Source organism: Rhea americana, unplaced genomic scaffold (genome assembly GCF_003343005.1).
Source record: "Rhea americana isolate MKP2758 unplaced genomic scaffold, rheAme1 scaffold_54, whole genome shotgun sequence".
NCBI classification, from domain to species: Eukaryota; Metazoa; Chordata; class Aves; order Rheiformes; family Rheidae; genus Rhea; species Rhea americana.
The window spans coordinates 3,629,162-3,701,250 of NW_028186690.1; the positions used below are offsets into that span (position 1 = coordinate 3,629,162).

General features: G+C 38.0%; 1 protein-coding gene across 1 annotated transcript; it reads left to right on the plus strand.

The window, feature by feature from the left end:
• Positions 1 to 310: 310 nt before the first annotated feature.
• On the plus strand, positions 311 to 54,448 carry ZNF277 (zinc finger protein 277). Its single transcript, XM_085318522.1, has 12 exons — positions 311 to 511; positions 21,011 to 21,209; positions 24,323 to 24,411; positions 25,470 to 25,552; positions 36,345 to 36,436; positions 37,957 to 38,067; positions 42,513 to 42,645; positions 50,369 to 50,436; positions 51,612 to 51,708; positions 52,258 to 52,300; positions 52,872 to 53,046; positions 54,100 to 54,448. The coding sequence occupies exons 1-12, from the start codon at positions 508 to 510 to the stop codon at positions 54,290 to 54,292; spliced, it is 1,287 nt and encodes a 428-aa protein (XP_085174648.1). The 5' UTR covers positions 311 to 507; the 3' UTR covers positions 54,293 to 54,448.
• Positions 54,449 to 72,089: the final 17,641 nt, after the last annotated feature.

Here is a 72,089-nt window from a genome sequence, read left to right on the forward strand (position 1 = left end):
TTTGTAAAATACGGCAGCTTGTTTGCTGTACCCAGATTTTGCTCCGTGAAACTGAGGGGACAGGAGGAAGGTTCAACAGCACATTTTGCTGGAGATATATATAGTCCCAGACATTGGCCTGGGTGGCTTTCTGACCCCCAGAATAAATCTGTATCTCCCCATGCGCATATCCAGAAATAAGGAAAGGCACGTGGTGATCAGGGAGGAGCACAAATGCCGAAGCTGGGTGACAGGGAAAGTCAGGCACTGTGGGGACAGCTAGTCCTCTATCCTTGATGAGAGGCCTGGAAAAATGTCGCTGTGCCCTTCTAAAACAGTTTAGCTAGAACTCACCTCAGGTAAAAAACAAGAAGTCCCCAGATTTAACTGATGTTTCCATGAGGACCCAGAGTATTGGGAAGCAGGAGCTTGTTCAGGTCATGTGGGAAGGAACAGAATGAAAACGGGAAGACCTCCAGTGATGTGCTACTGCTCTGCAGACCTTGCCAGGCCCAGATCATCTCTGTGATGAGTAAGTCTGTTTAAAGCAAATGTTTCTCAGTCAAATCATYAGTCTCACCTGGTAACTAGAAATTTTATGAGATGGTTCTGTTCAAGCAGAACAAAAAATTTRGTTCTTTCATGTTTAAAGGAGGAAAATAGTTCAAAATTTTTTCAGTTCAGGTTGTCTTTTGCTCTCCAATGCTGCCAAGTTTTCCTGAATTATTCGGTCACCTATATAGTGCGAAAGACACAATGGAATGATAAGTTAGGTGCAAACAAGCAGCTTCAAACCTGTTTGTCAGAGTATATTTATTCTGCATCTGTCCTTCTATTTGTAAAACTTCTATAGTGAGTAATCTTTTAAGTGACTTTTGTGTTATTTCTTTAGTATGCATGCTGTYTCTGTGCATAAATAGTATTTTAATTATGATAGTAATTAAAGCAGTTATTTGTATATGTTGTACTGTGTTCACATAAACTTTTYGTATAGAAAAGGTACACCCTTTTACAGCACTTCCATGCTAGTATAATTGCATCTACAGGTGGAGCTGTGTTACTGTAACTGTTAAAAAGTCATATACTTGTGTCTGTATAAGTCTTCTGTGTGACACTGTATGTGGGACTATGGAGAAGAAGAGACACYGAGATTTTTCCGGATAGGTTTTGTAAAGACATTGCCCCTAGTTTGAAAAAAAAAAACTTATTCCATTGGAATTTAGAGACCTGAACTACATACTTTTTTCATATTTGGGGGGCAGGTTTAGCTCAGTTGGTTAGAGCATGGTGCTGCTAATGCCAAGGTCGTGGGTTCAGTCCCCGTATGGGGCTACGCTGRAGGTTGGACTAGATGATCTCCAGAGGTCCCTTCCAACCTTACCATTCTATGATTCTGTGATTCTATTACTAATTCAAAAACTCRTTGAACTTTTAATAGCTTTGCTCAGGATTCCCAGACTCACTTTAAATGCTGAGGCGGATCCTTTGGAGTCCTTAGATGACAAAATGTATTAAAGTCACTATTGAAAGTGGACTCCTTCAATTCAAAATAATAGGACCAATTGCTGTTGCCAGGCTAAATTAACTTTTTTCCCAGCCTGTGGACTTCCATGTGCATCCAAACTATCCTTACCTCTGTGAGAGYGCTGCCAACATGTTGGCTGGAAGTCACAACATTCTGCTGCTGAGAGTCTTTCCCTTGAGTGAGGACAAAACCAGCAAGTAACTGAACTATCCTTCCTAAAATTATTAATTTAGAATCCAGTCACTTAAGATGTCAGATCTTACCRTATAAATCAATCTGTCAGGAGGCAAAGAATATCTTGACATTTAYCATTTCTCTGGTTTTGAGGAAATCCCAACTCTTTCAGAAGTTTTTCTTCAAAACTATTCACTCTAGTAACCTCGTGTACAACTTGCATATGCCACCTGAGAACATGTGTTGCTTCTTTGGAGACAAGATATAGGACAATTAAATATAACACTTTCTCCTGACTTCCTGTTTCTTATTGACAGGAAAGCCTGCACTTCTGTTTTCTAATACAGGACTATGTGCCTTTCTTATTAGTTCTCTCCAGCAGCCCATTATGTAGTCTACRTTAATTATGTTACATATCAGCATTTTTTAACAGTGTCTGTCAGTGAATTCTAAAATGAGATTTCTTCCAGAAGTATGTCTTTCATAGCTACATAGACGTAGTCTAAAAGTTATGATTTCCTACTCAGGGTTTTAATGTGCTCAGATGCCTTTTAATACTATCTTCCTAGAGCATAGCATGTCAAAGCAAGGCATGTTATTCTTTCCACGGCTGTCTTGTGTCCYACTTTTAGGGGTATTAACTTTACTATGGAAAACTCAAGTTTGACTGGTCTTGCAAAGCTACTTTTTTCATTTCTAGCTAGTAACCTAGAGGATATTTCAGTGAAATGTGTTTTCTTCTAATGCTGTCAGCCTCAACTTTATCTCAACTGAGAGTTCCCTTTCTTACGGGTCTTATGAGAGCTGCTGAATYYAGTGGACTCTGGGACCCGGAGAGTCCTCTTTCCCCGTCGCTGAAGCCCAGTTCAGAATACTGTCACACCCAGGGGGTCTCTCCGTCCTAATTGATGGCTGTAGCTGCTGCTGTTCCTGTTTGCAAGTCACACCAATAGCAAGGCTAAGCACGCACTCATGCACAAAACTAAAATGGTTGGCCAAAAAGACTCCCAGTGCCTTTATCAAACTTGCATAAACAGTGACAGCACTCACATAAACAAGAATACCATTTGCCCAGTCTTGTTCCTCCAATCCAGCTGATCAGGATTGATGTTCTCTACTGAAAACACATCTTTACTCTCTAGATTCTCAAGCATCCCCACATTCACAGATCTCTTAAATATCCATGCTTGGACCTCAGGCCGCTTACCCAGTCACTRGCTTAGACCTTGATTTTTCCAAATAAGGGTCTCTTCCTACTCACTGGTTAGTCCAGCTTGATGTTAGCTGCGAATTGCACATACAGACACAAGATTAAAACTTGCTGCAGAAACTTAAATATACTCTGGTCTCTTCAGTTACTGGCACTTAGACCTTTCACATGTACACCCCATGTGTGTATTTTATATGTACAGCCTCTTCCGTTGCTGGCACCTCCAGCATGATCTCTGCAGTTGCTGTCATTTAGACCTTTCAGCACACAGCCCTGTCTCTTCACTGCTGGCACCCAGACCTATGAGCCCTATGGCCTGCAGTCCCTTCCTCAGCTACAGGCAGCTAGACTTCTCTTGTGTGCCTGTCTCTCTGGTTGCAGGCACTGAAACTTCACAGCACTCATGCACATAGGATAGAGAGTAAGATTACACAAAAGTTAGAGCAGGATTTCATAAGAAGCTAGGATAGACAGCAGTGATAAGGTGCAGGGCTCAGGGATGTGCTGATYGGCAGCCTGCTTATAGTCTCAGCTGTCCACACTATTGCTTCAGTCTGACAGCTCCTGTCTTATTGCATTCCTTACTTCATCTTATTAACTGTCATACGCAAATGGCTTTTGTATCCCATTTCCACTCCTGCTACTCCATGCATTAAAAAAAAAAATTGCATGCCTCCTTTAATTCCTGTGTGTTTCCTTAACCTCTCTCATCTTGCCGCTTTCCAAACCATCTCTTGCCAACCCCTCCTGGTTGTCCACATCTGTGATCTCCTATCACAGGCCCCACGTGTTCTTCCTAAATGTCATTAGGCCTGATAGAATCCCAACAGCAATAAAGAGCGTGAGGCAAAACTTACCAAGGTATGAATGCCGAGTGAGGTGCCTGGCTCTCAGCGGCATGGGGCTTCCACAGTGCTATGTGTTTTGGTGTGGGGGGGGAAGAGATTCCTTCTACTGGTAGGCATTGTGAGCTSCTTAAAGCACATTGGTATGACATAGGTTAATCATTAGGAACAGCAACAACCAGCAGTTGCACCTGGACTATAGGTTCAGTGTTTAATTCTGTAAGTACAATACATTTCATTTTAATATGATTGCAGAAATGAATCTCCTAAAACAATATTGTATAAAATGTTTTAAGAGYATTTGTTATGACTTCCAATTAAAAATGTACGCTTATAGTCATTTTAAATGGTTGCCTGACAAGCACATAGACCATGCGGAGGACTGGAAGTTATTTTAGTTATGACTGATAAAATAACTTTYTATGTTTGAATAGTAAATTGTAAAATCCTTTAAAGTAACTATTACAGTAAGATTTTAGAACTTTTAGTCTTCCACAGCCTGTTTCTTAAAAAATTGATGACAGGAGAACATAGACATGAAATTTAAGTGTTTCAGTAAATGGATAATAATGAATTAATAAAATAAATAATTGTATTACTTAATAATACAGATCTACACTGCCTGTGATCCTGCCATAATTTTACAGATAATTGTGTTACGCATGTGCACTGAATTTCATCTGAAGATACGTTTGCGTGAAACAGAAGGCATGAAACTCCTCARCATGAACGTATAGCTCCCATTAGCACCAAATGTAGAATATATTGTATTGTCTAACARTACTACTTAAAGTCTTATAGTTTGGCTTTCTCTGAATTCATAAAMCTTTAATAGTCTAAAAAGAAAACAGAAGGCTTTTATCTTCGTAAGGTATATTTCTTATAACTATCTACTAGTAGACATACAGTTGCATTTAATTCCATGTATCTAAGTCAAATTCTTACTTTCTCACTAGCAGATAAAAGCTTTGATACATAAACAAACTACCAAGTGTCAGTGTCTCTATACTAACTAGAGCTCTTGGAGAAGTAAGCTGCTTCAAGCTATCTGGTAAGCATGTGCACGTGGACCAAAGAACAACTTAAACATGATAACCTGTTTGCATATTAAAGCCTTTAAGTTGTTTTAAATCTCCTCTCCTCAGGCCTCCTGTTGCTAGCCTTGGAGTAGTTGCTGAGCAACCATGAGTAGTGGTTCATCACTTTGCTGGCTGATGAAGACCTTTAAACTGTATCAGTATTAGCAACTATCTGCTTCTTACCTGAAAAGAATTCATTACCTGAATGAATAGGGAGATATAAAATTCTTTATTATCTAGAGAGGAATCTTTCCCCTTAGTAACAGATGTAGAAATGCTTTGTATAAATGTAGTATCTGTCCAGCTCACACTTTCACAAGTTTTTTTTTCTTGAATGTTCTAAGCGTAACACAGATGCCAGTATAGTCTGCTATGCCTATGGAAACATCTTGTTCTCTGAATCCTTTTTTTTTTCTTTTTTTTTTAACTGGGGAACATCCTTGTTTTCTTGAAGACCACCAAAACTGTAAATCTCTGTAGCCTCTGATGTCTGCCATAAGGGTATGCCTTTCAGATAAGCAGATGGTACAGAATTCTCCTTCTTTGACCCACTTACATGACAAAGGGATGCAGAAGTTACAGTGGCATAGGGTTGTGATGACAGTGGACAGTAGGAAAGGAGAAGAAGGACTTCAATATTATGAAATAACAAATTTAAAATATTTCAACTTCAGCATATGTGAAATTCTTGATTGGTCTGTCCAAGCAACCTTCATAACCTTTCTTAGTCCTATGTTCTTCCTTCTGTCAYGTCCTGTCTTGCAGACCCACCCTGCTGGTTGAACTTCATATCTCTGTTCTTACTGTCAAAATTACAATCACTCTCAGACTGTCTCTGAAGCTTCTGTTTCATGTTCTTATCCATGAACTCCCAACAAGCTGAAGCCAGAAGAAAAGCCTGAAAGCATTTGAAGGTCTTTTTGTGAACCTTTTAAAATAGCTTTAAATTTTGTGGGAGCATATGAATAAAAATTCTGCACGATATAAGATCATTGTATACAAGAACTAGAGYGCATGTTTTCTGCCACTTTAGGTATATTGAAATAATGAGGTATGTTTTCTGCAATTTTTARGTGAGCACATACTTGTTAAAGTTGGGCCCATAATCCTGCCCAGTATCTCACTGAAGTCAGTGGGATGAATATGTGAAGATGCGGATCCTTTGCATGATTTTTATCTGAAGTCATCAGTAATTAATTACAGACACCTTGAAATGAAAAATCTAGTGCCCTATAGCTTGCTGATTGGTGAATTAAATAATATATTGGTCAGTACTGTTAAAATTGTATAACCAGACTGGAACTGTACTGGTTAGTCTATATCTAAATGTGCAAATTCTTGAAAACGCCAAACTYTGAGGATTAGGGTTGGATATTTTGGGGGATGTGCAATGAGTTTTCCCCAATAAGAAGATAACCCATACTAGATACTACATAAGAATACAAGATTAATGCATGTGGCTATTTATGCAATATTGCTCATGCTACGGAACCTCTCTGTACTACTTGGTGATTAACTTGTGCCCTGCAATATATGGAGTAACATTTTTTTACTGCACAAATTTAAGGACTCAAACTAATTCAAACACAAATAACACCCATATTTGATACTTTGATTTTGTCATGGAGCTAGGAGAATGCTGCTTTGAAGTCTTTAATAATTTCACATATTACGGCAGTGAAATTGCAATTCTGAAGAAAATGAAAAGGACAATGTGTTTTGCTTGAGCTTATTCTCTAATTATAAGGGATTTTAGATCCTCAGTATATAACAGTAACTGTCAAACTATGCATATTTTAGAATTACRGGATATGTTATAGTTGCAAAACTTATGTCCGGTAATTGTTATCAAGGCATAGTTTCCCRGTAGGTAATGCTCTGTCTTAGTCTTCACTGCCTGTTTGCTGCTCTATTCAGGTGTTTTGATACAGGAGACCTGTAAACAAGATATTACTGTAGATGTTTTGTCACTAATTTAGTGACTCCAGAACTCTCAGACAGATGCCATCCATTTCGACTGGATTTCTTGAGCTTTTCTTTTTTGACTTTCTTGACTCGCAATTACACTAGGCCATCTCTTCTGATTTGTTATTTTTCTTCTCTATTTGTTTTATTTTTCTCTGATTATCATGAATTACAGAAGGTGATCAGTGGTTTCATTTTATAAAATGGACTTTTAAAAGTAACACCATGCAGAGCAAACATGCATGTCCATGCAGTGCAAGTGGTTTGGCTATAACTAAGACTGGTAGAGTTCCGATTTATTTCAGAGTCTTTGAAAGCAGGCAACTTCTGTATTGGTGTGCTGTTACGCTAACTTACTACTGATTGTGAAGGGCTTTGTTCCTCCTTTTATTTATTTATTTTTTTTTTAAGATTCCTTTTTCATATACTTTCTCTCAAATGGCCCAGCTGTTTTTGTTTGTTTSTTGCTCATTTAGATGTCATTCTCCCATTCCTCATCAACAGTTTGGTCCCTGAGGAGTAGTTCTTTCTTTCCCTGTATAGTAATAGCAGGTTAAAAGCCTTCTCWTACCTGTCTGGTATAGAAGCTTTATAACTGGATATGCCATCTGTTTCAACCACACAACCTGGTATGGTGTTGTGCTGTCTACATTAAAAAATAATTTGGTGCAGTAGGAAYAGCAGCAGATAAAAACACTTGGTACTGCAGTCCCGAGAGCCATATTACATGGTTTGGTAGTTTGGCGTTTTCACTTTGGATTACATGTAGTCAGGCATCCAACACCAAGCAGCCTCAACATGCATGTGGGTCAAAAGTGTCTGAGAGAAAGACTGTTGTTTTAGAGCCATTATGTCTGCATGTAGTAAACATCCAATGCCATAACACTGTTTAGTTTCCTTCCAAAGGAATCTAGTTCATATGCAGCAAAAGGGAGCTGGMAGATGTTGTTGCCAGGCMGCTCTCCATCATCTTTGAGAGGTCCTGGAGAACTGGAGAGGTGCCTGAGGACTGGAAGAAAGCCAATGTCACTCCAGTCTTCAAGAAGGGCAAGAAGGAGGAACCAGGCAACTATAGGCCTGTCAGCCTCACCTCCATCCCTGGAAAGGCGATGGAACAGCTCATTCTGGATGTTATCTCCGGACATATGGAGGAAAAGAAGGTGATCASGAGTAGCCAGCCTGGATTCACCAAGGGGAAATCCTGCTTAACCAATCTGATAGCCTTCTAGGATGGAATGACTGGCTGGATAGATGAGGGGAGAGCAGTGGACGTTGTGTACCTTGACTTCAGCAAGGCTTTTGACGCTGTCTCCCATAACATCCTCCTGGATAAGCTCAGGAAGTGTGGGTTAGATGAGTGGGCAGTGAGGTGGCTTGAGAACTGGCTGAAAGGCAGAGCTCAGAGGGTTGTCATCGGTGGCATGGAGTCCAGTTGGAGGCCTGTGGCTGGTGGCATCCCCCAGGGCTCAGTACTGGGTCCCATCCTGTTCAACTTATTCATCAACGACCTGGATGAGGGGACAGAGTGCCTCCTCAGCAAGTTTGTTGATGATCCCAAGCTGGGAGGAGTGGCTGACACACCTGAGGACTGTGCTGCCATTCAGAGAGACCTGGACAGGCTGGAGAGCTGGGCAGAGAGGAACCTCATGAGGTTCAACAAGGGCAGGTGCAGGGTCCTGCACCTAGGGAAAAATGACGCTAGGCACCAGTACAAGCTGGGGGCTGACCTTCTGGAAAGCAGCTCTGCAGAGAAGGACCTGGGAGTGCTGGTGGATGACAAGTTGACCATGAGCCAGCAATGTGCCCTTGTGGCCARGAAGGCCAATGGTCTCCTGGGGTGCATTAGGAAGAGTGTTGCCAGCAGGTGGAGRGAGGTGATCCTGCCCCTCTACTCAGCCCCGGGGAGGCCTCATCTCGAGTACTGTGTCTAGTTCTGGGCTCCCCAGTACAAGAGAGACATGGAGCTACTGGAGAGAGTCCAGCACAGGGCTACGATCAGAAGGCTGGAGCATCTGCCCTGTGAGGAACGGCTGTGAGAGCTGGGCCTGTTTAGCCTGGGGAAGAGAAGACTGAGGGGGGATCTTACCAATGTGTACAAGTACCTGAAGGGAGGGTGTCCGGGGAACGGGGACCAAACTGTTTTCAGTTGTCCCATGTGACAGGACAAGAGGCAATGGGCAGAAATTGAAGCACAGGAAGTTCCGCCTGACCGTGAGGGGGAATTTCTTCCCCGTGAGAGTGACGGAGCACTGGCACAGGTTGCCCCGAGAGGTTGTGGAGTCTCCTTCTCTGGAGATATTCATGGCCCACCTGGATGCAACCCTGTCTACCATGCTCTAGGTGACCCTGCTTGAGCAGGAGGGAGGTTGGACTAGATGATCTCCAGAGGTCCCTTCCAACCTTACTGATCCTATGATTCTGTGAAAACTGCTGTCTAAATTAATCCAGTGCATGAAACAGCTGTTGAGTAATCAGGGACTTCAGGACTCCTGTATGGATCAGATATGCTCTGAGAGATGCAAGAGGAGGGAGAGGGATGGGGAGTGGTTTAAGACCGTGTGGTGTAGCCCTCTGCCTTCTGGTCCCACTGCCAGAGCTCATGGTGCGTGCCCAAGGTCAGCAGTACCCTGGCAATCCCTAAGTGGGAGTGCGTGAAATTCGTAATACAAAAACGGCAATAGTCATCAAATAATTGCTTGCGGTAATAAGTGATATTGCTGTCACTGGAGTATTTGGCTAGCATTTGTCTTGACCAGTATGCCAGCAATGAATTTTATTACCACTCAGTAATGCATAAATAAATGAGAAGGGTTTTTTCCTCTGAAGAATAGTATGTAACAGAAAACATCCTGTTTAAGATTTTAATTTGATTTTGTCTTATATGGGATGAAAACATGCAGTCTGTGTTATTACTGAGCTTATTCAATGTTGAAGAGTCTGCATGTATTTATACAGTTAGCAAAATATTGCCTCAAAAACATAAACAACTTGTATCACTAATTTCAACATAATACAATGCTGTTTCTGGAGGAAATTAACTTTAATTATTTTACCATTCAATCAAAGAGCTTTATTTGCAGTAAGAGTAAGTGAATATCATACTTAAGAAGTCAACATATGTATCRTATGTTTAAAGAATTTATGAAGGGTAAGAGAGATAAAAATTACTATGTCACAAAAATATTTATTTCAAAATCTGTGATTAAGTCAGAATATGTTCACAGAAATTTGATACAGCCTTCTGGGAGATGTCCCTTAGTTCTGCAAAACATTAATATTAGAGCTCTGATTTGAAAATACTTTATTTTGAAATCARTTTTAGAAAAATATTTCCAGGCTAGATACTTTGTGATCATTACAAATAACATGATGTARTCTATAAAACTAAGAATGTTACTGTTAGTTTCCTGGTCATATTCCTGTTGTTATAAAAAAATAAAAAATAAAGAATACWAATAGTGGATTAGTTGAAATAACAAATCAGAGCTTTGTTTTCCTGAGCTAAAATTTCAATTATACTTGATCCACATCTCTGCACATTTTAATGAACTGACCTTTCCAGCCATTATTTTATCCAGTTGGAATACCAATTTTTGGAGGTTTGAATCTAAAGGTGGAAGCAACTTCTGCTACTCTCCATCTGGAAGAGTTCCAGTTCATTGAGAATCACTGCACCAACAGACCACAGAGCTTCTAACACCACCATGTGCTTTCCTTATACTGACCCTTCATTAAATACAAAATTCCATTAAACAGTTCAGCCTTGAAAACCTTCTGAACATGAGGAAGCTCTGTCAGAACACTTGAGAGACAAGAACCTGTTCTGTCAGCAGGAAACTTACATACATCAAGAATTCCAGAAATGAGCTTTCTCAGAAGACACTTTGAGATTAGAACTAWCTTGTCTTAGTATTAGAAAAATTAAACTGACTGAAATGAAAATTTCACATTTTTTACTTACTCTTCTCAACTAATTGCATCTTTCAAGGATTATAAAGCAATGGAAAAGAGTTCGAAGGCCTGCAATGCAAACGCTTTAGTCAGGAGCATGGTAAAAATTACAAAAGTAGGCTTCACAATTTAAGGAAAGTCACAGACTTTCCTTTATCTTCTGAATGTAAAAGAGTACTTTAAAAAACACTACTAGGAAGCCCTTTTAACATCAAGAGGAAAAAATTTTGAATCTATGCATGAGTTACCTGTGCTTGGGAATTGAATCCTCCTGTAAGAGTATGAAAGTTGACAAGAGAAAAGATAAGGAAAATCCTTGTAAAGAAGGGTTGTTGTTCTCCACTAAATAATGATAATGAGAAGTAGACGGTAAACATAATTAACACCTTTTGCATAGCAAAGCTGGAATAAAAGATACTAAGCTTTTTACAGTCATTAAAAGCAATGAAATTGTAGCAAAGAAAGAGTATTATTATCCTTATAAACCTACTGTTAAGACTCCTTTCTGGAAGAGCTAAGGTCGCAATTACAATAAATGGAAATTAAGACATGCCTAATTTCAGGCTTGTTAGCATTTGCAGAGAAATCAATGGAACAAAGTCAGTGGGTAAAATACACAGGTATTAAATCCATATACAGGTCTTCACTTTTGACACTTTCTGGTGCTTATTTTTAAATAATTGAAAAGCAGAATATTGAACTGCGTAGCACAAAATTGTACTCTCCTTTAAAGAAGTTACTTTTCATGTAAAAATAGCAGATTTCTAACGTTTATACCTCGTTTTATAGGTATCCTCRTTTCATACTTTTATACAGCGTTGTTTAAGGTTCATTATGATACCTTTGATATGCTTGCATATTAAATAGCAAGTTAAATGGAAAAAACCCCGCTAATTTTGATTAATTAGATACGGATGGTAAGTACAAAACAGGAACTGAAATGAACATTTTTTTTCCTTCCCTTCCAAATCTTCCTATTAAACTAAATATTCTGAGTTTCAGACTACATAATTAGYTTGATAATCTTCCAGGATAGTAGAGTAAGTTTAAATCATTGCTTTATTTTTCTCCCTGATTTTAGGAGATAACATGGATCTCAGCTCTCTGTGTCTACCAAGTCACATGATCATACTAAAGAATAAAAGTAAAAATATGATTTACTTCAAAAATAACCTTTTTTGTTGGCATGTCCTATTATTCTGGCTGCTCCTTGAAGTCWATATAAGAATTTGCACAAGCGTAATTGGTTCATAAATACCTACTTTTGAAATTAAACATTTAAGTACAGAGAAAATGTCAGGAAGGCCAGTGAATATTGGGCATCAYTGCAGAGTCATCTTGATTTGCTTTGCTGCTTTTTTATTAAAAAAATGTTGGAGACTGATGTAGTTCTTTACAGATGTTATTTAAGGTAGTCTCTAGGTATTTGTAAACTACACTTCTCATCTTGCAAATGCATTGAGGTGAATAATTTAAGTCAAATAGACCATTGAACTGAATGAGATTGTTCACAAGTAAAATGCATAAGTGTAGAGCTAATCACTAAGATTGCAAGGAAAACTGAGGAAAGGAAAAGCTTTGGGGAGTGCATAAACAAATGCTTATAGAAGGAGGGAGCTGGAGAATGAAGGGAGACTGTGGGCTGACTCATAGTTATGCCAGGTCTGTCCTGCAGTGGTGTTGAGTGGTGGACAGGGAACAGAGGGAAGAGTAGAAGAACATGAGAGTTAAGTTTTCTGCAAAGTTGCATAGGGTATTTAACCTGAACTTAGTTTCTTGATTCTTATCACACCAGTGAGGAGATTTGAGTGCTAAGAGTGTAGTGGCTGCAGAGGAGAAAGACTCTGCTAGGGCATCCTAGAAGAGCGAAGAGGCAGGCAGAATGGGAATAGAAATGAAACTATAGCAGTAAGTGTTTTGAAGAAGACTGAAATGTGTTCAAGAGCTTCAGTAATGAAAGCTTGTGTGTACCCTTCACAGTGCAGCTCACAAGAGATAGCCATGTTCTACTTTGTCAACCTAGAAGTGCCAGTGGGTGAGAGAASTGACATGGGTAAATCCTAAGGCACCATCAAATTGGTATTGATTGGAATTGGTAAAAATATTTTTAGTGGCAAAAGGAGTGGGTGTGCTAAGACTTGGGGGAGTATTCTAAAGATATTGCTGAAATAAAGGAAATACCTGTTGTAACTGGAGTCCAAAATACAGCTTTCACTGTTTAATGAACAGCAAAGCAGAAGTTCTGTTACTAATTATTATGGGGATTGTCATTTGTAGGTATTACTGCTGTTGCACTTTTTTTAATTCTAACTTTTGGAAAAGGAAGATGGAAAAATAGTGTAAGCTTGCAGGCATTCTTTTGATAGTTGGAGTAGGACATTTTTTCCTAGTTTTATTAAGAGTAGAATAGTTGGTTTTGTATTTCGAGTGTGACACTTTTTTTTTTTTCCAGCGTAGGCGCTCCTGAGATGCGACCATTTCATCCTTTAGGTGTATAAACAGAAATGGTACAAATTTTGCTTAACTATAGTGATATGAAATCAGAGTAACTCTAAAGAATATAATAAAATCATCCAAAATTTCTTCTTTAATTACTGACATTAATATTGTTTCATATTTTRTAACCAAGAGATCCAACCCCACATTTAGTTAGGCTGATGTTAGTCTATGCTGTTTGTCCAGACATGAGCTATTATCGGGCTCTGAGCTTGCACGGAACTTGTCTGTGGTATGTTAAACATTTATAAATTGCATATTATCATCAGTACTTAAGTGTTGTTATRCATACATACTAGGGGCAGTTTCCTCAGTGCATATGTGTATGCGTGTGTCTGTCTGTCCATCCCCCTCTCAATGTGAGAGTAGTGTTGTTGCTCTAGTGTWTATTCATGCAGAGCTTTGTCTTTTTTGGTTATGCAAAAAGATGACAAGCAGTGACATATACCTGTTGGTGAACTAAGCAATAATATAATTTACTATTTAAACACGATCTTATTGGCAAGCACATTGGTTTTCTTTTATTAACATCCAACACTTCACACTTTTATTAATCAGTTTCCCGCTACTTCTATTCACTTGTATTCTGATGCCTGTACTCTGGTACCCATAGCAACGCTTGTTAATGCTAATGAAACTGCAACATCCTAAGCTTCCCGACAGAGCAGCCCTGTTAAATATGGCTATTAAGCACAGTTGTATTTCTGTTAGTTCCAGCTCCCAGCAGACACCTGCTCAATAGAAAGAAACTATCCTGAGACATTAGGATTTGGTAACTTAAAGGGGTTTTTTTAGATTGTCATTTTGATGGAATAAAATTCTCATATTCCCAGATAGTAGATGCTACAAAATATGTACAGTTTCTGTAAAACTGAAAAGGTTTAGCTGTAGGATTAAGTATGCTTTTGAAGTGCTCATTTGCATTCAATGAAAAACTGCAGAAGGTTAAGACTGATTGATCTCAGGGAAGCTACAGCTATATTGTCTCCTAGAGCACATAGACTTTTTAACTAATTCCCATTTATCATTGATAGTGTGTTAATGAGCAGAAGTAATAGCTAAATAATTCCTCATGAACATAGACTGAATGATAATTCAAATTAATAGAAGCCCTTGAGTGTTTTAATATGGAGAGTGAGGAAATTGTTATGTATATTGTTCTTCTTTCACTAAGGAACATATTTTGCGTGTATTCTTGGTGAGGATGATGACAGGGGGTTTTGTGTCTTTACTCTGAGTTTTGTTTTCGAATAGGGTTTATTTGGCAAGTCATTAGTCATCCATCTTTCATACTCTAGAAAACAAAGGAAAAATCCTGTAATTAGTATAAAATCTCTTCCAAGAATATGACCACATATTAGAGAATGCAGCTGTGCCAATAGATTCTGCAGTGCCAAGGTTGCAGTACAAGAAAGCTGTCGTGTACATTCCAAGTGTCAAGCCAGTATTTCTTCATATTCTTTGTCATTATTACTCAAGAAGTGCTACTAGAAAAAGCTTTAAAACTGCTTATTTCCAGGAGATTTTTTAAATATGGCACTGTTTTGGGCAGAATTAACAATAGGAACTCAGCTTGGTTCCCTAATGCAACATATGTGGGGGTTTAATCATTTTGATAAATAAATATTCCTGCCTTATAAATGTGTGCTGGAGGGATGATGCTCAGCCTTTCTGTTTTCCTGTAGGCATCTGTTATGCTGTTACTACAGAGTGCCAGGTTTGCTGCCTGTCTTTTGTTTCCCTGTCATTTTTTTTTCCTCTTTGTTCTTTCTGTGTGTAAAAACCTCAGTCTTTTACTCATTGTTTAGACTCATTTATTTGCTTGTAGATCTTTTGTTGCATTCGTGTTTGGTTTAGGGTCATTTCAAGTTCTACTAATCTCATAATATTAACCAGCTGTATTAATGTGATAATAAACCAGGCTTGTTGGTAATTAATTGATTCATTCAACTACTGAATTAAATTAGAAAGACATTTAACATTCCAGCAGATATTCTTATTTTGTTTTATTATCCTTGTGTWACCAACAGTGGACTTATAAATATATGCTGTACATGTCTATATTTACGTAATATACTCTTCAGTGTAAAGCTTTGCTGTTGTGCCATAAACTGCAAAATGACATGGAACCTATAAATATCCAGGTCTTAAGCCAATTTGCATGAATTCCCCTCTTGCCATTTAATTTCTCAGAATATACTAAGTCTTGAGTTTTCAGTTGTATTCTTCTGATAATAAGCAGCTAGTGGCAAAAATCTTAATCTTTATAAAAGGAATTACATTTCTTATTTCCTGGATAAAAACCCTAGTTATTGGACTTATGTCGTCTTCTCTTTTTCTAGTCCCATGACTCATTGCTTTTTATCCCATGGCAAAGCTTCAAGAAGGGTATAAGTGCCTTTCTTTTCAGCATTCCCTGCAGATTATTGTGGGGAGTTCCTCCCTCTGCTTACTGAATGCCTTTTTGAGGTATTTGCTTGGCACTTGAACCAAGGCTGCAGATTCCACCTCAGAGCCAGGGCATGTGAGTTAGAAATTGAAGTTAGTTTTGGACTGTAGCACCTCCACTGTCTAGTTAGAGAATATAATTTGTGCACCAATGTTAAACTTATCCTCAGGTCTAGAGAGAGTACCTATATCAGATGTGCAACCAAAAAGAATTGAACACAACAACAACAGTTCTTACTGTACTTAGTAAGTTACATACGCCTATACAGAGACTAGTAGGTTTTGTGTACTCAAGCAGCAGTGCTGGATGTTCTTGCTAGGAAGCGCAATGATAAAATCTTAGTCTTCTGTTTTCCTTTGTGTATAATGCTTTTAAAGCAGCCTCGTACACTCTAAAGGCATAAGCACAGTGGTGAAATTATGTGAGACAGCTGACTCTGTTAACCAGTTTTGCATCCTGAAAAGAGGAAAGTCCTGTTTCACCTCATTGCTTCTAGCTGTATCTTCCCTCTTCTTAGCTTGCTCTTCCCTCTTCTTAGCTTGCTCATGCACTTACCAGATTTTTCTGTGAGCATACTCAATATTATAGACCAGAAAGAAAGAAGAAGGAAAGATAGTTCTGTCTGGTTACAGAGTAGAATCAACTCAGCAAGAGRTTTGGCAGGCATAGGAGCCAGCACAACCTAAAGAGCAATAGTGATGCTTAGAATTGGGAAGATAAGGTGGAAAAAGACAGGACCTTCACATCTTGATGTGCAAGCTGTTAAACTGGCTAAACAATYTCCTGTAACTTTGCCTTTCACAATTTGAAGACCAGAATATTTCCTTGCTTTTCTTTCTGTTATTCAGATCTATTGTATTGACCATAAAATTACACAGCATATTGCTTTTTGATAATTGCATTATGCGACTTGTGCAGGTAGAGTGGATTGCCTGAATTGCACTAGTCTGTGTCATAACTATATGGATATAATGTTTCCTTAATGTGCAAACTAATGTTAGTTTTGAGCTGAGAGCAGTTATATTTGAAGCAAAAATGTTCCAGTGAGGAAAATGATGCCACTTCCAGCATTTAATTAAAGTTGAGCAAGTCTATATTATAACAGCACTTCAGGTTAAAATAAAGCCAAATGATTTCTTTAACAGACAACCTTTTTTCATGTTCTTCTATTATTGTTATAATGGTGCAGAGGTCCCATCCAGAAATCAGGATACCAATGTACTGGGTGCCAGACTTGTGCCCATAACAAAAAGTATTGYCTGTTTTAGTTTTTAGAGCAGTTTATGTGATCCAACTCATTTTTCTATACCATCTCATTGTCAGATATCCTTGAAGTATTCATTTATTTTTTTTCTCTGAAAAATTCGGTACACTTTTTAGTCTTTGTTTTCAAAGAATAAACTCCTCTAGTCTCTTTTTTTTATACTGGTTTACATTTTTTAGCTCTGAATTTGAGGTAAAAAGTACAGTTTTATCCACCATGTTAAAGGTTGAACAAACACAATGTCAGCTGTTAATTCTGTGAATAAGAAAGGGGTTTCTTAGTTCTTGAGTTTAGGTGGGCTTTCTGTAAAGTCTCTGGGATATCTACTTGCATAACAGTCATACTGTTTATCCTCAATGCAGAGGAGAAAAACTCACTGCTGAAAGGATCGTTTGGCAGAAACTTAATGAAGAGTCTTGCACAGGTCTGTTCTCTTAGGGAATTAAGTCCTGTGCTGTTAACCATAGGCACAAATAGCTAGGAAAGGATATTAGGTGACAAATTTTGCTGTTCATAGAATCATAGAATCAGTAAGGTTGGAAGGGACCTCTGGAGACCATCTAGTCCAACCTCCCTGCTCAAGCAGAGTCACTTAGAGCATGTTAGACAGGGTTGCATCCAGGTGGGCCTTGAAGATCCCAGAGAAGGAGACTCCACAACCTCTCTGGGCAACCTGTGCCAGTGCTCCGTCACTCTCACRGGGAAGAAATTCCCCCTCACGTTCAGGTGGAACTTCCTGTGCTTCAATTTCTGCCCAGTGCCTCTTGTCCTGTCACAYGGGACAACTGATTCTATGATTCTGTTCTATGATTCTATGAGTCTATGAAAAGAGTTTGTCCCCGCTACCTTGACACCCTCCCTTCAGGTACTTATGCACATTGATAAGATCCCCCCTCAGCCTTCTCTTCCTCATGTAAAACTTTCTCCAAGTAGCAAGCRGTAGGACTAACTGAAGTATTGTGACATAATCTTATGGTATTTGATTGAACTGGACATTAAAAATGATATTCAGGGTTAACAAATGCAGAACTATGTGCTTGGGAGTGAATACAGAGAATATATACACTGTAATGTATGATAATATCTAATTTAGAAGTTTTATGAGATTTTGAAATCACCAAAGATAGTTCAATGTAAGAATAGTATAAAAAGCAACAAGATGCTAGAAATAAAAAAGGAGTAGAGAAGAGACTGAGGAGAAACTGTGCTAGTTTAGGAATCCATTTCCTTCCACTCTTTTAGAGTTCTAGACCACTCCTTCAAATTTTAGAAAGAGTAGAATAGAACTAGAAAAGAATTGAACGAGTACAAAAAGGAATGAATGACAATTAGGAGAACATGAAACATTGCTACAGATCTTCACAGGTCTTAATAGATAGACAACGTCAAAGAGTGCTGAAACAAACCCATGAAAGAAAAATTCATAAAATACTATTAAACAGAGGTACAGGTATAGCCTGTAACTCAAAGTCTCAACCCTCAGATTTCTGGAGGGCTATGCTGTTTGTCTGGTCACTGTTTATTTGCCCTATTTTTATACTCTTCCCTAGGTTTTTGCTTCTTGTTRCTGTCACTCAGGGTACTGTAGTAGATGGATGTTTAATCTGGCCCTGTGCAGTTATTCTTGTGACAGTACACTTCAAGAAAGCTTGCTGCTTTTCCCTGATTTTCAAGAGTCTCTGCATGTGGGAGTCTTGGTGGGGTCCAAGAACTGCCTTTGCTGAGATTTCAATAATATGCTTAGCTTTATTTGTACTCTCTTGATGTTTGTGTTATGTGTTAATCCATTAAGTACAGTGCTAAAGGCTGTGTATCTTTGTTCAACTCTGTGCGTTTATCCTCTTGTTCAATGTTTTTTTTTTTGCAGCAGCAGCAGCAGCAGCAGATGAGAACAAGGATGTTTTCACGGACTCTTTTTTTTCCCCTCACCTCCTCCTTTAAGTGCCTTTATAATAAATTGCATAAGCTTCTTCAGTTGCCACACTGATCCAGTTGTCTGTATTGTAAATTATTCTCTGTTAGTATTATCTACTCTCTTTGGGCATCAAAAACTTCTCCATCCTAATTTATTCCTTTCTGCAACTCACCACTAAACRTAAAGGTTAACAGCTCTGTCTTTAACCTTTTTTTCAAGTCCAAACAGTTGCTACTTCCAAGCACTCCTGCTAAACCCTCCTTGTTGAATAGCACTTCCTGCCATATACACCTATCTTCTGAAAGTTAGTTTGTTGAGTCAGATAGGCATTTGTTTATTAGGACTTCTAAGTGTTTAAATAGGTCGCTGCAAGAGACCTAAACCAAAAATGAACAAAAAGCAGTCCAGCTGCTTGTTGAGCACAGCTGAACCGGCTGACAGATGATCTTCTCTTGGCATCAGTGAAAGTCAGCAATTGCAGAGGAAATTAAGTTGCTCTACTTTTCTCTGTAAATATGTTTTAATGATTCTTCAGGCTGTAAAACAATACTAACTGTAGGATTTCACAGACCTGTGAAAATCTTGCAGGTAAAATCAGTTTTGCTTAGGAGTGCTGATCCCTTCATGAGAAATGCTRTATTACTTAGTGTAGCAGCTGCTGTTCTTAAAATAGAAAAAAAAAGGAACAATTTATACGTATCCCAGTTTGGCAAAGAAATACMTGGGGGAAGGGGGAAGGCTGAAGTGCAGATAAAACCAGCAGTTTTATTGCTGCAGTTGTACTGCTGCAGGTAATGCTATGCTCCATGGTAGCGCAGCTACCATTTCTATGCGCTGTATCAGATAAACTGAATTCAGTGTAACCTGGTCATCAGTCTTCAKCCAAGTCACTGCCTTTCTAGGAAGTTTTGATTTTTCAAATGTCATGAGTAGAAACCTTAACAGTTTTTCAGGGTTGTTTTTTTGTTCCACAGCAACATTTGCAAGTTTTTTCTTGTTTCCTTTATTGCCCTTCTGCTATTGAAATTTGATGTAGTTAAAATCTAAGATACATATGCATCTTTGAAGTTGGTATTTTATTTCAAAGATAGACCCTTGCRGAGGACTCAGATACGATTTGTTTAGAAAGTGAACACCACGGTTTATTTCCAGACACCTGCAGTTTGGTCAGACTAATAGGGCCAGCTGTTGAAATCTGTTTGTTTCACAATGTATCTTAATGAATTATGCTAATTCATGCCAGTAGAAGAGCTGATGAATTTGCACTGCTGCTGTTTAAATGGTGAGGAGCACACATACCCCAGATCAATCTTTTTATTTGGTAAGGGAAAAGCTGCAATGCTATCAYAATACTGTGCAGTCCATCCACTCGTTGAACTTCAGACCGCAATGAACCTGGAGAACATCGGTTAGTGATTCACATCTTCATGCTGTAACATGTATGAATAACCTATGGCCTGGSTCTAGTACAGGATAGTGTGAAAAAAGCCTAGTACCTTTCCACATAGGTCAAGCCTGGCCCCTCGTTACATGTACAGTTAGGAAGTTTGATAGACCTAGGTTTTCACGTAACAGTAATCCTGGGCAAGAATAGCCTTTTCCTTTGTCACAGAACAGTAAGAAAGATCCTAATGGGAAAAAGACAAATTAAATGCATACAGCCCCTTAAAAGTCAGAAAATGATAAATTACTGTGCAATATATGAAGATAATTATGTGAGTCCACATAAAAACCAGTCTGTTCTGTTCAGTCTAATGCCTTGCTGATAGTATGAGGAATGTGACAAACAGAARCTTCATTTTTGTCCATAGATAGACTAGATAGCTAAAGGAAGTAAAGTAGGCGTCTCATCACTAAACTTCCTGTCATAGTAAGCAGTGCGCTTTTACCGTCTGATAAGCTYTGACTTAAGGTCAACTGGGAATTTCAGTTGGAGCAGATACTCAACTACTAGCCTGTTCTAACTTCACACAGTTCTTCCGGAATTAATGCAATTAACTGGCTTCCAAGCATTTGTTGCTAGARGCATCCATGCAACAAAACCAAGACAAAAACTACTTTCCCAGTTTTACCTATACTGCCTAAACATACTCTTGAGTGATGCAGCTTTCCTCTGTTAATCAAAGCTAATTTAATTATTCTYTTTTATTTATCTTAGATACAGAATATATTTTGGAGCCTCTCTCTCTGCCAGAAAGTCCAGGTGGTRGTGCTGCTATAGAAAGTTTCCCCTATGTGCCTTGCATTTTCTGCAAAGAATGCTACCTCTTAGCAGAACGAAACCAACTCCTGAAGCACATGATTATTGAACACAAACTTGTCATAGCAGATGTGAAACTRGTTGCAGATTTTCGAAGGTAAGTGTTTTTAGGATTTAAAATGGGTAGGTATGCAAGTATCATATAAAGCTTCAGAAATCCAGAGATTTTCTTTTTTAAATACTTGTTTTGAAGCTATGTGTTTTGGGAGGATTTTTTTTTTTTTGATGTTCTTTTTGTTGTTGGATTGTAAGGTTGATTTCTCCTCATTCTCCCAAGATGTTACTAGGATCAGGAGAGTTTATAATTGGGATACAGGACAGTTCATGTGTTAGAAATTGTTTGACATATCTTAGTGACTTTTCAGATCCTGCTGTTAATCAATGACTTCTATACAATCTATAAAGCTGTTTATTTCATAACACGTATTCTAGACAATCARCTCTTCCAATTTGGGGGTTTATTCTTAAGGGCAGGACTATTCTACTGCTGTGCAACTTCAGTATGTGAACGGTCACATTCTTGGATAAAATTCATTTACACTATTTTAAGGATGCCAGTATGCCACAGAAATCACATTTAATCCTTAACTATACTTTACAGTACTGTGATCTACATGTAACTGTGACTTCTTCCACAGCTGTGTCATCGATCATCTCWGCAGGGTCACATTTGACTTTCTTTCTCTTAGCTTCCTCTAGTAGCTGGCRCAAGCCCAGCTGGCTTGTAATTCCAGCACTTGCTTGGCATTCTGTTTTCATGGACGACAATGTATGGTCCAGTCATGAGGCTAGATGGTACCTCCCAATTTGTAGATAGTTCTATTGCAGTGTTTAAACTTTAGCTGCCTAATTTATTGACTAAAAGACATTTTCTGCTAGGTTTTCTCTGTTTAGATACTCTGTCAAAGCCAGTATCTTGTGTCTGACTATCAAGATGCAAAAATGAAAGATTAAGATGAAATCTGGGAAATGTAAGCCATATAAACCCTTATTCAGAAGTATGATCTTAACTTTGCTTAAAATTGAAAAAGGACGCTTATTTTTTGTTTGCTTTTGTGCTGAAAGCAGGCAGAACAAGAATGCAATAGTCTTTGGAGATATTGCTAGTTTTCTCAGATAAATAAAGGGATCAGAACTGCTCAGTAATGGAAAGGGAGTTTAGCTGTGCTTGGGGGATTGTCCTGGGTTAAYAGAAATGTATTCTTAAATTACCTTTTCAAGAAAATGTCCATTTAGATTATTTTTGCTGCTAATRCAATTGCAAAGTAGCCAAATCTTAAAGAAGGTGGCTCCAGGATGTGAAATGGTGAAGCTGTAACTCTGAGGTGTACCTTCTCTTATTTGCAGTACTGAATATTAGTAGAATAGTCTAGTACTGCCCACAAAAAAGCAAGTGGCATTGGAGATGTTAAACAGGAGAGCAGGACAGAAAAAATACAGGGAAATAACTACAAATAAGAATTAATATTTTTATACTTAGCAACAAGTCAAGCCCAGTCTTGGGCATTACATTGCTTGACAGAACTACAAGAACTGAAAATCTAACAGAGAACAATGCTAGATTGGTCAAGTTTTGTAATGTTCCTGTGAGAAAAAGCTAACAAATTTGTTTTGTTTCTYTTGTAAAAATAAAAAWAAATTCGGKCTAGGGGGAGGAGGAGGAAGTAAGGGAAATAAGCCTCTGCTCTGTGAATGTAAAGAGGACACTGATCACTTGTTCTCTGTCCCTGGGAGTATGACAAGGAGTTGGCTTCATATAAGCGTTGACTATTTGAGTTAAATCTTATGAAATCCTCTAACAATAAGCTTCATGGCACAGAGGTTAAGGTCAGGTGAGATTTTGTCTTAATGATGTTGAGTGCCGTTTCAGTGCAGGGGACAGACTATATGACATCTTGAAATCCCTTCATTTGCATGTTTATGTCCTAAAAACTCAGAGAAGACTTAACCTGGAAGATTTGCTTTTCTGTATAGCAGCAAAACTATTTCATTGTGTGCTGAGCACTGGAGCGGGCAGGGGAGCAGCATAATGCTCACCTCTCACTTTAGACATCCAGTAATGCCTCTGAATGAACTTCAGCCATTCATACTGGCATTAATGTGCTTAGCTGTCTGCTGTGCTAGAGGTTAACCCTCTCCATGTCAGAGTTAGCAGAGACGAATGTGGCTGATTCCTTGGCTGCTGTAATTAAAGCTCTCATAAATTAAGATAGATCATAGATAGAGGTAGTATGAACCACTGCAGGATGTGATAGCTGTGGGAAGTAAACTCTCAGATTATGCCAGTGTGAACTGCTACATAATAATGGTGTGTGATTTTTCTTTTGCTTTTTTTCCTAAGTTGATGGCATATCAATAGACAGCAGTCTTTGAGTAGCTGGCTTTGATCTTACCAACTCTTACATGATTGATATCACACACGAGTCATGGGTGTAAAGATAACTGTGCAATTAAGAATTTGCAGATTTTTTTATAGTAAGATTCTGAATAAATAGCACAAGGTTCCTATCAAATATAATTGTAAATGATGTTTTTTCTTGATTAAACAGTAGCTTCTAGTTCAGTGGGACTCTAATCTCAGTTGGGAGTCTGTTAATGCTGCTATAGTACAAGCATTGTACAAGCTTGTTTTTTAAACAACTGTAGTCAATGGATTAAACTTTCAAGATGTATTTAGGGCCTATCTTCTAGCCTACCTCTAGGCATTTGGGGATTTCATTTTTCTTTCTAGTTTTCTGCCAAGCTACAATTTTCAGTGTAGTTCCACAGGAGACCTGCCAAAACCTTGCTTTTGACAAGTTTGTGTTTTTACTGAGTTTTAGTTTCTTGTCTGCATCTTGCAGAACACCAAGCAGAATATTTTGGGAATTGAAGAGTCCCCTGTAGCATATCTTTTCAGTAAAGATGCGTCTGAGTGGCATTTCTGTCTAAAGATGTGAATAGGTCACATTGTTTATGTAGAGCTTAATGCAAATCTTTCTTACTTTCACTTATTTTGGCAGGGTAGTTGAACTCTGTTTTAAWGAAGCTGAATAAATTTAGTGAACTGGAAAACCAGATTAAAGGAGAAGAAAACAGACAGGGATTTTTWAAAAAAATAACTAAGCACTCTAAGAATTTAAAGGATGGAAAAATTGAGAGTCAATCAACTGTTTATTAAACTTTCTGATGTTCCCTCTTTTATTAATTCTCTGTCCCTCTTTTTTAAAGATACATCTTGTATTGGAAGAGGAGGTTCACAGAGCAGCCCATCACAGATTTTTGTAGTGTGATAAGAACAAATTCAGAAGCTCCATTAGGTAAGTGTGCTGCTTTACTACTCTTTGTTGGTAGGATTGTGTGATAATTGTGCTGTTTTGATCCAGCTAAGSGTGAAGTAATCTGACACTAGGCCAGAAAAGCACAGAAGTCACATTTAACTGTTAACCACATGTTTAAACTTAGATTTCAATAGGATTGTACTTCAGTATATACTTCAGCACTGTGCTGAGTGAAGATGAACTCAAKTACATACTTAAATGGTCTGGTGAATTGAGACCAGATTATAGGTGAAGACCTAAAAGCAGTGCTTCTCCACATCATGGCTAAGGAAGCTTTGGTACCCACTGCATAATAAGTGGTGACAGTTTTTCTAGAAATGTGGAGAAGCATTCCTAGTGACCTATCTTTTAAATTTCACCCTGACCCCCACCCCACTCATGCTACCACCTCTTTGGGATAACAGGACTGCAACTATGATTCGTTTCCCCTGTCATTATGCTTACTACTGCCCCAGGGATACTAGGAGAAAACATCTTCATGTTAAGAGTAAGAAGACTGCAGTTGTCTGGGCTCTGACACAAGACTGAAGACTGTACTTCACAATTCTGCTGCTTTGGCAGAATATGACTAGYAGCTGTTACTTAGGAAAATAACTTAAAAAATGCACATGCAAGATGATAGTATTAAAGCTCATTTGATGTTCCTTTCATGCTGATTTTAAACTGTAACTAATATCAATGATTGAAATTGCTTTGATAGCSACAGAAGAACCAACATAAAAGAGAATAAAGGTGGAGAAGGGGAAATGTGTGCTATATCTTTGTCTTTGTACTGCAATGTAAATGATGTAAATGCAATTCAGTTTAAGATCAGAAGCATATGTGTAATTACTGACAAAGGCCTATAAATATGGGGAAAATATGTGTATAAAAGTATGTTTCATTAAATTATGAAAATAAAATAACTGATTTTTAAAGGTAAAAAAATCATCTCGYATTCTTAAAGCACCCTGAAGGTTTAGCAAATTATATACCTCAAATATTCAAGACAGGTGCAGCTTTTCTCCCCTTACCCTGACTTCCTAATCTCTTAACAGAAGAACAGGACAATTATTTTCTTCTATGTGATGTTTTACCAGAAGACAGATTACTTAGAGAACAGCTTCAACGAAAGAGACTGGTAAGAAATTGCTTGTATTATGTCAGTTTTTTTGAGTTAGTCTCATAATATAACATATGGAAATTCACGGGCATTTTAAAATTAAAGCAGTTTAYGTTAAATTGCAAAATTTAGATTTTTTTTAGCTCATTTCCATAACTGCTACTTACACATRCACAAACTTCCTGTTTATAGATTTTCCTTGAAATAAATTTACAGGTTGTATGTCAGTACTCCAYACGAGTAGAAAATATGCCCAGAGCACAAAAAAAAGTTGAGTGTGCAGAGTGTCTTTCTTCTTTCAAGAATCTGCAGTGCATWGACACACTTTCTTTTGTGTAATAATATATATATGTAGGTAAATCAGCAAAATAAARCTCTGTGTGAGGTTCTGTGAAATGGGAAGGTGGCACTTATTTACAAAATCTTTTAGCAAGTTGATTTTATGCGTTCACATTCTCTCACTCATTCACACTCACATACTTACAAGCACGAACATGCATGTGAAGAAGGTCTGTCTGGGGTCATTTTTGTGARATATAAAGGACAAGAAATTCCAGCTGTTACATCCTCATCACATTTCTGGGATTCTTCTTGGCTGATGATGACAAGCTAGTATTTTGGACAGATCTCTCATACCTTTTAAGAGTCATTTTTTCTTATGGGGTGGTCCTTTGCCTTAGACTCTTGCTGACCTCAGCCTCCATAAGTCTTAGGCCAGGTTACTSTCCGTCATGTTTTTTTCTTGTTTGGAATGTATGTTTGAAATARACATCTGCTGGGTTAACTCAAAAATGAATGTTTTGTGATATGTAGCAGTCCTGTTGTCATCCTCTTAGTGTTAGGTTGGGTCTTCTGTTGAAGAATGATCTATACTGCAGTCTTCAAGTGCAGGCCTTTTMGTCTTGACATTGAATGTTCCTCAGTTTACTTCTGAAAGTGGAATCCTAGGAATGGTGTCCTTATCAACACCGGCCTTTTAACCCTTTTTTCTGCTGTTTCTTCTGGTCTTCATTCATACTAACGTTAATGTTTCTGTTACAAGTCTCTACATGCACAGCATGCAACTAAAAAAGACCTTAAAACATAAACCTTCAAAATGATAGGAGATACTTACAAAGACTAGGGCTAGTCCACAAGAAAACTGGGGTTGTCAGCCAGAATCCATTTAGTTCAAATACCCTGTGAATGCTCTTTGAATTTGCTGCTTGAAGTACTGTCTGCAGCCTGCCACACTATCCTAGTGAATCCTCAGAAACTGTGGAATGTACAAGCAGTGCAGTGCTATCCGTAGTATCCTAACTCTCACACAGAACTGTGGTAGTTCTCCCACTGAGGCAATTTTCATGGAGTGAGAGTTGCCACAGCTGAAATCTCCATTCTTGTGTAGGTCCTTTGGATTGGCATGGACTAAGAAAAAAGCAGCTGATACACTCATCYCTAGCTTGCTGCTATTCCAATTCATCAGAAGAAGAGCAATCCTGGATCAGGAAAAAAGATTCACGAGATCAGTATCTGATCYTTGAGAGCAGCAAAGTGTGTGTGGYATATYTTTTACCCTTTTCTGAACTGACAGGTCAGAACTGAAAGAATTTGAACTGATTCTTTCTCAGAATATTTTCCCAGTTCCAGCGATTGGCAGCTCAAGAATTTCCTGAGTCAACAACATTGTATCTGTATTAACACAACCGATTTTTCTTCTGTCAGCAGCCTGTCACTCCTTGAACTCACATAAACTCCTGGTATCCATAGCTTCCTGTAGCAGTGAGTTTCACAGCTTAACCRCACGGTGTAAAAGAACTAACTCTTTGGTACTTTTGAATCTGTTACTTCTTACCTGGCTACTTTGCTTATTAGAAGAGGTAGTGAACACCTTAATCATCTTATCCACACCTTTCATGATTTTCATACCTTACATTACGTCTTCCCTCAGTCATATCTGAAGATACTCTCTATTTAATGGTTCTTCATTGTTCCTAATTGCAGCACTTTTCTGTACCTTTTCCAGTTTACTACAATCCCTTTGAGGTTATCAGGGACATCCTGAATATTGCACATGGAGATACAGTGTCCTGATGAATTTCTTTTCCCAAGCATATATAGTGCTATTGGTGACTTTGAGGTGAGGACAAAGGGTCATTATTGAGCACACAGCTAATATTTTCRTAGAACTGTCTATTTTAATGGTAACTCCTGGCTGCTATGTACTGGACTGTACTTTTTTTCTTTTTTAAATGGCATGTATTTCTGGTTTTGTGGTGTTTTGCACTATACAGCCCTATTCTATATAGACCTTCTCTCCACTACCTGTGTCCAGGGAGTGCAGATTCTGTTGGCAACTGAATCACCTCATCTGCTCTGAAAAGAGATATGTTTCCTCAAATTTAGAATAGAGTGCAGTATTTAGCCTAAAGCAAGTGTTTTTCTTTGCAGAGCAATTAAATTTGAAAAGAAATGCATTCTTGTTTAAGGGAGTGAAATAGCCTTTGTTATTAACACTGTTATAAATACTAGAATTTGTATCTCCAGTTTTTACAGAAGGATTTTTTGAAATTGAGCTGCAGCTGTAATTGGGGCTAGTGGAGTCATGGCTTTAGTTATAGCAGTAAAGTTTGTTTAGTTTTTCACTTCCTTTTGCTGCAATCTGAGTGTTGACTTGCAAGTTAAATAGTTATTTTGCTTTGCAAAGTCTTTTACCTCCAGACAAGTCCAGCAATCAAGAGTAAGCTGGCAAGTGGGCTCATATGAGTTGCACAGAATAAAAAACAGAACTATACAACTTCTGCTGATTTTTCTSCAGCCTCTGAATTCTAACTACTGTCTCCAACAGCATGCCTAAACAAGGATGAATTTTATCTTTAAAATGCGCTAGCTAATGCATTTTGTTTAGCAGTTTTGAAACTCCAGTTTAGGAGTATTTCAGGCTGTTTGCAGCAAGGGAGCTAGCCAAGGTGGATGCTTTGTAGAGACATTATGGTGACTGTGATGCATCGAGAGAGCAAGGAATGAGCCTGAACTGGGCTAGAGTGCACAGCTTGTTGAAACAGCTGACAGGGCTATATAATACAAAACAGATGCAGTCTTCTGGACACAATTCTTGACAAAGAATTAGTAGTTGTGAAATCAGCAGTGGAACCAGGCAAGGAAGTCCTGGAGGCAAATATCAAGACACTAGGAGGGGCAGTGTCAGTATCAGCCACAYAGGCTTATCTTTAAGCTTTTTCTAAGAAAAAAAGAGGAGAGGGGCAAAAAACCCAAAGCTTCCATTTTTAGAAAATAAACACACCCCACCATATTGCTCTTGTCTTGCTATCATGATTACAGCCATTCTGCAGCAAATAGACTGCAGATCCTCTCATTAAATCCAACCTGAAGAAAAGTAATAGTGAAAACACGAAGAAAGTCAAAGGGATATTTAGAGCACTCAACTATACAAGTTTCCCAGGTATACCAGGTTACCATTTCCAGGATGAGATTAGTTTGAATGATCCCTAATATGTCTCAGACATAAGTGAAGTTGAAACTATGCCCTGAGAGGCATCAAGATGCTAGTCTGAACTGGTATAATGAAACACCTGAAGTGGTTACAGAACAAGTAATAATGTTAGCATGTTCATACCTCCACATCTGAAATTCAATAGGTACTTCTTTCAAACCATTACAGCCATYCCAGTTAGTCATTTCTGCTTTACAGTTAGAACCCAAGCTCTGCAGACCAGASTGCAATCTAGGATAAGGCCCAGAGAAAACATTCTTCATGTTCCTAAGAGGCAACTTTCCATACAAYACAACAGTCAGAAGAACACCTGAGCCTCAGAGGTTTCATAATAAACATKTAACACTCATATTACAATCCTGAGACTCTTGCCAAGTAATTGTAGTGCCAGTTAAGTTGCAGTTCTGTCTTTGTACTCTGGCATCTTATTCAGTTTACCATAAGATCTGTGATTCAGCAGATTATCCAGGCTTTTCCCCTTCTTATATCCTGTCCCCACCACCATCACCATTTTCTACCCAGTTTCCTGTTTTTCGAGTAGGTCACAGCTCTTACTTCTCTGGATTTTTRTTGCTGTCCTTTCAATCCTAGCGTGAAGGTCTCCTCACTTAGCTGACAGCTGATGTCCTAATGTGCTTTCCATTCTTTGTCAGGTGGATGCACTTGTCTTCCCATACAAAGGATGATGTTCTTAAACGCTCTCCGGTATATGTTGATCTATGCCTGTGTCTTGATCTCAGTCAAAAGGATTCAGAAAGACATCATCAGTTCCCTTTCAGACTTCATTCTCATTCCCAGGGCTTTTTGCTAACTTCTTATCTGAATACCAGGAACRCCCAGTTGTTTGATCAGCCTGTACCAGATAAACTGAAGTCATCTGAATTTCATCACCAGGTGGGCAGCATGTCTTGGATGGTAGTAGTCACAGACTGTTGCTTTTTGCTCCTCTCTTTCCCAAAGGGGTCTCTAATGCCATCATCCTTCATTTCCTTGTGACTTGTCTTTGACATRCAGTTCAGTGTGCCTGGCCAGTGGGGATCTACTTTTGAAGTTCTAGAACTATATATTTTGGCAACTGAATCACCTCATCTGCTCTGAAAATAGATGTTTCCTCAAACGGATGAGGGGGGAAAGTGCACAAAGTAATCAACAAACACATGTAACTCAGATGGTATGACAGTTGGCTTCAAGGGAGTTTAGTGTTCTTCAGGCTGGGTGTCCTGTCTTGATGGAACTGTTKTATTTCCATGCATCTTACAGCTAAGCTGTTTCCTGAAGAGCATCTCCAGCAGGCATCTCTGGCAATATTAGAGAAAAGGTGCTCTCCATGAGCTAATGTTGAAGAGGACTTCATAGTGATTACAGAATTGGAAGATTTTTTTCTCTACTCGGAAGGCAAGAAAGCACTGTTTGAAGTGGGAGAACTGAACACAGTAAGGAGAGAAGCTGAATACAGACTATTGCTATATGGCTAAGATTGCAGGTCTTCAGAGATATGAAGTGTCTGATACCATGTTTTTTATAAATACTTTTCCCACTTAGCAGCTACRAGCACAGTCCAAAGCTCATCATACAATCTTTGAGGAAACTGTAGACACAAAGACAAATTTAATTCTCTTACTCTAAAAGCAGTTTATCCTAATGATTTATATAATTATCAAATAATGTGCTTGGCCAGTTTTTAGAGGCTGTAGTGCTTCTCAAGTCTCACCAATCCTAGTCTTTGTCTCAGTATACTRTGCTGATCTTTTTCATTAGCAATAACGTGTATCAGTAGCTTCTTATTGTGATATATCTATGTGCTTATTTGTTTTTTTAAATCAGAATCGGTTTCACTTTGTTCCTTTGCTTACAGCAATAGCTAGCTTTTCTGAGCACTCAGCAGGGAAATGTAACTCTTATTTAAACTGGAAGAAACTAGAACTAAAGATACACACTATGTGTTCGTGTGGTTACCTAAGAGAGCTTGATAAAATACATATTTTATTGTAAAGTCTCTAACCAATATTATTCAGATCCAAATTTACACCTACCTTGCTATCTCTAGAAGTATCTTATTTCCCAGGCAGACTGTAGGATTTCAGTAGTATTGGCGAATTGGGTATCAGAGCAGAAAATGTAGCCTGTTAACGTGAATTTTTCAGAGTAGTGAGTACATTGTGCTCAGTGCAGTAGGACTCTGCTGATTCAGATGTTTGAGAGGTTCACACTATAGCAGTCATGAAGTTTCCTCTTCAGAGAAACCTCTTTAGGCAAATTACGTCCCCAAATAGGCATATTTTTGGACCACCATTTTTTTTCTTCAGATTGGAAGCAAAAGCAGCAGAGCTTGTTTTAAGTACTTGCTGTGAATGATTGTTTTGTGTAACTGATAAAAACCTTGAATTTAAATAGCTAAATAAATTATTTGTGAGAGGCTTGTTAATAAAGGGAGTTATGATAAGAAAAGAGTGAGAGAGCAATAAGGTAAGACTATTTAGCACCTGGGGTACAGTGTGTGTTAGAGGGAAGATTAGCAGGAATTATAACATGGGAAAAGTCTAATATGCTGTAAAAAACTGTCATGAGTCCATGACTTTTAACATTCAGTGGAGTCAATTCTATGTCTTACCTTTCGAAGGTATGTTGYCTTGAATGTCTTTTGAACTAAAGACAAGAGACAAAGTAATTATTCAGGGAAAAGTACATCCTAGCTGTAAATGTACATTTTTCATCCTTTACTATTATCAGTGTGAATTCTTTCTGATAAACAGTGCTTATATAGTTTCATTTCAAGACAATTTGGCSAGCATTAGAGGAAGCATATTTTTTACTTTGAGATGTGCACGTGTARTATTTGTGGAGACTGGAGTGATTTTATTCAAAAGTCACAGCGAAAATGTGAAGAGCATTTTGGATGATGGAAATGATCTTTTCTAATTTAACTATTCCTAGTGTCAGATCTCCTATGTTTAAGTAGCATTAAAAAGGTCTGGCACTCYAGTCTGTTATTGTCATTGTTGCTTTTTTTCCCCCAGTTGTATAGAACTATATAGAACTATGTCATTTGCAATATAAAAAGTCATTTAAGCACTTCTGGAAAAAAGCTGGTAATTTCTTTCAAAATATTGTTTCCAAGGAGCGGAACAGACAAAATTTTTGATTCCACCTTGAACTGCTGTCACCCAAGAGAAAGTGTGAAGTCCTCATAACCTCATATGAAGCATCATGAAAGTGTGTATCATATTTGTAGACTCCAAATTGCAAATTGTCTTGCAAATGATCGGATTTAATTTGTGTTATCAGTTTAGCGTGCTGCTGTGTTTGAAGATGATCATCCTGGTATAAGCACTTGCACATCTTTACTGTGGCTTTTTGTTTTATTAGTTAAAGCCCAGCACAGATGTTAGCTTGTAATCTGATCTAGTATTTTTGGTAAATTAGCAACATAGGACACTTTATAACTCAGAGCAGCTGAAGAGCTTTTTTCCAGACAGATAAAGGGAAAAAATGAATTTGAATTTATTGTGTACATTAATTGTTGCAAGGCAACTGTCAATTTTTGTTGCTTGTAAGTATGATCAGAAATACACAGCTTCCATTTGCCATGTTTGAAGTAATCAAGCACTGATGTCCTGTAGTCCTAAAACTATTCTGGAGGAGATTGATAACTTCCTCGGTTACATCTACTGCTGAATTGTCYTGAACTCTGTATAAACATTTGTTTCAAAGAACATGTCATCTAAAAGTACTTATCTTTGAAAATGTATAGATGATCTTACAAGCCTTAYTTGTTTTGTAGAACAAAGTATTTAGACTGAAAATATCTATAATTTAAGTTCTATTTTRTATCGGTGTGGGTATCTGTATTGTCAATGATTCTATTTTGTGACTTCCTTGTCAGTCTTCAGTAAAGTAAATGATATTTTTTTTTATCAAGTCATACAGTATGTCAGAAAGATTGAAAGACATATACTTGACAGAACTTTTAACTAAATGTAAAAAGAGATGAGRGTGGGAACTTATTCAACAGACAGTATTTGGGGCAAGTACTCACTGAACAGGTCTATTTGGACAAATCTCCAGGCCTGAAACTYGGGACTAAAACCAAAACCCATCTTTTTTAAACTAGAGAATCTTAGTTTTCTGAGCAAATGATATGAACTTTTCATAACTAAAGATKAATGCATTGAACTTCAAATCTAAAAGGAAATATTTGATTTTTGMATATATTATTTTATGGTTTTTATAATTTTGTGCAAAATTGTTTGATTTTCTCTTGTTTAGGATATGTACCTTAAAAACCTGAATATTTTTGCCTACTTCYACTTAATTTCTATTGGAAAACATGTCAGACTGTGTGGACTGACATTGCATCATTTAATACTACACATTTCTGAAGAGGATGTGATGTTCCAATAAACATTCTTTGTGTTGTAAAGACCTTGCCATTTGGCAGAAGGTCTTTGTATCAGTATTGTAAATTAATTTCTGGAAATCAAACTGTGGCATTTAATTCACTTACTGTTTTAGTATTTTGGATTACTTTTCCTGTCTGTGCTCAATTCCTGTGTTCATTATGGAAAAATTCATGATCTATTTGCTTTCACCTCCAGTAACTTTGCTCTATTTTTCTCAATACACTTTGATATGACACACAGTCCTCAGAAAGTTTTGGAAAATCTTCTAGTCTGAAATGTTTATTTTTTTTTCTTAATATTAAACATGGATTAATGCTAACAGTCCAGCAGTTGGAACAGTTGGGAAATTCAGGCAGGTATTAAAGTAAATTACTCATTTCCTGCCTCATAACTTGAGCTTGAAGTTGGCTTTTATCACCAGCTGAAAGTCTCAACTCAGAAAAATCACAAAGGCTTTATGTATTATTGCTGTTCTCCCTTCAGAGCCCCAGAAATGAAATGGAAATAGAGGGTGTTTGGGAATGTTTGTAGGGAGAAAGAATAGAGCTCTCACTTTTCACTGTGCTTGACTTGAGCCAATGCTTTTAATACCTCACCTGTACAAATATCAGTTTGCTTGCTGCTTTGAAAAATACCTTGAAGCAATAACCAGTGGAAACAAATGATAAAAGGAGTGTCTAAATTGGAAATCATTTTTAAAACTTTATTCAGTAAATTGAGACAACAGTMCTGCTGTGTTAGTCGGGTCTCTCAGCTTCCAAACATACCCACAGAAGGGAAAATAAGAAGGCTGATGGAGTACAGTAGCACAAACATTGTCTCACTGAAGGATATAGTATAAATCTTATTTCCCCTCAGGCTGAGCTGAGAATAGCTGTTAGCCAGGRCTTTCTTTAATAAGTAGTTTGTATGAGGTAGGAATCTGGAGTTACGCAGGCAAGCATCAAATGTTRCAGAATGCTTTTTTTTTCCTGGTGGTAGAGTGCAGTTAGGAAGCTATTTTGGAATATTGTTCACAGGAGGTAGAGCTTTCATACCTTGCTTAATTCACCTTTAAATTGCATATGGTATCTTTTGATTTCATTTTTGATTGTTTCTGGTGTATTTTACAAATTGTGTGAACTGCATGCAGATACTTTCAAATTTAAGGTGAGACAAACAGYATGTGATGTGCCACTGAATGGAGAAAGGTGACACTTAGTAAAAGCCACAGTATAAGCCCCAGTTCTTAGAGATGTGCCATGAGCTGACAGAAAGTCTTATTTTATTGCGTATCTGCTGCAAGGCTCTCACAAGCTGCTTTATGCTCCATTTATCTATTTCAGGAGTCAGTCCTGAGAAATCTGATTTTATGTTTCAGATAGTTAACATTTTGTGTGACACAGCAGGACACTGAAAGGTATGGTCTGGGATTTCAGTAACACGTGACTCCAAAATAAAATGTACACCTTCTGGTATAAAAAGTCAAAAAACAAACAAACAAACAAACAAACAAGAATTTTCAGGGTAACAGAATCTTAGCTGGTGTGCAAGAGCTCCAGTTCCCAAGCTGTTTGGTTGAGTGTGGACCCTAAAGCACAGTGCACTCTTCCCCTACAGCAGCCATTGGCCATTTAATTCAGGTGAGGCACGTTACTTTGTTCTCCAGCAGGCACCCCCCTGATCCCACTGTCCTGTACTGAATACTGCATTCTGCTCTTGAGGATAAGATGCTGACAGCATGTTTATTAGCCCAGCRTCAGCCTCCTACACATCTCTCAATGGGATGTGGTAGGATAGGCTGACTTGCATAGACAGGCCTAGTCCCAGCCCGTCCAGATACATTTGGGCCTGCAATGACAATAGCTCAAGAGGATTTTTCTTTTTTCTTTTTTTCTTTTTTCTTTTTTCTTTTTTTTCTTTTCTACCTTCTGTGGAGTTCACCCAGCAGTCATAGTTGAATGTGAGATTACATGTAGACGATAGACAAGTTTGGGCTTTAATCCACACAAAAGGGTACTAAAGACCTATTTGGTCTTGGTAGGTCAGAAACACAAAGCTCCACTGTTCTAGGCTCTAAGCAGATAAAGGCATTGAGAAAATCTCCTAAAAATTTCACTCAGAATCCCAAATGTCAGGCAGACAGCAGCACCTCTGTGTAACACTGAAAATAAATGCTTTTACCAGTTATCAGTACTTAAAATACAAGTACAGAGAGAGTAGTGCACTGTTAGGCTGAAAATGTGCTAAGTTTTAATCCAAACACTGACTATCCCATTCCCCAAATAGTCATGGCCTTTCCTCTGAAGTGTATTGTAACTTCACAGTGTAATGATACTCCTGCTGTTACAGCACCAAAAAAGTCACTTACTGTATCTTTTTATTAAGAAAATTACAGTCAAGTATTTTAAATTTCCTAGCCTGMTGCTCTAAGTTAGACCAGGCGAGTGGCAAACACAGCTCTTCCTTTTCAGTGAGYTTCTTACATCCCGTAGCTCCTTGCAGAAACTGCCACCCCTTTTGTCATCTGCCAGACATATTATGAGAAAGTGTTCTGAATTACCTATGATGAGATATTTAGAATTGAGTGTGTAGTTCCATTAGGCTCTATGTGGTTATCCACAAACTTGTTCACTTATAACAGAGGTGATCTGCACCTGAGCAGAAACAATAAACTGGTGTGTTCAATAAAAAATCATTTAAATAATTGAATAAAAYCTCATTGTGGACTCTGTTTCTTTCYGTGCAACTTGTATAATACTAACATTTTTCAAGCKTCATTGGAGCGCATAGTGCAATTGATTTGTGACAGCTGCATATTTTAATTTTGTATGTGTATTGTTATCAGTAAGGATAATGAGGTATAATGAGCCTGAAGTTATATAATGAAATAATCTTTGTTTTTTAATTGAAYAATTGTATCTGTTTCTTTTTATAGAAGGAAATTCTAGAACAGCAACAGCAGGAGAGATATGACACAAGTTTTCATAGCATGTGTATGTTTTGTGATCAAGAATTCACAGGAAATAGGTTTGTATATTGAGCTGTTCACTTTTATTTTTCTTATCTTCTCACCTTCTTTGTTTATGGTTTATATTGTCATCAAACCATTTAATGGGTAATGCCCTGAGACTCAGAATTGTCTTAAGTATTTCTTTGAACTGCATTATCATTTTGTATAATTGCTCTCCCACCTTTCAATCTTCCAGTTTTTTCAGTACAACTTTGGATAATTGCATATTAAGAGGAATTAGGAACTGAACTATTATAAAAAGAGTTATTTTTTGGCAGTTGTTCTGGGGCAAGGAGAGCGGCTTAAGCCAGTTTGACTGCTCAAAGACACATCCATGCAGTTACATACTTTTCTGTTCAAATTTACATTAGTTTGGTGGGGTTAAAGGACTGAATGAAAAACAGGAGAGGAAAATTAGAATGAGAATGGAGTGCTTTGCAGCATCAGTCCAATGTGAGAGGGAGTTGCATTCAAATCCTTGCTCCCATGAAAATTGTTCATACCAATTAAAACAGTCTTAGCTGGAGAGACCACATCTTATCCCTGAAAGCTTGACTGTGGGTCAAGTTCTGGTACTCTGGAGAGGTAGAAGAAMCCAGGGTCAAGTCCCTGCAGGTCATCCACATTTTGGGTGAGTGTCCTATTCTCTTTACTGCCTCGTGAAGTAAAGGACATGTTATTTAGCSCTAAATATTTTCATCCTCTGAATACTCTTGAGACTGAGAGATTGAAAATCCCACTAGGACTGTGGTATAACAGTGTAAACCCTGCAATGTAAACTYTTCAATATTTGTTGAGTGCCCAATAGCAGAAGCTCAGGCATATCATATTGAGATGTTAGTCACCAAAGGAATTTACAGTGATGAGAGCAGAGACTTGAGAATATTAGTGGCAGTTATGTGCCTGACTTACTTTYGGGATTTGCTCCACAATATATATAAAATTGGATAATGAGCTCTTTAAAGCCCCTCTGTGCTGTGGGAGAAACTGGATATAAGATTAACCATTTTAACCTCTATTAGTAAAGTAACTTACTTGAACATCTATTAYGTTTGTTCCTGAATACTTTGAGTCCTCTTTATGTTGCTAGTGCTGTGTGAAACACTTAAAAGCATATCAGACCCAAGAATTTGTTTTGTTAATCAGCATAGAGAGAACTGAAAAATGGCTTTTTAGAATGATTCTCAAGACAGTTATTTGAAATCTGTGGTTTGCTTATTTGAGTTAATAAATGAGCTTTGCTAACAGTAAGGCTCAAAATAAAATGACATGGTAGTTTTCATCTAAAGGCTTATATTTCATTCATGTTCATTAAGCAATTGAAGCCTCACTGAACATTCAGTAGGGCTGAGATTGAAAACTTATTATTTCAGTTTAGTTGCATTCTTTTTCTAGCAGTGGCTACAACGCTGTTATTGTTTACTTAATGTTAGCTTGTATACATTTTAAAAGCAAATAGTGTAGTTTGAGTCACTAATTRAATAATTCTTGTATGTATTCAAAAATACGTAATGTTCTATTTGAATGTTTTTTGTAGATCTGTCCTTCTCAATCATATGGCAAGAGAGCATGCTTTTAACATTGGGCTGCCAGATAACATTGTGAATTGTYATGAATTTTTGGCTGTATTACAGAATAAGCTTGACAAGTAAGTTATGGACTTAAGTCATGTTTCCTTAACGTTGGAAGTAAGCTGAGTTAGAATTAATTTAGCATTCATGAGTGATTAAGAACAAACTGTAAGTGAATGTGACTTTTGTATGTTTGATCTTAGAAGGCTTCCCTTGGATTTCTTGAAAGCTAATTCATAACTCTTTGTAGTATGTGTTCTCTGGAATAATGGAGTCCGATGCAGTGYTTCAGTTATAATGCACTGCATAGTTTCCATTGACATCAATAATGTCTCATCATTGCTGGAGTCTGTTCTTCTTTCTCCCTGTAACCAGCTTTTTGATAAAGGTCTCTTTTATCACGTAAGTAGAGTTCTTACACCAGTCTCCTTTTATATCTCTCTRTATCAACAGCATATGCCCTAGCTATTCCTGCTAGGCCTCCATACGTGGTTCCTTGTCCCTCCAAACACCTTAGAGTGTTTTGTACAAGAAACCAGACTTACAGTTTCTATCTGATGTTTCTACTGCATCCTCATGGTTTAGACATGGGTTCTTAGTCCCTCTTAGGTTTTTTGCATGTCACTCAACTTTCTGCAAACAGTTAACAGACAGCATAAACTCTTCATGTGGCTCTCAGTGTTTTTTCACAAGCATTCTAAATATAAAAACATTCCCACTTACTTGCAGCTGACAGTTGACAGATACCTTGTCTAGTGGCAGACTTTTTGGTGTATATAAGGAATTTCTGTATTACTGAAAGCAAAGCTTCTGTCTTCTTACTAAATGCACAATTGCTGAATTCATCTGGAATGCAAATAGCGAGAAATCAGATAACTGAACCTACCTACATAAAGAATGTATTAAATAGCTAAAGCTTTAGAAAATCATTAATGATTCAGTTAACCGAGAATATCTTAGATGTATGTTTTATGAAGATTCTAGCATGATACAGCACAGCACCTGAATAAACAAAGTAGAAAACTTGTGTGGGACGCATTGAGCATCCAAGCCTTATTCTTGATCATTCATTTTCCAGATAGGTAGGCCCTGTACCATTTCAGAGAAAAAATTGTCTTTTGGTGCTTCCAGTACAGAGAGAGGAAAACTGTTTCTTCCCACTGTGCTAACAGACAGACTCAGATATATTCAGGCTTTCAGAGAACTAACATGAATAGTGTATTTCTGGAAAAGTGTAATGGTTAAGTTAAAAAACGGTTACAGTTAAAGCAGAAACCTTCTCTTAGCAACTAGGAAGAGATGTTCTGTTGAAAGCTACTTGCAGCTTGAATTTACAAGAGTCAGAGAAAGCTTTTTAATGTTCAACCTCAACGGAGGTTACTTGGAGAATTTGAAAGAAGGGCATCACGCTAACAAGTTTTGCCCTTTCCAGCGAACCACTTTTTCAGTTTTCACATCATTCCTCTCACAAATATTTCATGACCACAGTACCTGCAGCCCAGCTTTTCTCCCTTTCCACACCCATTTTGCTGGTTTTCTTCTAAACGTAGGATACACAGGTAAGTCCATATGGAGCAGTAAGGCTGTCAGTATTGAGGAACTGCTCCTAGTTTTCTTATTGTTCTTCCTGCTTAAGAGACTTACTGAGCAAAAGAATATTATTTAAAAAAATGAGCAAAACAAATACAGAATCTTTTGGTTGTAGATTTTATTTTGACTTCTGTTGCAATTTTTGATCTCTCCCTTCTCCACTGCTCAAAGAGTACATTCCAGAGCAGAAATGGAAAGCTAGTGTATGTGCTTCAGRAGCGTGTAAACCTGAGGTTGCTGAAGAAGTTAAAAAGAGAAGAATTTTGGTAGCAGAGAACTAGACTTTGGATTTCTTTAGCACTTTATGGATTTCATAAATGGACAATATGAAGTATACCACAAATGTAAATTGGACTCCCGCAGAAAATCCCCTTCCTTAGGAATGAAACTGTATCTACAAAAAAGCTTAGTAGATTTTAATACAATCTGTAACCAAAGAGTTATCAATCTGAGAGAAATTCACCTAAATATTAGACTTTATTATGAAAAGCTGCAAAACTGGGGTATGGAAATTGGATTAAATATKTTTCCAAATAAATTTAGGATCCATTGGTTTGTACATCTTCAAAAAAGAAAAAAGATACAAAGGAAGGAGAAGGAAACAGACTTCTCTAATTTAATCTTTGGCCTAACAAAGAATACAGTCACAACAGATACAGGTTAACTTCTTCCAAAAATAGRATATTTTAGGAACACATTTTATTTTACCATTGTTGTTGCCTAAGGCACTAAGTTATCTTGCTTACTGATAAATTGCAGCATGATCATTTATCAGGAGGTTTTATTTAGATGAAGGTTTCTAATAGCCAATCCTGTGGTCAAAACACTTGTTGAAATTGCTTCCAATGCAATGAAAGGCAGCTTCTTCTACTACTGAGAATTGACTTAGTATCTACACTTACAGAATAGTACCTGAGAATGTTTTTGAGCATAGAAAATTCTCATTTTAAGCACGTATCATGACTGCATTATGTATGCTTAGGAAGCTACGCAGTCCTCCTAGGAGCCTCTTTCACAAGTAGATCAAACACTTTGCTGTTATCAGGCATAGCAGAGTCAAAGGAAAAGCAGATTTTAAAACCCATAGACTTATTCTGCCAGCAGACCTGTGACTCACCAACAAGACGATACCTACATTTTTAAGCTGCAAGTAAAGTAGAACTCRAAACCTCTTAATGATAAGCCTAAATTTTACAAGAATTCTTGGAAAGCAAAAAGAAACTGAGAATCCTGAATTACCACTCCACACATAACAGCTGAATGGAATCTGGCTGCACCTTGCTGAAGGACCATGAGATTTTCAGGGTGCATGAATAGACCTCCTAGACACAATGTTACGGTGTTTGTGTGAGTAAATGCTTAAGTAGGAGCATAATTTCTGTTCTTCAACATCTGTATCTAAGCGTTACAGAAAYGACAGAAAGGTCTGACCCAGACATTGCTAAAGTTTCGTATGATTGTGCAGTCAAGCATACTTTCATCTACSAGTAGGGGAAAAAAAARTGATTGCTTTCTACTTGAATATCAGACTTTCCTCACAATGGTACCACTTCTTTAATCTTATTGACAGCAGTTCACGGCTGCCGCATTTTTTATTATCTGTGCTTTGTAATACGTATCTTAAAGTGTTATTGTTTTTCCCTCCCATCAACTTTTTTTTGCTGCTGCTAAACAGCATCTCCTATAAGAAGATGTAATGCCACAATTACATTTTTATTTCATCAGATCTGGCTTGTGGGAGGGCAGTTTCCCCCTTGCAAAGATATTTTTTCATAAGGTCCAAGAAACTCTGTCCCTGTTGGTGGGATATAGAAGCCATCTCTTGTAACAAAAAATGYTTTAGCACATTAGTTAACTAAATACTCAAGATGAATATGCATTAAACAAGGACATTCCTCTTAGCTCAGCACACTCCTAAATCTCTACTGGAAAAAAAATCACCATTTACTCTTTCAGTAATACCCATCTAGGCTAAAATGCAGATTTTTTTTTCTTGATACTGATATCATAGCCYGATGTCTGAGTCAAGAGACTTTACTTAATGCTTTATCAGCTCAACTTTTAGGTATCAGCTGATACTACCTTTAAGAGAACAATTATTTTATCAACCTGTCTACCTGTAATAGAGAAGTTAAGATAGTGCACRTAGTTCTGTTTTGTTTGAATTGCTCTGGAAAACGCACCATGATAAAGTTACAATTTTAATAGATGTATTCACCTTTCTGAGTATTATATATATATGTGTGTGTGTCTGTGTGTTTATATATATATGTATGTACATCCACATATATATATGTACACATACACACAGACTCAGATACAAGTACATATATATGCATATATGGTAYGATTTGAGTCACTGAATTTGATTTCTCGGGATTGCAGAACCCACATATCACCTTAGCCAACCTCTTCTTAGACTCCTTTTTGAGTCAGAAGTGTAAAACATGTTTAGCCAATAGAAATTGGATTATTTTAAAAGTGTACATTAAGAACTTGAGATTATATTTTTTTCACCCTATATTATGTAGAAACAGTTACTGATGGATTGGATTCTGCCCAAAATAAGTGCATGCAAGTTAAGAGTTCATTTGTTAACCAGTCAGTGGCCCTCCCGTGTCCTGAGACAATTTTAGGAAGTCAGACATTYCTCCCATTTTGCATGTGGTAACAGTAAATTTATTTTATTATTTTTATTTTCATTTTATATAGTTTTTGTGAGATGCCTCATCACCTCCATATTTTATTAACTCTACTGGTACTATTTTATTTCCAAATACTTTCTTTTTATTTACGTTGCTCTCATATGCTCTAGGATTAATCTTAATATATATATCTCTAATTTATTTTAAGTATGTCTAATTTATTTTAAGTATGTTATTTTGTACTTTGTTTGCTTCTACATACTGACTTCTTTACCTTTTTATTTTAGTTTGCAGTGTTTATACTGTGAAAAAGTCTTCAGAGACAAAAGCACACTTAAAGATCATATGAGAAAGAAGCAGCATCGCAGAATCAATGCTAAAAACAAAGAATATGACAGATTTTATATTATTAATTACTTGGTAAGTAGTTCTATGAATAATCAGTAAATTGGTTGGAGAGATAAAAACAATATGTTGCTAATAGTGAGTAATTCCAAACCTGGAATTATTACAAAGGTCAATAATCAGATAAAGGGCTCTTCATGYGCTTTTTGTGGTATGATAGTCTGGATTAATTGTTAAACTAAGGAATAGTAAACATTTGTTGTTGAAATTGATTTTGAGACATGCAGGAAGAATACAGCTTGAAGAGACTCTAATCTTTACATCATTAGTGCTCAGCTTTAATAATCAGAAGGGAAAATGAGATACAGTAATGAAATGAATGGAGGTCTAACTTGAATATTATTGGCTTTTAGCTTGTTTTATACAGGTCTTAAGATGAAAATGCTCTTCGGAGTATAAATTAAATGCAAAGAGGAGGAAAATGAAAGAAATATAGATAAACAAAAAATAAGCCTTTGCTTTTATCCCCCAGATAGGAACATGTTGCTAGGTATTCATATTTTTTTATCTCAAGTCTTTCAGAGTATGTGTGTGTGTATTTGTGTGYGTAGCAAATATTCACTTACTGCCTTCAACTGTGGAATATAAGAGCTGCTTCAAAACTGCGACGTGCTGTCCCGGAAGTAACTACATTTCACTTGAAGTAGTTTCTAGGCCTTGTACGTGTGTTAATATCCAGTTTATAAATGATTTTTTTCAGGCATCTCTGACTGCTTTACCTGCTCTTTTTAATCTCTCTTCCTATGGTTCACTCTAATATTAAGAACAGAAAGTTGAATGCTTAATGCTCTGTCAAGTCCCTTTGACTCAAGATGAAATGAATTTCCTCAGTGTTCCTGTATACTTTCCTTCCAAAAATCAATGATCCTAGGTTTATGATTCCTTTTCTAAAACAAGTTTCACTGCTTTAAAAACTAATTTACACTTCTTACATGATGGGAAAAAAATTTGAAATTCTACTGAGTAGATACTCTKAGCTTCTCCACCAATCTGTATTTACTTCTATGTTAGTAGTTTTGTTCTTCTCTGTTAGTCCTGTAGGTAATAGTATGTCTTCAGAACCTGGCATCTTCTAACTTCCCTTCTGTCCTGTAATTTGTATTCAATGTTCAGCTTTGACTCTCTCTTTGAGTTGGTCCCAGGTTTAAGCAGGAAATTGAGCCAGATGACTGCCAGAGATCCCTTCCAACCTRAATTATTCTATGATCCTATTAAGCCCACCAGACTAAGAGTGTAGGATTATAGTTCTGCTTTCATCATGGCTGGTTGCCAACTTGATTTAGCTAAAACTAAATTGTTATGATTCTATTAGTCTTCCAGTATTTTTCATAGTTCCTCCTTTGTGCTGAAAAAGAAAGACAAATTCTCCATTACTGCCTGGGAGTATCTTGGAGCTACTAACTTTCCTAAAGCACAGCGAACTATGTGGTACTCCTTCAGAAATTTTAAAGACATATAGGGAAGTCTTAACATAAGTGAAGAAACTGCATGAAGAAACATGTTAGTAAGCAGAATAGACTAGAGCAAGGCTGATGTTCATATAGCTGTTATMTTTTCCYGTTCTCTCTGGTTGCTTCAGAACARGACGCCCTGTCCATGCTGTCTGCTGGAATGGTCTGTGGCCTGTATAGTTTATGAATCATGCCCAAGCATTGTCTGGGTAGTGCTTTTGGCAAGGCCATGGAGCGTGCAAACTATCAAACCATACAGTCACAGGACAGTACTCAAGCCAGGGCATTGGCCCTCTGACTATTGCTGATATTCTGGGCAGGACTTTGTAGAGTGGACCAATCCAGGTATTGGTGACCCAGCAGCATCACTTGGAGATGTATTTTTCAAGTCCTTGGCATTATGAACAGAGGATATGAAATGTAATTCAGATTAAAAATGTCAAACCACTAAAATGTTTAAATTTGAGCGGGGAGGCAGTTTGGTCACATACAAGGTTTGTGGCAGTAGTATGTTGCCAGTGCTGCTTCTGGGACACATTTGGAATGGCCACAAATTTTTGCTTTGTTACTCTTTTGCTTTATTGCACTTTTTCTGTATGCTCTGCTATAGCCCTGTTTTCTTTTTCTTCACACATTCTCATTTGTCTTTCACTGCATTCTACACAGTAAACTATTTCCACTCACTGTTTCTAATCCTTCAAACTGTAGCCATATCCAAACTTGTGACATTTCTTCTTTTAAATACAGGATGTTTTTAGAAAAGGGGAGAAAAACAGACATGCAGCTTCTTTTTCCTCCAAATTTTCCTAGTACAAAATGCAGACAGACAATAATAAAACCAGAAACAGTATGCACTGTTTGATTAAAGATCTTTGAATTACCTCTTCTCCTTTTAGTCTTTTACATTTGAACTCCCTTTGCCAAAACAACCAGGTTTTAAAAGTAGAAAAACAGTACTGATAGCTTCCTTTAAAAACGCTGTCTGAAACACTTGTAAAATAGTTCCATGTAAAATCTATAATTGCATGCTAATGTTTCATGGAATGAAAWTTTTTATTCACCCAGATTTAAGGTGGTGGTTCCTACATAGCAGAAAGTGCTTGCTCTCAAAATAGCATTTGGTACATCCTTTATTTTTGCACAAAGGAGGAAATGAGGTTCAAAAGAAAAACTTTAGTTTGTTCACTGTAGTTTCAGTATATTGGCCTGTATGTGTAAGGAGAAAMAACATTTGTTTCCCACTGTACATATATGGCTTACAGGGGACTATGGTAATGTAATACTGTTCTTTTTTCAAGCTCGGTCTGTGTTCAGTGAATGCTAAAAATTATGCAAGGTCTGCTTTCTGTGACTCCATGTAGTGATTTTTCTTCTTCTCCCTCAGCCCCTCATATTTTGCTAGGGCTTTTTCTTTTCTTTTTTTTTTTTTTTTTTTTTTTTTTTTAATGAGTACTATCAAGTTTTACTGGCTTCTCACTGAGTCTTAAAGACCTGTCCTTCCTATTGCTCTAAATGTCACAGGGAATTATATGCTTTCACAGGTACGGAACATGGATTGGATATCTTATTTGGAATGGTAGATGTACTCTTTCAAAATTTATTACTCAATCCATCTTGATCTAAAGATGTAGAATTATAATTTATCTATTTTTTGTATCTTTTCACAGAAAATTTAAGCTCCTGGATTCGGGCTCTAGTCATTTCAATGGCATGGGTTGGGCACAGTCCTGGGCAACCTGTTCTTGAGCAGGGGGTTTGGACTAGATCTCTAAAGATCCCTTCCAACCTCAACCATTCTGTGATTCTGTGAAGGGTTTGAATTTTGAGAATGTAACAAAGATTTTTCCATATGTCCATTTTGTCAGGTTTGTTGCCATAGTAAAGAGACTAAAAAACAAAGCAGCTTATGTATGTGTATTAGAGTATCTCTAATGATAAGCATGAATATCATCAGAGTCTGATTCATTTTGCTTTCAGGATGAGCACAATAGAGCTTTTCCATCAGCAACTGGACCCTAAGCTATTTAAATGGATAGTTCTTTAGTACCGTCTTCTCGGAGGTATCTTCTTTAAAACAGAGTTGTATCTATTTATCGCCCTTTTTTATATAAATTTCCATTACATATTATACTCACTGAGCACTATGTAAGACAGTCTTATTAAGCTGAAGCTGGCAGTTTCTGTTATTTTGTGGCTTTTGTACTGAGAGGTTTTTAAGGGCTTTTTGTTCAGATGTCCTGAGAACATTTATTGAATTGCCTCATGATCTTCTGGCCAGTTCTTGCTTCTGTTTTTAAGTCAGTGGCAAAGCTCCCATTGACTTTATTTAGAGCAGTAGGCTTGCCTTTCTTCTGCTTTTCCCCCCTTACTGCTTTTGGCTTCACTTGTCATTTTTAGTGCAATTTTGAGGATCTGTTTTCTTAATGGAAGTTACATATTATGCCCATATGTTGATCATTTCCTCCCCTAAATGTTTATTTTCGTATAGTAAGGAGTGATATAAGTGCAGTCTTGTGTAAATCTTTGGTGYTGTAAAAGTTTTCATGACTTCTGTAATGACCTACAAACAGCTTTGATTACTCTTACATTATTCACATATTCTGTTGCTCACAGATTGATGTTAAGATACAGTATTATATGTGATCTTTAGCAGAAATGGAAGCTTTTTTGATCACAAGCATACATACATAATAGATTTCTCTCATAAGCAAGTATCAGAAGTTTACTGTTAAGTAGTTAGAATTAGAGTGGGAGTTCCACTGTCATGCAAATGACTTGCAAGCCAGTGGGGTTACTTCCCCTTGTGGAGCTGGAGRTCTTGTGTGCGTATTGTATAAGCGTGGAAGATGATACCAGTGCTATTCCAAAAGGCTTCAAGTATAAATTGAAAAAGACCAAAAGATGGTAGAGGACAAAAACCTGAGCAGTATTAATGCATCCAAGATATATATGTAGGTTACTTCCAACCTAATTTTCTTATTTCCAAGTCTTCTGTGTCCTCATAGTTCGGGCTACATCAAGTAAAAATGAGGAGGGAAGAGCTTTGAAGTCTGTGATACCTGCTGGAGGCCATGAAGAATAACAGTCTTTTGTTCCCAGCAGAGGGAACTGAAGAACCGAGGCAGACCCAAACTGACAAGGGCTTTTCTTTTTGGGTCCACTACGTTATTACCTGTGGCACTTTAAATACAGGATATCCACTGCAGTAATCACTGCTTTCAGATGACATTTTCAAATTGACTAATGGCTGTATGGTAACTGTAAAAATGTTGCATCACTATAATGGATGTCTTTATAGCTAAACTAGACAATTAGCTGAAAATGGAACCTAGTTTTGGTTAAAAAACTTGTTTTTTAAAGCCTTTACTTTTCCTCAAAGATGAAAAGATGTTTTGCCCTTTTGCTAAGCCCTAAATCATCATTATTACATTATACATATATATATATATATGCACGCATATGCATTATAATATTATACATATGCTACATTACTATAAGTAGCAGGGGACAAGGAGGATTTTGGGGGGGGTGGAAGGGAGGTACTATTTATATTTCACCTGTTTTAATTTTAATAGTGTATATTTTGTAAAATAGTAAAGGGAAACCTTCCATCCTTTGGTGATAGTTAAAGACTTCATTACATTGGCATATTTATTTCTTTTCAAGGGGAGATAGGAGCACCAACTGCAGGAACACTTAAATTAATCCAATGTGTATCTAGTAATGTTGGGGGGTAAGGCTATCTGTACTCTGTGATAAAGCATCAGTAAGTTCTGCAGCAGTATGAAACAAAACAGATGACCATAGTAAGGCATGTGAGAAAAAGAGTGAGAGAAAGTTTGCAGGCAAAGCAGCTGCTGTTTGGAATTTCTGAGCTACACAGATATTGGAACTCTATTTGCATGTAGTTTAGGAACTGCTCTTTTGTGAAAAAAATGCTTGAGATGCCAGCTGCCTGTTTGTAGTCTCTCCCATTTCAACACTTACTCTCATGCTGAGGTATGTTACCTCAGTGAAGCATGAAGACTTTCACCCCGTAGACCTCTTAAAACTTACCCAAGTTGAGAAGATAATCTTTGGTGAGCAAATTTGTCTCTGTGCTTTTAGACTTCATTTTAAGAGAGGAAATAATGAAAAAATACAAAAAATTGCATGCTCTTCCCCATTCCTCTATAGGAGCCTCCTCTCTGTGAGATATTTAGCAAGTATTAAAAAAAAAAAAAGTTGTTTTTCTTTGTTTATATAGCAAGGCCTGCATGTTTTTTAATGATRTGTTTTCTACTGTTTGAACTATTAGCAGTGTCAAGTCCAGTTTTTCTTCTGGCTTTGCTAAGAATTTCTTAGGAATCTCCAGAGATGATTACTGGGAGCTCTTGCATCTCGGATGAAAGAGCAAGAAAAGCTGAATGCTTAACAAAGGCACCCCTGGTCCCAGATGCTCATCAAGCTGTAGAACTGAAAGAGTATAAAAAAATGCCAAAGAGCTTTAAAAATCTTTCTAAGAACTGTTTCCCACCCAGTTGCTCAGTTTCAGTCTCTTGACACTTTCATTATGATGTCCCTAGTTATCTACTCACCATGGAATTTTCCAGTGGTACAAGACCTGATTAGCTTTTTTCTTTTATTTTATTTTTTTCCTCCTCTAAATATAAATAGCTGAGGGAAACAGAGACTTCTTACAAGATCCTTCTCTGGTTCTCTCTAGAAATACAAGGAAGAAACAGCAACAACAGCAAAGCTTGTRTGTGGTTGTTTTTCCCTTTCACTTTTAATGAAAAGGTGAAGTTTAATATTGGCTGTTGTTTTGAACACACACTTTTGGGCACATATGCTTCAAATTCGTAAATGGAAAAATTGTGAGTATTCGTTTTCATTTTGCAGTGGTTGTGACATGCTATTCTCTCATTAAGATTATAACATTTGCAGCCACAGGAAACTACTGTGCAGCTGTGAGGACATGTCGTGAGAGGTGTTAATGGCTTCATGTTATCTCACAGTAATGGTGACATTGATGAGTCTCCCCTGTAACTCAGAGAGCTTACACACTACCACGTAGCTTGTAGAATTAATTACTCAATTTTCATTCTGTAATGGCGTTGTGTTTAGAGCCATCTAGAGACATTTGTGCATCATTTACCTGATAGTAACAGCTTTAAAAGTTTTCATTAAATTGTTAAATGATGGATTTCTTTTCTTTCTTTTTCCAAGCAACCATAAAGGGTTGCCAAAAAGTATTAATAATAATTGTTACTAAGGATATCAGTAAATATATTATTAGAGGGAGTCTTCGAGTGAATTTATTAAATGAATGGTCTTTCCGTGAGTCTTCAGTTTCTTTTTTAATGGGGACAAGGTCATCAACTGTGATCTGTGTGATCTGTGTGAATGCTCCACAACTGTCAAAAGCACAAGTTCAGAAATACCACTTGGATTCCTGGTTAGCTTGTTCTGGTTTATTTTTAAAAGCAGAAAGAATCTTTCAGAGGAAACAAAAATACTAGCTAAAGATCACTGGTGGTGTTTCAGTAGAGAGCTTCAGCTTTTATTGCCTGTTATTTATATCACTGTCTTGCTGAGAGGCCTTGCCATTGTGCTGAATGCTGCACAAATGTATTGTGAGATACTTTGTGCCAAAGATCTTCAAGGTATAAATAAACAACGCAAAGGGTAAAAGGGAGAACAGAACCTCKTGAGTAGATACACTCCCATTCACATCTGAACAGAGGATGGAAGAGAAATTGATTTCTAGTTCAGGGATCTTTGCCTTGGCTTACAATGCATTTCTCTACTATTCTGTAGTTGGCTTATGCCACATGTTTTTGCCGGTATAAGCCTGTATGAGGCATGAATTCTGACTGCTGTAGCTATGCCAACTAGTCTCAGGTGTGACAGCTGCCTTGTTTAATCCGCCTGTGCTCTATAATGAGCAAGGTGGGCATCATGGGCTTGAGCAAGTGTGATAGCAAAGGCAAAACTGTAATAACGTACCCGCACAGGGAGTATTTTGGTAGTGTTACAACACTGTAGTTTGGCACAGACCTTGGGTGACCTCTGGAGAGCTCTGTGTCAAATCATCATTTTCTTCCCAGATATACTATAATTAATGACCCACTGAGAGGTAAAGTGAACTGTTGTTTAAAAATATAACTTAAGCAGTGTTGTGTGGCAGCCTTTAACCCACAGAAATAACAAAGCTGATGATATGAYTTCTGAAATGTTTATTAATTTCATATTTAAAATATGGTGTGAACAAGGAAATATATTTTTTCTTTTCCTTTTTTTTCCAGGAATTTGGAAAGTCCTGGGAGGAAGTACAGTCAGAGGATGATCGGGAATTGCTAGATAACCTAGAAGAGTAAGAATTACTATTTGTCCATTATAAAGACTTGCAAGAACATTACTGTTGAAAGTAGTTACAGAGAAAATACTCTGCATAGTTAGTACACAGTTAAATTCATTTAAGCTAATCYAATCAACTCCCAGATAATTCTCATCAAAGACACTTCTCCACAGCAAGGGCTGTAAATTTCATATTGCAACCCACACCTATTTTTCAGTTGCAAATAGTTCAAACAGCAGTCCTCAGGGTGTTTAATGATGTGAGCAAAAGATTTGTTTACTTTAGTAAAAAAAATAGTTGAGTTGCTTTTAATCAAATTTAAAATCAAGAGTAAGCATCAAAAATGTCAGCATGAGATATAAGTGATATAAAGAAGAAAATTTGATAAAATGGTGACAACTAGGAATTAAAGCAGGATTCCAAAGCAAACTTATGAGCAGTGCTGAGTGAGGGCACCATCTGCCTCTTCTCTGTGTTCCTCTTTGCTCCAGGGTCTCAGATCATTGCAGAGGTGCCTTTCTTGACCCAAGAGAACTGAATAAGCAGGAAATAACTTGAGGGTAGAAATTATCCCTTAATTCAAGCACGGAACTGAGCATTGGGCTCCTGGCAGGTTATGGTTCTGTCTGTGACTTAAGCTTAAATTTACAGGATTTTGTATCTAAATGGATGAGTGATGGTAAAGTACTTACTGTGTGTGTGCATACCTAAATGTGGCAGAAAAAAGTGTCTCTTCTGGGGAATAGTGATATCTGATAGACTGATAACACCTAGAGTGAATTCTACCTGATAATTGTCTTTGGTTCATATACTGAAAGCTTACAAAGGTACAAAAAAGATGAAAAACTGTATTAAAATGAACAGTGAAAACAATTTGTTATGATTTGCCAAACCAGATTGAGTTTGAGGTTAACATCCAATTATTTAGCCGTGCAGTACTTACTGCCTGTCTTCATAGGAATTATCCAACAGTAACTACTCAGTTATTCTTGAATTTTAATTTTTTTAGACAATAAACCATTTTCTCATCACATGTTTGCCTATAAATCCTTACTGTCTCTTCCACCCCTTTAAAGTATTCAATTTCTTTGGATTTATTATGGTGCTGTGAGAGCAGAATCTGAAATGCTCTTTCACAAAATGTCTCTTTTCCACAATTAAATGACTCTCTTTTGCCTTTAAATCGTAAGAGACTGGTCTGACTGGGAAGAGCATCCCATGTGTGCAGTTTGCCTGTTCTGTGAACAGCAAGCAGATACCACAGAAAAACTGTATTTTCACATGCAGGTAAGACTTATTTTAAATGTCATTTCTTTTGTTAGTTTGAGAAAAAAGTTGCATTGTAGCACTTTTGTTGAGATCAAATCTGCTGCTGCATTAGAATGCTCTCTGTAGTGCAGRACTAAGACCCTGCATGTCTAGTATCTGCTCTCAAAAATATTCAGTGGAACCAAGTTTTATATTGAGAATATGAATAACTGTTTCTGTTGAGTGTATAGACTGATACAGACAATAAAGAGGTAGGATCTGTTATAGATTTTATTAGCTACACTGACTTAAAAACAGTAAGTTAAATTAAATTAATTAAATTAAACAAATACATTTGATGTTTAGAATCTGTTCCAGTTTTAATAAACTATTTAACTGGAGAATGGCTGTTTAACCATATATGAAAGTCTCCAATGAAACAAAACTTATCRGGGTTTGTTTCATGTAGTTGTATTTGCATGTGTGTATGCATGTGTCAGTGTCATTCCATAAAAATTCGAGCAGTTTTTACTTGGAATACTAGTAGTGATAAGTGGGTTTTTTTTCTTTGCTTTTTTTTCCCTCTAGAAATCACATGGATTTGACTTTCTTAAAATAAAGTCCGAGCATGGTAAGTAATATATACTGTAATGTTCAGCATTTGCCACTAGYATGGAGAAAACCGCATCATAAGAATACTGCAAAACAACTGTATCGATTTGATTTTTGTCCAGAGATTTAACTTTTCCATTATGGAAACTGTTTGTGCCAGTTGACAAAGGAAGCCAAAGGACACTTTATTTTACTGAAACTGTTGTTGGTGCCAAGGATGTGTGCTATTTTCCTCTGAACCATTGTATTTTTTCACAGAATACTTTTTACCCACTTTGTGTCCCAAGCCCTTCTGCTAGTGCCCTGTAATAATAAGTGTTCCTATTACTGTTATTATGATGATGCCTATTAAGACTTGCTTCTGACTTAGAAGGTGCTGCTCTAAGTTGTGTTTGGCCAGTGTTTGTTTTCTGCTATAGAGTGAAAGGAAGAAAAGCAATTCTGATTTTTAAGTTAAAAGAAGGGCTAATTCTCCTGCAGCTGGGAAAAAAAGCATTTGTTCAGTTAATTTGTTAAGTTACAGAAATATACTTTTATACCTAATCCAAGAAAGCATTTGTAAAGTGCTTGTTTTCTACCATCTCTCCTAGGGCTGAATTTTTATCAGCAAGTAAAACTAGTGAATTTCATCAGAAGAGAGATCCATCATTGTCGTTGTTACAATTGCCAGGAGAAATTTCAATCTAAAACAGAATTGATAAGTCATATGGAAGAGACCAAACATGTTACATTCCTGCCAGACAGGTCTACATGGGATCAACCACAGTAAGGGCTAACGTGTCTTCCAGCATTTATACTGCTACTTGATATCATCTTTAAAGCATTAACCTGAAAGTTCTGGATTTTGCCAGTCTTGAAGTACCCAGAGCTCCCCAGTGATTCCAGTGGCCCAGATGAAGTAGTAAATGGTCTCAAAGCTACTCAGAAGTAGAAATCACTGTATTTTCAGAAGTTTAAAGGAGCATGGATACTGCTTTTCCAGTTACATCCAATACGTAATGTCCTCATAAGTTGAGTCTGCATTAGCAAGTTGATACGCTAGAGGAGTTTCTTGTGCAAATTTGCCTTTTTCCTATATTTACAGTCATGCTGTGCAGTGAAAGGCATAACAGATGCACTCAGAGCACTTTCTCTCTAGATGGAACCAAAGTTGAAGGTGTACTTCGTACTGCCATGCCATCTCRAATGCAGCACTTGCAGGCACAAGATCTTCCAGCTGTTAACTGTCTACACAGATGCAGTTCGTGCCTGGGATGGGCATATTTCATTGCTAGTAAAGATACATTGTAGATGTATAGTCAGAGAATCAAACTGAACCCCTTTGCACCGCACCACTTACTAGCATGAATGTACCCATAACATCTACCTAACTTTAGGTATCAAAATGTTGTTCACCGTTGGTTTTCTCCATGGCAAATGAAGAGTGTCACAAGACACTATGATTCAGATTTTAAGTAGGCTGAATAGTTCTAGATGTCTTCATAGGCAGCAGAGCACAAGGCAACCAATGTCCTAACTTAAACATCTCAGTTCAGCATTTGATGTTGGATGAATCTGGTCCTGTAGCCTCCGCTTTGACAGTAATAAGCAAATAGGGGGAAGGACCTGTCTGTTTCCATCTCTTCTTTTTTCAGTAAGACTATTTCAAGATGTATGCGCTAGTTTGTTTTTTTCGGCATACTGATTACTATCAACCTAGGGAACCAGACTTTCTTTTTCCTTTTTTAAATCTAATCTCATAAAATGTGCTCAGCCTCTTTGAGACAAAACATGTGACATGTAGTAATATTCTGTTCTGTTGAATCTTGTTATTTTCAGGTATTATTTTCCAACCTATGAAAACGATACACTCCTGTGCACACTGTCAGACAGTGAAGATCTGATAGCTGAGGACCCTAGTGAAGATATCCCTGTTGTAAGTGAAGATACATCTAATCTAAAGGCTCTTAAACAGAGCAGTGTTTTAAATCAGCTCCTGTATGAAGAGAAAAAAAGTCGGGAGAGATTTTGACCTTGAGTTACAGTCACTGATCTTTGAATGCTTCACCTTCAAGACAAAAAAATACATTCTTTTACAAATGTATGAATATGGTTTAGCTCATAAATGTTATGACTGGGCAAATAGTACATGAATGGGAATGATAAATAAAAATCATATGTAAACATTTTTAATTTATTTTCCCTTAAGTTCTTGCTTCATTTTAAAATTCAGTTCTGGATTTTCTGCTAGTTCTCACAATAATTTTGGTGTTACTTACAAATAGGTTTTCTGTTTTTTTCCTTCGTAGAATCAGAGTTGTATTTAAGGACATCTTGTGCAAGGCATGAGTAATAGAGACAACATGTTTTGATATATGAGCAAATGAGTGAGACTCATTGTTATTGCTGTTAGAGAGCATATGGAAAAGAACCTGAATTCAATTCTTGGTTTGTGACATAAAGCAAATTTTGCTATTTTTGACTTTAGACCTTCTTCAAAGTGAAAATGGATCCGTATGTCTCTATTGTTCACCATCAGTATATAAGCTGTATGGTGCCTGTTCTGAAAACTGGCTCAGCAACATCAGTCAAGCTCTATTTGGCCCATATTTGACTGCATGGAACGCTCCAGATTTGAAGCATAAAAAAGCATAGGAATAATTGCAGTCTCGATTGCGCCAAAGATCCAAAGAATTTAAAGCAGACTTCTTGTGTGATTATAGGCATAAGTAAGATCATAGGCATTTTTTGGACTGAGATCCAGGAAAGGAGAATTAAGACAACTAGGTCCAAATTAAGATTTTTAAAATCTCAATTCAAGTGTTTCTTAAAGTTGCCGTATATACTTCAGTATTTAACTTTAAAGTTCTCCAAGACGCAAAAGGTCTTCAGCATGTCCAGAAACATCTCAATCTTGATAGGGCAAAGCAGTTAAGAGCAGAGTCCTGCTAGAATGACACAAACTAGATTTTTCCTGCCTCTATTTCTCCTCAGAGATTTTATTGAAGAAGTAGTCCCCGAGTTCATATTTATCTTTCCATAATATCAGTAATTACTTTCAAATCTGGTAGCACTTTTTTTTTTTTTTTTTTAGCTCTCTTGCCCACAGTGTAGGAATTCAGTGCCAGAGAAGATTCAAAGCCACAGCTTTGCCTTTGCACAGTTCTCTTTAACTGGAAGAGATCGCTGTCAATAAGAATTGTTTTTCATTATAGGGTGATTGAGAAATCTACACAAGTTCCTGGGAGCAGGGGCTAAAGCTGAGGTCTTTACCCATGTTCTGACAAGTTTCCGTACCCAACCAAATTCACCCTGCAATGTATCTACATCAATCTCTTTATGTTTTTATTGAACCTTCCCTCACATGGCATGACCTACCACCGAGTAGCACATCTCTTTGCTTCTCCTATCTTATTTTCTTTTGGGCCCAGGTTTCCTAAAAGTAAGCTAAAACAACAGGATGCCAGAAATGTACTGAGAAAGACAGACCATCCCCCTACGTGCATAGTGAAGCAGACACAGAAGCCATTTCTGACTTTGTCAAGATGAAATGGGATAGAAGTGGTTCGGCAGGTGCTCAGAATACAGCCACAAGAAGAGTACAGGTTTAGTCATGTGTTCTGCATTGGCTTGGATTAAACTGTTACAAAAATTCAGGAGGAACAGCCCCAATATTTTATAACATAACATCTGACCATCTTAAATGAGCTATAGTCGTATTTTTGCATTTGTAAGTTTTACAATTTCATGAAGTAAAGGGCTGTTGGTGTGGATTTTTATCTCAAATAGTTTTCTTCCTAAGCAGTTACTTTTATTCCTAAATTAGAAATTGATTCAACTCCTTGCTTTTTCAGTCAGATTCTCAGCTGAGATGGGAGTAAAAGTTAGTGGAGTTTATATTAATGATAAGGGTGTGTTGAGCAATAGAAAAAAATCAGCAGGAGAGTGTGGCTAAATCAGCAGCACATTCATGTGTTTTATAGCAGGCCTGTCTCAGAAGGGCACATTAAGGGGAAGATGAGAATTTTATTGAAATATCATGAAGTGAAATTGCAAAATATTTCCTAATCAGGAGGAATGTGATGCTGAGTCACTCAAATCTCTGCAAAATGAAGTAAAGAATGTTAATATCAGCAATATGAAATGGCTGCTGTTCCTGATTMTAGTTGAAATTTGAAATAACAATTTGTCAGTGTTGAATTAAGAGAATATCTTCAGAGGATTTTTATAAATAATATGAGTGGCTTGTCTTTTTTGAGTAAAGAGGAGAAGATAGCTAGAAAAAATACATAGCAGTATAYTATTTTCAGTTCACTGAAAATACATGGAACACAAGGAATCAGGTTAGAGTTGATCTTGTTACTCAGAGTATTAACAGCAGGTAGGTTTAAATTCTCAGTATGTTCACAAACAAAGTTGGGGTACTTTTTAGAGTAAAAATTGAGCATCTTAATTTAGCACAATGCTGCTTCTAATTAGAGAATTTTCTATAACATATTGTATTTATCTCTGTAATGGCCACATTTTTCCCCAGGCGTTTTTGTCTKCAACTAATGCACAGCCAGTATCAGTGACTATTTTAAAGCTGAAGTAATCTCCATGCTACCAAATAGGGGATGCAGTCATGACTGCAAGACAATATGCAGGTTCAGCTATTATATGACCGAATATTGTACTTTTAACAAAAGAATATTTTTTGGAAATAGTACATAAATAGTTCTGCCATAAATCATGGAACAGACAGGGTTGGTATTGGCAAACTGCTCCTGATAGACTCAGTTTAGGAGAATGAGAGATGCTAATTGGTATAAAACAAGCTACATTATTTTAAGTTCTACACGCATGTCTTACCACAAAGTTTACTCAGAGCCTGGACTGAATACCTCAACCACGTGTACACACTCCCAAGAGCTAAAGCTCTTGTTTTAGAAGTTCCTGGACCAAAAGGGGAAAAAGGCTTGTGTCCTGGAGACCAGTAATTTCTCCTGCCTTTGTTGCAAATACCTTAGTGACATCTTTGATTCTCTTCCACACACAATTTATTCTGACAATTCTGTGCAGACTTAATCTGGTTTACAGAGTTGATGACTGTTGATTTTCATTTAAAACACTTACTGTTTTCAGTTTCTGTATTACATTTGTCTGGCATACTGTGAAAGAAGTGTCAGTGGCTGCTCTCAGCTGGCTAAATGGTAACTAAAGTCGAAATACTGAAGTAAGCCTCTGAAATACCTCTCTACTTGCCATCTGTCAGTTGCATCACTTCTTCTGAAGTGTGGTTAGATTTGTACTGGTGAATATATATGTATAATAAGAGTATATTATATCTCTTTCTCCCAATTTACAAAGTAGTTCGGTTGACCTAAATCTGAAACAAGAAACTGAATTGTGAACAAAAGTACAATTCCAAGATTCTCAGTATCCGTGCTTGAATGCAAGTCCAGAGTGGACAGTGGACTGGGAATATTACAGTCCTCAGGAACATCTACCATCTACTGCCACTGAGCAGCAGCAAAGTTCTAGCACCTTTTTGAACTTGATTTTCACATCTTCTTTTTCCTAAATCCTTGCTCATGAAGATGCAGTTTAGGTTACCCTATTACCCATACTTTACATCCATAATAAATTCACTCTCTCCATATTAAAAGCAGGGGAGTTTAGGATATTTACAAGAGAAGATTCTATTTAGCATCAGTCGTCTTTACATAGATAGAAATGAAAACATTTTCCTACCAAAAATGTTCTTGGAACACAGTTCTCCCCATCTAGTTTACCATTCAGGAACCAAATGGTGTTGGTATGTGGATGATTACATATGAGTATATAATCAATGGCAATCTAATCAATATACCCTATGGGTTCTAGAGAGACATTCAGSTCACTGTAAACACGTAAGACTTTATTCAGTTCCTTAACGATAGATGTCTAGTGTCATTTTAGATGCCTGCAGGTATTGTGGCCTCCAGGTGCTGTTCCAGGAGGATGCTGATCTCTTCAAGATCCTATGTCAGTTCTGTCAGCTGTACATAAAAATTTCGGATATCCTGGAACATCTCAGACAGCATCGGATGATACAAAGCCAGCACCTTTGGCTAGTGACTAAATCTCTCTTTCAGGCTGCATTAACTATTATGAGAACTTAGGCACCTTTTTTTACATTTGTTCATCTACATCTGGACTCCTAAACTTAGTTCTATTACTTTAGAGCTGAATCCCACCTTAGTGTTACAGAATTTATTTAATCCAAAGGTGGACACCTACATGGGTCAGATGAAAATTCCACAAAAGGAGAACAAGCTTTGAAAGCTACACTGAAAATATCTGAAGCTAGTCATTTAGTCTCTMTCTCTCTATTCTCACAACAGCTGTTGGGACAGGAGGAAAATTTATTTCCTTTAGGCACATAAGGTCGTAGGTTAATTTATTGTCATGGATCTGAGTGTACAAACCACTAAAAAGCAGCAGCAAAAGAGCACCATAATATACATATTAGATAGGTGCTCCCTTGATTGAAGGAATCTCAAATACATGCAGCTATTAAGTAAATGTATTTAAAACAGGAGGAAGCAAGAMGCTGGAGAAGTACCCAGAGACAGCTTACAACATCTTTGTTTCCCTTGAGCAAATGTGTCTGTATTTTTGTCTCAGAAGTGCCTCCTGAGACTGAATATGGGCAAAAAAGACAATAGAAGTGCAATGATTTTACTGAGGAAGATGACTAAAATGCGACTATCCCACTCCTCCATTTCTAACCAAATCCTGGGGGGGGGTTCATTCATCTCCCAGTATTTTTTGGCTTATATGCATTTTGGGGAAGGATCTATCATTTTTTATTTCCAGTATTTAGAAGGCACGATGCAATGAAATTGAGACCAATAAGCACTATTACAATGGCATGTAATGACTTTAGAATGACATCCCAAAAAATGAGCTGTTGTTCATGGTGATTAATTTAACCTGACTCTTGATGTAAATTATAACAGTCCTGGTGCTAACTCAGCACAAAGAAAGCATCAGATAACACTAAAAATAGCAGGTATTCCCTGTGGGTGCCTTTGCAAGGAGTTTGTAACTGTACAAAAATAGGACACAAAGACCCCTGCTGAAGTGTGACCCTTTCTGTTGCAGCATTGACATAAATAAAGGAAAACAAAACACCACAAGGCCTTAGGTGTGAATTCAGGCTAGGACTGCTGCTGTTAGGTGTGAAACCTAAGCCAGATATTAGTCATTACTAATTACAGTTTTAATATTTTCAGGTGCTAGTTCTTTTCACGAGTCATRTATCTAGCTATATTGCAAATAAAGTACAAGGAGCCTCGTTATGGGAAGTAAAAACATACTGTTTTTTATCTGYACTTAACACTCCAATGTGCTCACGCACGATTAGGCTCTTGCACTCCTGCAGCATCTCATGCAGATATCCATGCTGTGTTATCGTTAATCTGGTAAGAGACATTCCAGAAACCCCAATTCTTCCTCTCTACCACCACTGAGAGTCCTGAAAGTGCTAGTGGTAGCCCTGTAGTATGACTGTGAAGTATTCTGCACCTGAGCATCAGTAAACTAAAAATGTGTTTCTTTAGTATCAAAAAATACTTCAAAATTTCCACCATTCAGACAGTTGTACAGTATGTTATTGTATCACGTCTTCGTGATCTCGTACACAGGATGCAGTGAAATCCATCAGAATAATTAGTGGCAAAGCTCCACTGAGTGTTAGGAAACCTATTTTTCATTTCTATGCTTTCTGGAAATACCAGAACACTATAGCAATAAGTGATTTAGGAACCCCTGACTACTCATTAGAGAGAATCTGTGGGGGTAAACTGTCTGCCACAGCTTTACAGATTTGAGCACTGCTTTAACCTTTAGGTGGTCTTAGCTTCAAATTTCCCATTCTGTTTTGGTTGGTGTGTTATTTTATGGTGCATACCTGCCTTGATACCATTTACAGAAATATCACGGTGAGTCTTCACAAATATTTGATCCATTTTAATAAATTCCCTGTGCTGCATGAGATTTTGGTTTGAGATGAAACAAAGAGCAAATAAGCAAGGACAGAGGTTAGCATTTAGGAAGAGGGATCATGAACATGTGGCAACGCAGGGCTCCTGTATTTTTATAGACAGTGGACTACTATGCATCCTTAGGCAAACACTGTTAATTCACTGTGCCTCAGGGACACAGGGAAACAGCAAGCTGGTGTTTGTGTGATAATAGCTACCAAATAAAAATGTCACAAATAAACAGGATTCCAGTCTATGATTACAGCTTATCTGTGTTACTCAAGTTTTTGTATTTAGTTTAAAAGGTCCTTAGATCACAGTGAAAATATTTACTCATTCAGAAAGAAACTTAATTTTAGGGGGACATCCCCCTAAGAAAACAAAAGTTAAACATTTAAAGAATAGCATGTTTTAAAAGGCGAGTTATCTTCCAAATCAGATTTCAGAAAATTATTTGCCATCACTTGAGGTTTCTAAGTACCAAACAGATTTAGGTAGCAGATCCTCTGATTTCAGTCTTCTATTTCATACTAGGAAAGAACAATTTTCTGTAAGGAAAAAAAATCACCAAATGATGCAGTATAGCCATGTTCTGGAACAGGTAGAAAATCATTTTAGTCTCYTCTAGCCTTAAAAGCTATAGACTCATGAGTTTGCTGAGATGAAAAGAAAGAAGTGTGAAATATTGTGAGTCCTTTAATACATTTAATCATTATCATGCTTTGTAAACATTCTCCATTTAAAATCCTGCCTCTCCAAGAACTTTCCAAGCACAGGTTTAATATTTCCCTCATTATATATGTGTGTGTGTGTGTGTATATATATATATATATATATGTATGTATGTATGTATGTATATATGGTATATAAGAAAGATTTCCCAAGATGTTATTGGATGTACCCTCCCTTTGGTTCAGGATGGGAGAGTTTCTGAGTAAGACAGGACTTTTTTCTCCCCACTACAGCTGCTGGTTGGATGGGATTCTCTTCTAACATTTACTGCAATGATATTTTATTTATATTCTTTCTTAATCAGAGACCTAAGCTTTTTCTAATGTGCACTGAGGCAAAGAGCTGAAATGCCAAGCAGGCAGACAGGCTACATGTCAGGTAAGCAGTCAGTGAAAGTACTGATCAGTTAGTTACTGTGATACTGTTTCTTCAGACATGAAAAATGAAAAATCTTAATGCCAGACTCTAATCTCTTTTCTTTTTGCACAGGAAAAAATGAGGGACCTATAAAAGGACCCTTAATCTCCCATGCAGATTTAGGACCTTGCAAAGGCAGTGGAAGCTAGTAAGAACTGCTAAATGTCATCAGTATGCTCTGCTTATGAGATAAAAGGCAAGAACATATTTTCTCCATGTATATGGGATGATCCAAGTAGTTATGCAAGCAGTAAGTAGTTATCCAAGCAGTAGTTATGGTGTGTCACAAAAGGACTTCTGTAAATCAATAATGATAAATTACCTACTAAGCAATTGGACATAATGTTATTTGACCACAATGTAAACAGATGACTGTGGTGTCATCTGCTGTGCAGACTGTGAATTAATGTTCTGGCAGCTACAAAATAGTAAAGGAAATTTGATTTTTTTCTAATTTTAAAGAACCAGTTACTATTTCTTCCTTAAAATTACAGAGCTTTTATGTCTGCCTGTGAGAAGTCTGTCTCTGTCTGATCTTTTTGTTCAGGTGTTTAGAGTGGTCACTGCTTGTTATTCTATTTTGTAGCATATTTAACTGCTTGGCCTATTGAATTTAGATAGCAATTGAAACAGGCTCTCCTTAGTCACATGGTGATAAGGGAGCCATCTGTTTAAAAAGTGGTCCAATAAATCTCATTTTCAGTCATTGACTTAATATACCCTTTAGCTTTAGCTCCTTTTGTTCTATTAACTTGCTTTATTCACGATTTTTATTTATTTTTTTCTCATATTACATGGAAAGTAGGAAGCTTAGAGTCTGTAATTAAGCTTAAATTTGAAAAAGCCAGAAGCCTCATAATCATGGTACAGCTTGAAATGCAGGATTTCCAAAAGCATCAAAGGCATTTGACATGCTAATAAATGCCTCCCCCCCACCTCCCCAGAATAATCAGAAATCTTGGGGAAAAAAAATAAATAAATGCAATTCTTATTTATTTTCTAAAGTTAAACTTAACTTCATTTTTCAGGAATGGGAAACATTGATACACTAAAATACTGAATTGCTGGTAAATATTTAGCACACAAAAAGTACTACAGGGCATATTTATGGTATAGATATAACTAGTTTACATTTGAATACTGAAAAATATACTAAACTACAGATGTAAAACTACAATGCATAGTGAATCTTTCCTAGAGATTTTCCTTCCCTTCCTCCCCCTCAATGAGTCCTGCTGTCTCTAACTTCCTATACGGTGCCCAAGGAGCCTCGGTTCCCTGTGATTTCAATGGGAGTGACCAGGAGTAAGCAGTTTACTGTGTCCGTTGCCCACTGTATTCATTCCTGTTGTTGACTGCTGCAACCAGGAGCTGCAATAAGTAAGGCTATAATGTATTTTTCCAGTAAGCAGCACTAATTTTTATGATAAAGTGCTATCACCGCGGTAATTACTTGAAGACACAGTGAGGAGGCAAAGACCCCTCGTCCACTTCTCCCCAGCCTTCTTCAGCAGCTGRGTGACACCACTTCTGCAGTCCTCAAGCCATTCTGCAACCAGCTGCCCTTTAATCTCACRGCAGCTTGCCCTATGCAAAATTCTCCTTTCCCCATGGTGGTGGCAGATGATAGCCTCTGAGGAGTGCCAGAAGAGTGAGAAAGCCTCCTGGCTCCTTTTTACGAGAGTATATTGTTCGTATTCACCCTTCTTCACTTCGTAGCTGAGTATGGGTTTTTATCCCTGCCTCAGGTCAGATCACTTAGGGGGCTGCAGTCACATGGTGCCCTGTCAGCTCGAGACCTTCTTAATCCTCTCTTCCCCTTGGGGGCAATAGATAATCTGCCTGCTACAAACACAGCTAGAGCACAGCTTACTATATTCCCTTTGCCCATAGCCTGCTAATATAGAAAATTATACGTGTGCACAGATTAATTTTTGCTTCTAAGGGAAACCTCCGAATGACTAAATCCAAATAAGAATTTAGGTGCTCTAAAACTGACTTCAGCAAAATGATCCCAGCTCCTGTGACTATTTTTTCCTCCAATGACTGTTTTTGGATTTTACATTAATTCCTGAAGCAGAGCTTGCCCCTCCTAGCTGACCACCTAGCTGACACAAGGCTGTAGACCTGTGCTCGCTCCTCTTGGTGCTGTGTTCTTGCACTTGCCTTGCTGCCCGCTGGCAGAGCATCCGTGAGACTGCACAGTGTTTTCAGTGCAGCTGGCTGGGCAGGATATGCTTAAACCATTCTAGGCTGAGAAAGATACTGGACCAGATCCTCACGCTCTGTGCAAGTGTACTAACTAGCACATGGCAGCTCACGGCCCTGTGAAAGAAAGCAGTGAACTCCAACCTCAAGGGAGCTCCACATCCTAACTAGAAGAGGTGCCTGCACCCTTCATTCACACAATTGCATTTCAGCGAGCAAAGGCTTTTTGGACACAAATTTGCTCATCTTTTTCTCCTGGCTCTGGCTGATTCAGATGCTGACTGCTAGATTTCATTTAAAGATACTTGTCCCCATGGACCAGAGACAGAGTCCAGGTACCAACTCAGGGCTCTGAAAGCCATTGCAAGGGGAGGTGGTACAGAGYACCTGGGCTGGGAAAGGAGTAAATGAGGCCACCTGGGTGACAGCAGACCCTGTGCATGTGTCGAGCTGGCTCCTGAGCAGGGAACGTCGGGCATGGAGCAGGGGCTGCACCTCCAAAGCACTGACCCTGCAGTGAGTGCAGCTCACGTGTTTGGGCACTGCCATGTCACTACCCTCTTATGCTGTTCCTGTACAGACTGGTGCACGTTTGATAACTATCTGTAGTCACGTAATCAGATTTACACGAGAGAACGCTTATGGACCGAGCTCRATAGGACTCCCCCAAATACAGCCGTATCCGGCTGCTCAGGAGAGCTGACCAGCTGCAGGCTCGGGGCTCCACTCAGTTCTCTGACAGCAAAATACTGTTTAACTTGCTAAAGTCTTGTAGGTAATTGCTATAAAATTAAAGAGCAAATGTGGCATAATAAATGCGGCAAGTTTGCCATTATTTGATTAGCAAGCTGCAGAGGTCTCTCCTGTCTTTTTCCACAGTGTTCTTGTTCCTGTTTAAAATTGGTTTTGTCACAAGTGACATATTTCAAACTGCCTCACTTTTAGAAAGTTCACCGCCTTAGGCTCTGCGTTCATTACTGTCATTTAAGACATTGGGAGAAATGCAGGAACAACTGCTTCTTCCACAAATTTACTACAAAAATCAAACATAGTGTTTTGACAGTAAACATTGCTTAGCTTGCAAGACTTCTGAAATCAGCCACTTAATATGCTAGAGTTGGTGGACGAACTACAAATAGGTGCCTACTTTCTCGAAATGTTGAATAATTTAATTCGCAAACACTCTTTCACTACTTTTTAAGAGAGAATAAAAATGAGTTTGCATGCTTCGCAAGAAAGACGTTCCCTCTAAGATAGGCAGAAAGGCCATGACTGAAGTAGCAACATTGAAATGTGGCAGCTTCATAGGAATACGGAGGAATACCACAGAACAGGAATATTCAACCCTATTTTTTTCAGGTGGAAATACAGTTCCCTTAGAAGTTTCACACATGTAAATTCACACATACAGTATATGAATCTGCTGTATGTTAGAAGCAGATCTTGGAGTTCCTGTTTGAAAACCACGGACTTCAAGAAGATAGGAAAGGGCCAAGTCTGCTCCACTTTTTAGTTAGTGGGAGTTAGCAGGCTTTATAAAAATATATATTCTGTCAAGAAAAATCTATGTATGGAATATAATAGGTATAATGTCTTACTACTTTATCATTTTGCTGAAAGCCCCTGTATCCAGTTATGCATTGATTTTGTCATATACACTGCCTGGTCATTTATTTTAATGAAGTAAACTTTTATAAAGACACCAGTCTGGGTCACTGAGCTCAAATCATTCCTCAAGCCATTTAGTTCAGTAATATTAAAGAAAAGCTCAAAGGATTTTGAATCATGGCTAGACCTGATTATCTCTTATTCATTATTCTGTACATTATTGATTGCATCTTTTGCTCATTTGTTCAGATGGAGTTCAGCTGCTGTTAGCAGCTGGAAGTTTGGACTGTCTGGTAGTTGGTCTGGAGCTTCCAGGAGTTTACTTTTAGAGCCTTAATCACTGTGCACATTTGTCAGCTTTCAGAGAGCAGCCAACATCAAAGGGTTTGATGTGCAATCTGCATTGCCTAGCCCCATGGTCTCCGGAGGCAGCCATTAGTGCAGAGAGAGCGTGCAGGTATTGAGGACAACTGCTGACATTTGGAGCTTGTGTCATCAGCCAAACTCTTTTTAATGTCAAATATTTTTATATTTTGTAGTTGATTTACAGGGAATAAATTCTTGTCTCTCTCACCCTACCCTAAATGTTGCCTTATTAAGGAATCAGCCAGATCCGGGCTTTTGAGAGCGCTTCTAACAGATACTTGTGTTTTTACTCATGTTAGAAAATCAAGCCCATGATTTATTAGCTGCTGATAGTTCTTTTTCTTTCAGTGGCCTCATGAAATATAGAACCTATTTTTGTGAGGACACAAGTCAGACAGTGGCTCTCCAGCTTACTTTAGCGTAGTGCAGTTTCATGCGGGCAGTACCGTCTGAGAGCGTACAAGGGGGAGCAGCTGCCCTTACAGTTCTGGTTAACTCTGACAAAGTATCTTAAGGTATCTGAATAATTAACTTCCCAATCTTTTTTCTTCTCTCTTTGCAAGTATCCTGTAGCTCACCATCAATGCTTTTTGTCCCACACTGATTGAGCACTCTCATGTGCTGAGGAGTTTTCTTAGCTCTACAGAAGCAATCCCTGCTCTGGGGTGTCATGTCCTTGAGGAAGAGAAACAATCTCTAGAGACCAGAGCCAGAAAGAGCCCTGAATATACAAYGRCTGATTGCTCAGGTGGCCTGTTACRGGTACAGAGAGGTGTAAGACAGATGGAGGYGTTACAGACTAGATAGAAACCCTGTTTGCATTTGATTCCTAAATCCTTGCTTTCTAGGTGAGCTTCTTTGACTAGGCAGGCAGACATTCACTGGTCTCTCCTTAAAAAATATTTGAAAGCCTTGATGTTACATTCGCCAGTATAAACAGTATTATTACATTCTTCATACTGCTACTCTCTCCTTCTCCCCTGTCATATCTTAATCCTATTTAGGTCCAGAGTTGTGAAATTCAGGAATATATCCATAGATATTGTGGAGTGCTGAAATACCTCAAGTGCCTTTTGTGCTTTAAGTTAGGTTCTGGCATAACATAAAAATCAAATGATAATTTTAGCTCCCAACTCCTTCTGTCAAGCATTGGGCAAATGCATTCTCTCATATTTCAGGTGCAGCTATCACCAATTTATGATTAGGTGCAGCTACTTCACTATAGCGTTTTGGGTGCTTTTCCACCCAGYGCTCAGGCCTCTGTGGAGTTCATCATTAATCCCCCAGGTGCATCTCTTCCTGCAGGGGGAGAAGGGAGCAAAGCAGAGTCACAGGCRTCTTAGAAGTCTGAATATGAGTCACATTACACTGCTCACAGTTTATAACTTGCAGAATAATATTGCATTCAAAATTTTAATAACAGTTTTACAAAGTATCTTGAGTCCTTTAAATAATTTACAGCTTCAGGGAATTACCATTTCGTTTTGCTTCTTGCCACTAAGGTGTCTCCTACTAATTCTACTACAAGCTAAATCAGATCCTCTGAATTACTTAATACTGTCTTAATTTTCTCATACACCAAGTAGATAACATTATCTTCCCTCTCTAAAGTATTTCATTAATGCATTACCATAGTATTTTCTAGAATGGACCCTATTCTATACCACTAGGCTAACAAAAGTTAGCATAGTGTCCTTTCTTACGGTAGGGACTTTAAGGATAGTATAAAAATAATATGGAAGTCTAGATGTTACACACTGAAGTGTTAAATTTGGCAAAAATTCTGGTTCAAACGTATGCCCTTGTAAGGAAGGTTGTTCTTCAGAATTTTCTGTAAGTCGTTTAGGCACTTGTCGACTTGTTAAGCCCGTTAATCACGCAGGGAAGCTAGCACTATTCTTGGCACAATTTCCAGCACTCATGCTTGGATGAACTCTGAGCGATGAATCAGTTTGCTCTGATGATGAAAAGTATTTTTAAGCGTTATGCTGCATTTTGAGGTCTTTGAATTAAATATGCTGCAACACTCAAATACATTGTCAGTAAAAGAGTTACATACYGTATGTTTATGGTAAACAACTTTGRACAGGCGGGTCCGAAGGGCAAGATACTGTGCACTATCGTACCATAATCGACAGGCTGCTTCCCAGGCACACCTTATGGGACCARGCGATAACTACAGGCTGTTTCTGCTTGCTGTCTATCTGCTTGCAGGAATTGTTTTTAGCATATTATACTGAAAAACTATTCCTATTTCCAACATATGCATTTGTACTCACATGGGACCATCCTCTGCCACGGTTATTAACTGGATGCTGAATGGTATCTTACTTTTCCAAATAGAGATATTACTCAACAGGATCAAGGGAATTTTAATGCAACCCATAGTTAGCCCGTGGAAAAYAGGAATTGTTCCTTGTCATCTCTCAGCAATTTTGACTTCAGTGAAACACACAGGGTTTAACATATGTAACTTGTATTCCCTGTGTAGGAGGCATCTTTGCTACAATCCAATAATTGTGCTGCTCTGCTAGTAGAGCAGCGAAAACATGGTTGTATTTGTAGGTTTTTAAACAAACATTTCCTCCGACCTACCCCTGGGTCTGCTTTGAGTTTAGGTTGGAAACTTTTCAAGCACAGAACTAATGAGGGTTCATATCCCTGGCACAGAGCAGTTCTGTAGAGAGACACAAAGTTACTTCTCAATAAGAGCTATATGGTCTTGTATTATACCTTGTAGATATTCCTCATGCTGTACCAGTTTTTGCATGGTATGTGCATACTTCAGGGAAGTGTGTGTGTTGTAATTAGGTTAGCAATTAAGGAGATGCCCATGTTGGTGGGAAGGCAAGGTAAGGTTTGCTAGAAGTGTGTGCCAACTAGACGTCCTCTGTTTAAATCTTCCTTCACAGCAAGGCAGTGTGCTAGGTCCATTCCAAAAATAATCCCTCTGCTCTCACTACCAATGGACAGAGAGGCAGAGGATAAATCTTAATTTGCCATGTCCTTTCTAAAAATCAATCATATACTAACCCCAGTGAGYAGCTTTTGCTGCTGTTGGAGATAAAGTCATTAAGACACAGACATGAAAAAATACCCTGACATGTGCCCAGGGCTGCACTAAAAAGTTCGTTCACGTACAACAGTGGGGCTCAGTTATATGCTCGATTAGTGTGAATAYCCTGAAAATTTGGCATTTCCAGCAAGCGGGCATGCAAGTTAGGTGCACCACACAGACTTCTGCACACTGCTGCTTTGCAAATCAGGCGCTACAAGCCCAGAAGCAAATTAGGAAAACAGCTGAGGCAAGGGACAGCCTGGATGCCCGCTTGTGAAACTCTTCTTTTGGGAAACAGGCCCTGTGCCAGCTTTGCCTTTTCTATGATGGTTTCCTTTCAGGTTTGGGTCCACTGTCTACCTCTACTTCTTTTGAAGATTTTTCCTTTGAACACTGCGTTCTTGCTTCACAGTGAAGGAGAGCCATGGGAGCACCAGCAAAAAAAGCATTTGTAGCTCCGGCATCCAGAGTTCATTTCCTCAGGGCTCCTCACACACACTCAAACCTCTCACAAGCCCAGTTGCTGCTGGGAGCAGTGGGCTTGCCAGTTCCCAGCTTTCTTCGAGCATTGGACGCATTATTAGGGCATCACCTGCTTTTGCAAGAGAAGGGAATTACTTGGAAACCTATGTAGCAATTGAAAGCTAATTTCCTTAGAAAGATGKAGAGGCTTTTTTCCTTAAAGAAGCAGGATCACAGCTTGCTAATGCCTAAGAAACCTGTGAGATGCTTGCTGAGCCAATTGAAATGCRTTAGACTAAATTAAATTCTCGGCAGGCGGTGACAGAAACTTGAAGCTAGAATACTGATCAGTTAAGAATCGTAGCTGTTGGAAAAGATGTGGTGACCTACAGCCACAGTTCAGAGTCTACCTTTGCCCACGCAGAGCTTGTGCATGAAGCCCTTGCCCAGGGCTGTCTCTCCAAGCCAAGGCCAGCCTCCAGTTTTGCCTTTTCAAGGGAAGTCGGGTACTTCCCYGCTAGCCCAGGTGGGAGACACACCTTCTGCCGTCTACGAGGCGGGTGCATTTTCTAGGAGCAGATATTAACTACTTAAATGCATCGCTTACTCCCCAAACTCACCTCTCAGCAGCCATCTAACCCAAGAGACAGCTGGGCCCTGGTACCAAAACCAGGTTCTGTTCCACCGACTCTTAACCAGGTTCGTGTTAGAGGCCCGTCAGGCAGACAGAGACATGTTCATTTTACAGAGGTTTGTAGTAAGTTTGTGTCCATGGACCTTTTTACCAACGTGCCAYGAGGGCCAGACACAGCGTGGCAATTCCAGCTCATGGCAACTATTGCAGAGGAGAAAAAGAAAGGTTTCAAAAACATCTATTTGGGTGAGTCAGATGATACATTTTGATTTCTTCTGTTTAACTTAAAGATAAGCTTTAATACATAATAAAGATGGTAATAAAGAAAGACTGAAGAGTGGGATAGTAAACACTTGGCTTGCTGCCTATTTAAATAAACTACTAATGGGCCTGTTTGCATTCTCTGTGCAACAGAAATCTGGAAATTTGGAGGTCAGGTACATAGGCAGTTAAGGGCTATTACTTTCACAGTTTTAAATACAGTTACAAAAGTGTATTTTGAAAGTTTTTCTAAAATTAAAAAAAAAATACTATCAACTATTGTCAGTTAATTATGTTTTTGCTTAAAATAATTGCAAGTTACAAAAACCACCTTTTAAGTCCTAAAATAGCATCTTAGGGAATATTTTTTGGTTAGAGAGACTTTTTAGCCAAATAGCTTTTAGCCGAAAAAGTTACTTTCACTTTTTCTTTAAGTACCGTAATTTTAATTTCCCACCAAGATTCAAAGCTAGGTCTAATGAAAAAGAAATATAAATAGTAATATGTTCTTCAAATGTCACAACTGCTCAAATCCTAAAATAAACACATCATAGTAACACAGACTCAGAGATGGTAGCTCTAGCATTAGTTCAGGTGAATTAAGCCAACAGTATTTTTCTCGGATACAGGGCAGGGGGGACAGAGCCTCATCTCAGTTCACAGAATCACAGAATGGTTGAGGTTGGAAGGGACCTCTGGAGATCATCCAATCCAACCTCCCCGCTCAGCAGGGTCACCTAGAGCATGTTAGACAGGGTTGCATCCAGGCGGGCCTTGAATGTCTCCAGAGAAAGAGACTCCACCACCTCTCTGGGCAACCTGTTCCAGTGCTCTGGYTGGTGCTAATTCTCCTACAGTGGAAACCCATAGCAGAATTCACACCTTGAAATGGAAATAAGTGTGACTCATTCCCCTTCTGCGCTGCCCAGCCTTGAAAGGAGGAACAAGAAATGATCCACGCAGGGAGCGCGGACTGCTGCAGGACACGACGCTCTGCGGGGATGAGCTCGCTGCAGTTTCATGAGTTTGATTTCCAACGCCTTGTTTAAGTCAGGGAAGYCCCTTGGCGATGCCCTGCGGGAGCGAAAAACTAAGCAGTGCAAAGAGGATAATTTCTTATCAACAGTCACAGGGAAAAATCCAAAGAAAAACACAAGAAGAAAAGAAAGAGGTATAGGATTTGCTTGCGGTGCCTTACTATGTTTTGAGCTGCTCCAGACCTGCGTGGCTCCAGCCAGACCCGGCCAAGCAGCTGCATAATGGTGGACAAATCCCGATGTCCTTCCTGGCAAAAGGTTGCAAAAAAAGGGGAGCATCTGTTCACGAAAAGCCGTGGGGCCAGCTCCCTGCTCGCCTCTCCCCTCCCACTGCCAAAAAGTATTCATGCATACATATAAATATACATACATATATAAAAATACACACACATATACACATATATATACATATATATATACATATATATATATACACATATATATACCTATATGTAGCTCGGTATTGGCCTAGGCATGAACACTCTGTCGTTCCAGCGAAGGGCGAGGGGATGGGAACTGCTGCAGCTTTAACACCAGCTTCACCATCCTCTGTTCATCGCCKGCCGGTAAAGCAGCTCCCCTGGTGGTGGTCCCTTCATGGTTAAAAAAAAAATATGCCAGTAAGGGCAATTTTACCCCTGGAGTTTGAGGACAAAAGCATGAAAATATAGTCTGAATAAAACAGAAACTTAGCACGAAATTAGATGCAAACAGAATGGATGTTTAAGTAGCCTTTTAATCCGCTGCTACATCTTTTGAAGGGTTGGTTTGACAGCTTGGAAGACAAAAGACCCAATGCCTGCTAGAGACCGCACAAACACTTTTAAAAGGCTTTCAGAGCCTTTTAATCCTACTTCTGCCTTCTGACAGTCTTCCTCTGTTAAATCCTTCCTCAGCGCCAAAGATGCCCCCGGGTGCGACCGAAGCGCTCCGCGGCGCTCACCCCCTGCCACAGCTCTGTCTGCGCCCGCCCCGTCCGGCCGGGCGGCTCTCCAGTCCCGCAGACGTGCCCAGCGGGGTTATTTTTATTGTTATTT